This window comes from Chenopodium album, chromosome 13, assembly GCF_948465745.1.
Source record: "Chenopodium album chromosome 13, dcCheAlbu1.1, whole genome shotgun sequence".
Taxonomy (NCBI): domain Eukaryota; kingdom Viridiplantae; phylum Streptophyta; class Magnoliopsida; order Caryophyllales; family Amaranthaceae; genus Chenopodium; species Chenopodium album.
The window spans coordinates 30,161,078-30,233,166 of NC_137846.1; the positions used below are offsets into that span (position 1 = coordinate 30,161,078).

Here is a 72,089-nt window from a genome sequence, read left to right on the forward strand (position 1 = left end):
CACAAACCAGCATACATTCAGGCTATAGAGGATGATGAAACAATCCAAGAAGAAGAAGAAGAATAAGAAGAAGAAGAAGAACCATGGTATACCGACATACTCAATTATGTCACCAAAGGAGAATACCCTCCTCATGCTGACAAAAGAGCAAAACGAGCTTTGAAACTTTTGGCTTCCCAATACGTACTCATAAATGATGAGCTACACAAAAGGGTACCTAAAGGTCGAGCCCTATTATGTGTAGGCAAGACGGACGCTCAGAGAACTATGAGAATAGTCCACGAAGGAGTATGTGGAACACATGTTAATGGCAAAATGCTAGTCCAAAAGATAATGCGAGAAGGATATTATTGGACTACCATGAATAGGGATTGTCATCAATATGTAAAAAGATGCCCTAAGTGCCAAATTTATGCAAATTTGCAACATATTCCTCCATCTCTTCTCTACACCTACACCTCACCATAGCCATTCTCAACATGGGGAATCGATATAATCGGAAAAATCACACCTCCTGGAACAGGAGGTCACGAGTACATCTTGGTAGCAATCGATTACTTCACAAAGTGGATTGAAGCACAATCATATGTTAAACTCACTGCAAAACATGTAGCACTCTTTATCGAAAGAAACATAATTTATCGATACGGAGTCCCACATGAGAGGGTAACTGACAATGGAACTCACTTTCAAGCCGAATGCGAACAATTGTTACAAAAGTATGGTATCCAACATCACCATTCTTCCCCTTACAGACCTTAAGAAAATGGAGCAGTTGAAGCGGCTAATAAAAATTTGAAAACTATCATCGAGAAAATGACAGAAAATTACAAGGATTGGCCTGACAAACTCCATTTTGCACTTTGGGGTTATCGCACGTCAATTCGAACGTCAACAGGAAACACGCCATTTGCCCTAGTCTATGGAATGGATGTCGTACACCCTGTAGAACTAGAAATACCTTCTCTACGCATTGCGTTAGAAAGTAAACTCGATGAAGTTGAATGGACTAGAGCACGGTATGAAGAGTTAATTCTACTTGATGAAAAATGACTAAAAGCTCTACATCATACCCAATGCTACCAAACTCGTATGGCTAAACACTTCAACAAAAAGGTCAAGACAAGAAACATCAAGGTTGGAGACTTGGTACTAAAAGCACTAAAGAAGAATGTGTTGGATCCAAGAGGCAAATTCAGGCCCAATTAGTCCGGACCATACATTGTCAAAACAATCTTGTCAGGAGGTGCAGCTCAGTTAACTGACATGGACGGCAATGAATTCTCAAACATGACCAATCTTGACCAACTTAAGAAGTACTACCCATAATTACTTGAGTAGAACACTCAAGAGAGCTACGTTTGGCCTGATTCCTTAAGAAAGGATACGTAGGCAACCCTTTAAAGGGTGCGGCCACTTTAATTATCAAACATTTCGTGTCTCAGCAAAAAAAAAAAAAAAAAAAAAAAAAAAAAAAAAAAAAAATTGTTGCCAAACGACAAGAGTGTCGCCAGGCGACAAGGCGAAAAGACTGGCGACAGACTCATATGAGCGGCGCCAATTTTCTGCGTATATCTGGACAACTTTGGTGTATTCTGGAATTTTTTCGACTTCCACACTTGAAGAAATTTTTTCGGAAATAAATATTCTAAGTTGTTTTCATTGCTTTAAATGAACAAATGTAAAGTTAATTACAATTGCATTAATAAGTAAAAGAATTACATCATTGATGGAATTTAAATAAAGCTTAAAAAATTAAAATTAACTTAAATTGTCTAATAAATCGGAGGAAAAGCAATACTCTAATCTTTCTTTTCTTTCTTCATTCTTTTCCAATTTTTGTCAGAGGCTTCTTCTTCATCCATCACTTTTGCTAAGAGACATCCGTTAGAGGCTCTACATTCGATTTTACTTTGGATAGTCTCTCCCACAGCTAAAACTCCATGCTTCTTCTCTACCCAAACCTTCTTTTCTGTAGAGTCCACCTTTCTTTTCCCTTTGTCTTTTTTAGCACTCTTCTTCTTAGGTATCACAGGAGTCTTAAACTCAACTCTTTCACCTAGGCGTTCCTTCGCAGGCATTTTCTTGTCACCAAGGCAAGTCTTCACATTGGTCTTCTCTATTTTGATTCGGTCCTTTTGAGATCTACCAGTCAACCATTGCTTCACATCATTGGACAAAGAAGGTGGAGCCTTTTGAAAAATCACTTTCCATAAAGGCCTACACACCAATACCCGTCAAATCCCATATTGCCTCTTTACTCTACAGGGACAATAAAAGGTCAATTTTGACAAACTACGAAGACGGCAAAAGGGTTGGGTATTACAACCAATCATCTTTTCAAGCTTCCACCAGGGAACAACCCATTTAATGGAGAAGTCACAACAGGCAAAAACTTTGCCCCACTCTCGGTGACCCATCTTCAAGGAGAAACGCTTCTTTCGTCGAACAAAGCAATTGGGGGTATATTTGTGAACATTATCAGGAGGACTAATCAATTCTAGTCCCTCCATGAGCCACATCTGTAAAAACCAATGCACATAATCAGTATTGCTATACAAAAATATATTTTTAATTTCTGTAATTAAGAATATTATTTTTCTACCTGTAATAAAATTGGAGAGCCTCGAATAGGTGCTTCTGGATTCTTTTTCAATTCATCAAGACTAAGCATAGTCTCTCCAACAATTAATGGCATTGGATTTCTCCCAGATTTGATTTGTTCTAGCACAGATATTATAATTGCTTGACCATCATTATTTTTACCATTAGTAAGAAAATATTGGCTAAGCACGCAAAAGAGGAAAGCCCTTCTCCTATAGACATGAAAAGATTCAGAGCGAGGTCTATCAAAATAGAAACGTGCAAATTCTTTTAAATCAACATTATTACCATGCACTATGTTTTTTAGATCTTTACCCCTAAGGTCAAGGAAACGCTCATAATCTTTGTAATAATACTCACTCATCGTAGGCATTACCACAAGATTTAATGGAGGAAAGCCTAGAATGGCACCAAATTCTTCTGGTAAAGGGCAAATCTCATCATAGCCTAACCTAAAGCAATGAGTATTAGAATCCCAGTATTCTAAGGCGGTATGAATGAAGTCTATATCAAGATCTACTCCCTTTATGCCATAAATACCCCCCATATGGAAAAGGTCAAGTTCTTTTCTCTTCTTGGCAGTTAAAGAACGACACCACTCACGAGTGAAATCACAAAAACTCTTCTTAATTAAAGCCATGATTAATTTTTGAGTTAATCTGTTCGAATTATACAGAAATCGTCAGATTTGGGGGCTATTTATAAACAATTTTTTAGCAGATTTCGAATTCTGTAAGGATTTGGAAAACCAAGTCTGTCGCCAAACGACAAGTTTGTCGCTTGACGACAACAACTGTCGCTTGGCGACAAAAGGATATGCGTGGCGACAACGCGTCTGAGCAAGCGACAATTACGCGCTATGCAACCCGCGTTTTTCTGACTTCGATTCGACTTTGATTTTGCATATTACACCCTGTTATTCAATACCCTCATACAAATCCATTCCTTACAGATTTCGAATTCTGTAAGGATTTGGAAAAATAAGTCTGTCGCCAAACGACAATCTTGTCGAGCGGCGATAACATGTGTCGCATAGCGACAAAGGTTGTCGCCTGCCGACAAAAGGATATGCTTGGCGACAACACGTCTAAGCCAGCGACAATTACATGTCATGAAAACCGCGTTTTTCTGACTTCGATTCGACTTCGACTTTGCACATTACACCCCGTTACTCAATACCCTCATATACAATTCCAATCCATATTGCTTTTTTCTTTTTGATTAGATTGAGCTTAGGCTTATTTTAGTCAAAATCATTTCATTTTTCATTGTTTTTCTTTTGAGGGAGAAAGTCGGATACCCTCCACTGATAATAAAAATGACGGAAATTTTTGAGCAAAAATTAAGTCACAATTACACACACTCACATGCACATAAAATGAAAAATAAAAGAAAAAGATAAAACAGGCTTAATATAAAAATTTTGTATATACAATATGTCCAATCTACAAAAGACAAATTCCTATGAAGTCAAATGAATAAGCACGGGTACAAACTATGGTGCCGGAGGCCTTAGATGATGGGGTACGCCCATCATATCAAAGAACGTTGTAGTACGGGGAGTATGCCCTTCACCATCCCCTGATCCACCAGTCGGCGGAAACCTCAGCTCAGGGCCATCCCACCCAGGCTCACCAATCGATAACGGCTGAGGCTGCAAGGGCTGCTGCAACGACGAGCCAACCTCGTACGTCCCACCACCCATCGAAGGAGCTGATGTCACGCCTCCTTGGCCCGTCGACCCAGCAAAGACATCCTTAGGTGAAAAAGCCGAGCCTTCGGTCGAAGCAGCCTCAGACCGGCCACCTCGGCCGCTATCAGAAGTGCGGCGACGCCTTGAGCCAGATCTACTCGGCTCTCTTCTAGCCTCGGGTCTCGACCGAGTGCGGGGTGAAGGAATAGGTTGTCCCTGCAAAGGTAAATCAAGTCAGACACCAAGGAATATAATGAAAGGTGATACAAAAGAAAGACAAGAGAGATACCTCCTCAACGTCGTTCCTCCGAAAGGTAGCTCGGTCCCGTAACCTCACGAGCTGGCTGCGAAAGGCGTCTATACACCTCACGATAGCTGTCACCGCCTCGCGAGAAAACTGTCAAAGGAATAAAGTCAGTGATAATACAGAACAAATACAAAAGCGAGAAAATAGATAAGCTCACCCGAGTCTGGTGACGAGGAATGGAGCGCTCCACAAAACGCTGATCCTCAGGGGCTGGAGGAATCATCTCCTCGATCGGTCCGAATGTACCCTGGTAATAGACAGACATCCTCGGAGGGACGAACTCCCTAGGCCCAGCCTGATAAAACAAAATTCAAATGATCAGAATTCGCTTGGGGGCTACCAAAAGAAAAATAAAAAGTAAAGCATACCGCTGCCTCCTCAGACAAAACAAGGGTCGGCGCTAGCAAAGGCAGCAAGTCATCCTCGTAACTCTGCTCCAAATGGACATGAGACCGCCAGGGAATGCTAGGAGACGACCGACTCGCGCAGTCACGCATGAACGCCTCGTGAAACATATGTTGAGGCGGGCAAGCGGGGACGACGAAAACATCCGAGGAGTGCTGAATAGCTACTCTCTCGCCAAGATACACTGTAGCTTCAAACGTCCCTTGAAAATAATGACGCTCGATAGCATACCGCGTGGCCAGCGCAGGTATAACCAAATCAGCCCATGGTCAGTATACCACGTTAGGCTCTTACAAAACAGCTATGTAAGATAAACGCGCTCAGAAGAGAAATATCAAAAAAATAAGTGTTCACGAGAACCTACCTAGAGGATCAGATCTCGAATACGTGCAGTCTCGACCTGGCCCGTACGACCTCCCCAACCAGCGCCAATGGGGAGCTCGTGAGGTGAAAGTCTCACCAGCGCAAGCGAGGGGAAATACTCGTAGAACCAAATCTACATAGATAAGGAAAAGTCAGCAAATGCTTGCACAAGTCTAGAGCAAATTTCAAAAGGAGAGAAATATACCTCTACGACCCTCCAGAAACTGGAAAGTGCGACCTCTCCAAACAAGGCCCTGTGACGGCAGGAACGTAGCAAGCCCAGAAGAAAGTCAGCATAGGCCAAGCTGGCCCAGTCATATGTCCCGACCAAAGGAAGGTCGCGAATAGCTCTTAGGTAGTAGAGGAGCACTCGACTACCCTTGTCAGGAGAAAAGGTCCCTGACAGCAAAATAAGAACAAAGATGCTCACCCGCTGCTCGCGAGTGGTCGCGTCATCCTCGAAAGCCGCCACCAAGGTGGAACGGCGGATGCACCGGGAACTAAGCTATCCCGGTTGAGCCTCGGCACGGACGCGAACAGCAATCGGACCCAATAACTCCGAAACCATCGGTGAGTAGACAGTAATATCACTATCAAAAGGCAGCGGAGAAGAACAAAACTTCAAACCTGTGATGAGACTGAAATCGGCAGGAGTGACTTTCATCTCACCCCAGGGAAAGTGAAAGGTGTTGGTGGTGTCCCAAAAGAACTCCACCAAAGCCCGGACGACGAGGTTACCCCCATCAAAGGAGTACATGGCTTGAGTAGGCCGAAAGAGGGGAGTCACCCCACAGGACTCCCAGAGCTGTCGCAACACCTCGTCTCTGCTGAAATATGCTTTATATAGCATACCGATGACGTTATTTCCATAACCATGACTGCGAGTCCTCCCACTGATAAGCCCGCGACGCACCCGCTCAGAGATATGGTGCTCGGGAGAAAAGAAAATAGTGTGCTCAACCCACTCTGGAAGAGGTCCAAGTCTAGTAGAGGTGTCCTCACCCTCGCCGACGGGCTCGTCCTCCTGGCGTATGTCCCTCGACTAAGAACCAGAGCCGCGTTGCCTAACCATGCTATATTATGCAAATAATAAAGAATAAGGCTCTATGGTATCTAAGGTTCACCTAGCCGCATGATACTATGTTTGCAAAAATGGAGTACGTAGTACAAAAACAGAGCACAATTTCAATATGAGCATAATTGGCATTTTCAAGCAATTTAACAATTTCTTGCAATACTATGATAAATATTGTGAGAAATTGTACAAGAAGAACTAGTAAAAACGCAAAGAACGGATCACATTGTTCTTCACGACCTCAAAAGGTCCAACAATGGTGAATCGCTCATATCTTCACCAAATTGAGTCCAACAAGTCTCAAAACACTCCCAAGGCAATGCATAAACATGATCAAGCAAGTTCAAGGCATAAAATTCAGCAAACGAAGCACATTAAGCAAGAACATGTTCGAATTTCCGGAAAATTCGTGAATAAAGAACGCATAATTCAGCAAAAACCGAGTTGAGTTTGAATGAAACTTACATGGATCGGGAAAATAGATGAAATAAGCTTTGATTTGCAACAAGTTTGAGTGAATTCGGTGGAGAATTGAGCGAGAACGAGAAGATCGGAGTTCTTGAGTGAATGCGAAAAACAGAACAGCAGAAACGGAAAATGAAGAAGGGAGGGTATTTAAAAAACCCGACCCTGTCGCCAAACGACAAGTTTGTCGTCTGGCGACAAAGCCTGTCGCCTGGCGACAAGCAGAAAAATCGGCGACAAGCAGTTCCGGCTAGCGCTGGAGCGGCGCCAGAGTACAAGGCTCCATAATATGGATATGTGAACCTCGTGCAGCGGTTTAGGTTCCTTGTTACGCCAGTTAGCCCCTCTAAGCAACTTGACATGATTTGATGATCGGCTCGATTACGATTAAATCAAGTGATCGACCTGGTAAAAAAATCGTCTCACTTAGCTTAAAGCGCCTAAGCATTGGCTCACTACAAATGCACCGACATAATGGTTCATAAGCAGCAAAGGCACCGACATAATGGTTCACAAGCAGCAAAAGCGCCGACGTACTGGCATAGCGGAAGCAAAGTTCAAGAGAACTTTAAAGGATCAACAGGCATTGGTCTTCGGTGATATTCTTCGGAGTATTGTCACAAACAAATGAGGATAACTACAAGCAGAGTTATCTTCGACAGCGTTCCCTAGCTTGCGGAGGGTTGTCACAAACAACTGAAGATGGCTATAAGCAGAGTTATCTTCGATCGTGTTCCCTAGGATGTGGAAGATGGTAATCAACAACTGAAGATGGCTACAAGCAGAGTTATCTTCAATCGTGTTCCTAGGATGTGGAAGATGGTCACAAAAAAACTGAAAATGGCTACAAGCAGAGTTATCTTCGATCGTGTTCCCTAGGATGTGGAAGAGGGTCACAAGTGGCGGGGAATGACTACAAGCAGATTCATCTTCAACGATAGGAGGCAGCTACAAGCAGAGCGGTCTTCAACAAAATGCAACAAAATCGGTTACTTCAGAGAGACGTGTGCTCGACGGTGTAAGATACGCGTTTCTTAACTCTTTTATCTATTTAACTAATGCTAGTTTGCAGGTATCGGTGTTACAAGAATGATTTAGGATCGCAGAACGTTCTGAATCATTTTCCGTCCCTATCGCTACTTTGACTTTCGTTTTTGAAACTTGCGTTTCTCCAAACTCAGTCAAAGTGGGGGCTTCTGTAGACACCCAAATGTGTCTCCCCAAAACCAAACCCAATGATGCATACCTTTCATGTCGAATGATAAATCGAACGAGGTGAAAGTGTGAAAGGTCAAATGTTGCGGTTAGTTTTTATTAAAAATTCTTTCTTTCTGTTTTCGAAAACAACTCTATTTTATGAAAATAGCCAATCCAGTTTAGTTTGGTCCACGATAAGGGTCCAATAATAGTGTATTTGGATGTGGTTTGTAAAGAGCTTTCCAACGATATATTATAATCCCAATTCCGATGAATAATGAGGAAGTTATGGCCAAAATACTAAACTGGGTCCGGTTTGATCTTTACATGCGGCCCAATGATCTAGGGGAGAGCCCAATATTAATTATTATTCCTAAAGTTATTAGAATTGATTATAGTCTTCTAGAATTCTCTAGAAGGTTCTCTTTAGTCCTAACGGGATTAGAATTAATAATTAGATTTTGATAAGTTTTATTTGGAATAAAATATTATTTCAGTTTTCATACGGACTTTACAAATTGATTTTGATTCATATGTGGAATCCGTGTTTGAAAGCGCGTAGAAATCTAGGCTATCGCCAAACGACAGGCCTGGCGACAAAGTCAGTTTTGCAGCGACAGAGTGGAGTTTTATTCCTTATCAAATTCTACCTATTTCCGGACTGTTTTCTTATAAATAGGGTCCTAAACCTCCGTTTTTATTCATCAACAATCATCAATTCTAAATCATCATCATCAATCATCATCATCAATCATCTCTCTCTAAAGCTAAAAGCTTTCTCTCTCTTTTTCTAAACCTTCCCTCTTACAAAATTCCGCATTCACGAGATCTAGAAACACCTAGCCAAGTTCGAAGTTGCCTTCGCCCTAGACGTGAAAGATTATAATTTCTGAGGGTTTGGTCCCAAATCTCTATTTTCATTATTTGATTTGATTGTTTTGATTTTATATTTTCCTTGAAGTTACTAACGCGTGTATTTTGCTATTAGAAAGAGGTACGAGGCATCAAAGTATGTAATCTTATTGCTCTATTCTTGTAGAAAGCATGTTTAAATTTGTTTAATTCCTACTATCATGTTAGGATGTTATTATTGCTTTCTAATATCATGTTTAGGGTGCTCTTTTCTAATATCATGTTAGTATCATGTTAAGGCTAAAACTTTGATTTTTAATGTTTAGTGACATGCTAGGGTTTGTTATTAATCTTGTTAGTATCATGCCTAGGATCTTGCTATTATAATTATGCTTTAACATGATTATTATGATTATGACTATTATTATTGTGATTATTATGTTGCTTGATATTATTATTGTTATTGCTTGATCACGTCTTTTATGCATGTTTAAAGGTAATTTGTACTTGTAATCACGCTTAATAAGATAATTAATAATCTTGTTTAGGGCTAATATGATTATAATTCAAGTGATCGCCAATAATAGATTTATCTGTGCATTAAGTTCAACTAACATAGATAAACAGGTTAGGGTTAACCTATTGTTTGCATGTTAGTCAGAAAGCGCACATGAATACGAGAAGAATAAGGTAGAGGCCTATTATTAGGGCAGGTTCAATCTCTTTTAGGTTGGATTTGTACCTTTATCCTCGAACCCTATTTGGTTCAAGACCTTTTGGAGTTGATGATCTCCTGGATCGTTAAGGGGTGTAATCTTCACCTTGTGAACGGTTTACAAGTTCCTAAAACTTGTTGGCGACTCTTTTGCTCTAGCTTCCTTCCCTTTGGACGCCACCATGCTTAAGTGTATGATCAAGTTTGGGGTAATGCTTGAAATATTCCCTACAGTGCCGCAGTTAAAAGTGTGTGTCCCCAGAAAGAGATAGGAAGATCACTAAGACCCATGGTTTATCGTACCATGTCTAACAAGGTTCGATTTCTCCGTTCGGATACTCCGTTCCATTGTGGAGTTCCCGGAGGTGTCAGTTCTGAAAGTATGCCATGATCTTTTAGGTGGTCATCGAATTCTTGGCTCAAGTATTCACCACCTCGATCCGATCGAAGGGCTTTGATTTTCTTACCAAGCTGATTTTCAACTTCACTCTGAAATTCTTTGAACTTATCAAACGATTCAGATTTATGCGACATGAGGTAGACATAGCCATATCTACTATAGTCGTCCATGAAGGTGATGAAATATCGATGTCCATTTCTTGTGGCGGAGCTCATTGGTCCACATACATCAGTATGTATTAGACCCAATAAGTCACCGGCCCTTTCTCCCAACTTGGAGAATGGATGCTTTATCATCTTGCCTAATAAACATCCTTTGCAATTCTCAAAAAATTATAAATAGAAAGAGTCAAGAATGCCTTCTTGTAGAAGCTTCTTGATGCGTTTGATGTTAATGTGGCCAAGACGACAATGCCACAAGTAAGTTTTATTTGACTCCATGGTCTTAGCTCTTTTGGTAGTATTATTCACATTATAAACTTGTTTGTCTAAAGAAAGCACATAAAGACCATTTTCAGAATGTGCAATACCATATAAAATATTATCGAGACAAAACGAACATTCATTGTCTTTTACTCGAAATTCAAAACCTTTGGCGTCCAACGCCGAAATTGAAATAATGTTTTTGGTAATGTTAGGAACATAGTAACAACTTTCAAGTTCCAAAACAAGCCCAGAGGGCAAAGACAAACTGAGAGTTCCTACGGATACGGCTGCAATTCTGGCTCCATTGCCGACCCGGAGTTCAACCTCTCCCTTCGCTAGCTTCCTAACGTTCCTTAGTCCCTGAGAATTGGAACAAAGGTGTGAGCCACATCCGATATCTAATACCCATGATGTTGAGCTGGTGAAGTTTAAGTCTATAACGAATATACCTTATTTAGAAGCAACGGTTCCGTTCTTCTTATCTTCCTTGAATTTGAGGCAATCTCTCTTCCAATGTCCCTTCTTCTTACAATAGAAGCATTCGAAATCAGATTTAGAAGATTCTACCTTCTTTTCCTTGTTGTCCTTGGTAACTTTCGGCTTAGGCGGAAATTTCTTCTTACCTTTCCCCTTGAAGCCTTTCTTCTTTTTGCCCCTGCGTTTGAACGGCTTGCCCTTTTTGACCATGAGCATATCATGTTTTCCCTCATTCTTGAGCGTTTTCTCGGCTTGCTTCAACATACCATGAAGCTTAGTGAGGGTTTTCTGTATGTTGTGCATATTATAGTTCATCTTGAACTGATCATAGCCTTTGTGCAGCGAGTGGAGAATGATGTCAATTGCCATCTCGGTTGAATACCCTGCATCAAGCCTTCCCATGTTCTCAAATAATCCTATCATTTTGAGCACATGTGGGCTGACTGACTCTCCTCTCTTGAGCTTACTCTCAAGGATCTGTCTGTGGGTTTCAAACCTCTCTATTCGGGCCTACTCTTGGAACATATTCTGCAGCTCATAAATGATCTCAAAAGCTGTCTCCTTCTCAAAGAAAGTCTTTTGAAGCTCGGGAGACATTGTGGCCAACATGATGCATTTGACATCCCAATTAGAACTTTGCCATCGGTTTAGGGCAGCTTGAGTCACCTCCTCATTAGGAGCGTGACAAGAAGAAAATGTAGGTCGTTCTCTACCCTTTCCTAGAGCCAAAGAAAATTTATAAACACTTGACCAACCTAATACGAGTATATGGTAAGTCAAGGGTCGAACCCAAGGGAATGAGTAGGTGTAAGCTATAGCCTAGGTCAAGCTACTTCAAAAATTGTGGGAAGATGCGGTTGGTAACTAAGGTATCGAGAAAACTAGATAAATCGAGAAATTAAATATACTAAACACTAGGGATATAGGTTCCACATGCAAGCTCAATGATTATGCTAATTGAAGGATCACTCAATTAATTCAAACATTGAAAAGGACAAACAATAGTTGCAATCAAAGGAATTCAAGGGCTATCTCCTATAAGCCAAGCTAGGGTTCACTATGAATGGCTAACTAGGAAAATCACGATCAAATTCAATCAATTAAAGCAATTCTCAAATCAAGGGTTCATGTCATTGAAATTTGCAATGCAATCTAGATTAATCTTATAGGTTGATCACTCCTAGTCTAATTAATCACATGCACAACTATGTCAACCAATTTAATTGCACCATTCAAATCAATTTAGCATCATCAACTAGCAAAAATCATCAATCAAGCATGCTTCCCCTTCTCCCTAGCAACTAATCTACTCACTAAACATGGTGAAATTAAGAAACAAAACAAATTCAATCAAATTCATATTCATTTAAAGCTTAATCAAAAGAAAATCAATCAATCAACAAATTCTAAAACAAGGAATGTAATCTCAATCAAAATCCAAGAAACTAGAAGGAATTGCATTAAAAGTAAATCAAGGGAAAGAAATCTTACAAACATTCATTGAATTGAAGAAGGAATTTCAAGATCAAATTGAAATCTAAGTTCAAATTCAAGTACAAACAAGTAAATCTTAAGCTTCTCTCTCTACTTTCTCTCTCTACTATTTCTGGAAAAATTCTCTCTCTAATACAAAGTTAAGTCGTCCTCAAAAAGAAAGTCAAAAGCTATAAATAAGAAAAATCGAGCAAAGGGGGCCGCACAGGCCGTGCGCACGCACAGACCAGCCGCGCACGCGCACAGCTGGGTCTGCGCGCACACACCCCTGTGCTGCGCGCGCGCACCCCTGTGCGATGCACTAGGCTTTGGCTCCTTCACTTGCTTGATCAAACTCCGCGCTCCCGAGCATCCCTATCATCAGTGCACTTGAGATGATGCCCGCGAACATGGTAGTCCCAAGATGAACAAATTGACTTGATTATTCACCTACAAAACACAAATAAAACAAAGAGATAAAGCGTAGAAAGGTAAAACTAAAACTAAAATTATGAATTATCAACTAAAAATATGAAAAACTCGTAAAAATCAATCGAGAACTAAAGTGAATTATAAAAATGGAAAATCAAATAAAACTAAGAGAATTATATGAAAATGATGAAAGAAAATAAAGAAAATGAACCTAAATCTTATTCTTTTAAGCTTCATAAACGACGCTCATCAGAGCGTCGGGCATTTCCTCATCAAGGACATATTCCTTTTGCTCTTGCATGAGAACAATTCGCAAATTTCTTTGCCAATCAAGAAAATTTGGCCCACTCAACTTCTCCTTGTCGAGAATTGAGCGCAATGAAAACTTGTTGTTTGAGTTACTTGAAGACATGATTCTACAATTGAAAGAATTTTAATGAAAAACCATTCATGATGCTTAAATAAGATTGAATTTAATTCATGCATGTTTCAAACTTATTTAACGTCTTATTTACACATAAAATTGTCCCTATTTTGTGAAAATAAGTCGATTCCAAGATCCAAGGAAACAGAGAGTCACTAAGCATGCTTTGGCTTGTCTTAGCACTCAATCCCCCAAGGTAAGCAACGTTTTGCTAATGGCTCCAAGCCACTCTTGGTTGAATAAATCGTCGCATCTAATGCTCTCTCAACAATTTATTCACTTTCCCACGACATGTTAGGACTCCATCACTCATATCGTTGAGTACAACCAAAACCAACTTGCATACCCGGTATGCCTTATGAGTCTAGGGAGTAGTAGTGATGCATCGCTTTGGCGTAGCCCATCACTACTCTCAATAGGTTGATAAGTGTTGTTTTGGAATGGCAATTTTACTCAATATTTTAGGGACTTAGGGTTTCTATGTTGGTTGATTTAAGTGAACTTAATTAATCATCACAACATTCGAAATCCTAAACATGCATCTAACATATAATGATCATAAATATGTAAAGCATAAGCATTTGATGCATATTTGGCAACTAGCATGACCCCTTGAATTCTTCAAGTCTTCAAAAGGTCTTCTTTTGCAACTTCATGGCTTTGTCTTCCAAGAACCTCTGTCTTCAAGACTTGACCAAAATTATGCAATTACTAGTATCTACGATTAGGACTAATCTAAATATTAAGGTACAAAAATACTCAACGGTACGTAGACCGTATTTAGATTTACAAAAATACATCACGGATCGCAATCCGTATTTTCTATCCTAATCGGGCCCCACTAGTTGCCATTTTATTAAACCTATGAGAGAACATACATTCCATTCATCCATTCACTATTTGTGAATGGCCCATGCATTTTACAATGATAAAACAAGTAACAATGCATAAACACGCGATAACTAGTAACTAATCTAGGTGGTTAATCCGATTAACACGCCTAATTAAAACTAGTCAAAGTTATTTTAACCGATTATGTAAATAAGTGCAAATATTTGAAGCTCCCACTAAATTCCGCATCCAACTTAATTAATCCGATTAATTACGCCGGTAAAACCCAAAATTTGCCAAAATTAAATTTTGCCAACGTCGCTCAAAACCGAGGCCTAGCCTCTAAAATTTTAATTAAAATAAACAAGATTAATTAAAATAAATAAAACAACTAAAATGCAAAATAATATCACCTTAAAACTGGGGTATATGTGCTAATTAAGGGGAGGTGCGCATAGCCGTGACTCATGCTAAGCGTCACACCCATAGCTTAGAATACCGCATACGCGTCGACTCTTCTACGGGACGTGCAAGAACATAAGCGACGAGGCCGCACAAGCTTGCTAGCTATGCGCACCATGCCGCAAGCATCGCAACACATCCCCCGCACACCACTACCGTACCAAGCCACACACGAGCTCCTGCTCGCACTAGCCACGGCTGGCCTAGCATAGCAGCACGCACAGCGGGCACAGCACCATGCTGCTGCTGCTTGTTGCTGGCTGGTGCGCCATTCTGCTGGCAGCGAGTAGCAGCCACTTACCTCCCTCGCACACATGCACGCACAGCCTACTGCCCATGCGCACACCTCGCACGCGCACACCACTCGAGGCGCCCAGCAGCCTCGGCAGCCTCATGTGGGCTGCGTGAGTAGCCCAGCTGGCCGAGATCTTGCTTGGGACTCTTAGGCCTCGATTTGTATGCTCATGCCTCGGGAAAAATTCCCGATTTTGTGTGACATTCTTAATCAATTCTATATTAATTTTAGAATCAATTAATTTTTAGGAAAAATGAAAATATAACAAGTCCAACTTAAATAAATTCATCCCAATGCATATAACCAAAATTATTTCCAAGAACCATTCTTTAATAAAATTGGTTTAACTTGGTGCAAGGAAATAAGGTAATTTCTCACTATTAATTTAATCAATTTAAATTAATATTGAGATTTTGACAAAGTAAAAGGGAGTTTGGAAAAAATGAACATAAGTTCAATAAAAATTTCAACTTTAATATTTGTGAATCCTTGAAAAATTATATCTTCCAATATGAAGATAAACAATTTTCTATCACAAGTTTCAAACTTTATGATTCTAATCAACTTAGAAATGATTAAATCAACAAAGTTCAACAAAAATTCATGGAATTTAGTAACTTTAAAGTTTCAATCACTTAACATAATTAAAGATTAAATCTTTAGTACTTAGAAGCCTCAAAGAACAACAATTTCACACTTAATGCAATTAATTTGCAATTATGTGAAACAATAAAACCAAGCTTTCAAACACAAATTACTACCAAGTAATCGTGCCTAAAGAGGTTTAAAATTTCATATAAAATATGTATTGAACCAATTACATAACCACCATAAATATGCAATTAATTTTTAAGGTTAGAAAGACTTAAAAATTTTCGTTAAAACAAAAAATCCCTCGAAAAGTGCATTTCTGGTCATTTTTTGGCTAAAAACAGAGTCTTAAAAGGGTAAAACCATTTCCAGAACGCCTTTTCCACCCAAAATTCACTATTTTTGGGTTGAAATCTTGGTTCGGGAGCTGAAGTCGGCTCTAATACGGGATTAAAATTAATAAAACGAGCTACTAATCTAATTAGCAACTTAAAACCAGAAAAATTAAGCCATAAAACACCTTGAAAAATAATATGATTTTAAAAATAAACGAGCGAGGCTCCGATACCCCTGTTGGAGTTTGGTGAGTCCGACTCACCGCGGAAACAAATCGAAAACCAAGACCGCACTCGCAATAAATAAAACCATAAACATAATTAACTTAATGACAAGATTAAGATGATAATTATACCTTTGACGCGTGTTTCGCCCGACCTCGAGGGGCTCTTACTTCGAAAGCTACCCTCGAAATTACAACGACCTCCAACGGAAGTCCACCCACAACTCGAACACCGACTAGGTCCAATGCCTTGGAGTTAGCAAGGCCCGACCGAAACCCGAGTAATTGAGTTCAAAGGTTTTCACAATGGTGATGTCTTTTCCAACTCTTGTGTTCAAAGGTTTTCACTACTAGTGATGCCTTTTCCAACTCTTTCTCAAGTGCTTTTCCCAATACCCCAAGTTGGGTATTTATAGGGAAATGCAAGAGTGTGAAAAGCTCTCCCATCAATGTGGGAGAATTTGATTTTCCCATTTTATTTTAAAGCTAAAATAAAATTAATAATCAAACTAGTAATAAATCAACAAGTGGGAAGCTCACAAGGAAGAGTAGGTGAGGACCATTTGGAGGAGGAGGGATCAAACTTGCTCCCCACTGTCACTCCCATAACCGGCCACCTTAACCCCATAGCCCCCAATTAAATTGCACCACGTGGCACCCACACTTGGGCACCAAGGCACCCAAGGTAGGCTGCCATGTGCTACGGCCCAGCAGGCCATGCACCAAGTGCGGGCTGCTTGGCCGAGGCTAGCTGCCAGCACGCCGCGCATAATGTGCGGGCTGCTAGCTGCTGCCTGCTAGCATGCCTCGCACATTGGTGCGGGCTACTAGCTTCCACGGCCTAGCAAGCCACGCACCAATTGTGCAGGCTGCTAGCTGCCACTTCCTAGCAAGCCACGCACCAATTGTGCGGGCTGCTAGCTGCCGTATGCTAGCACAGCCACGCACACTAGTGCTGGCTGCTAGCTGCGGTATGCTAGCCTAGCCCGCACTTGGTGCGTGCTGCTAACATTTTCCGCGCCCCTAGCACTCGTTTTCCGATGCTAGGGATATTTTGGTCATTGTTGATTTATTATTATTATTTTCACGTCTCGTCTTTTTACTATTTTTGACTCGACTTCCGACGCTCGGTTTCGATGCTCCAAGCTTGAATTTCCGACGTCTAAATATTAATTACTCGGTGGACTTATTAATTAATTCCTAATTAATTCGTTGCTTCGGCTCGTTAGTTCTTGGGTGTGACCCGAAGGGTTCAGTCAAGATTAAGCTGTAATATTAATTATGCATTAATATTACTGATCGGAAGCGGCCTCCACCCAGGCATTCTGATCACTTGACCTCACTGAAAAATTAGCTTTCTAATAATTCTGAACCCCCTATCGGAATAATACACTTGTTCAAAGGACACTATTCCTTTCAAAGCTAATAAAGGAGAAGTTAGTTAGACATCCAAAAAGAAACCCAATAGGCGCGCCCTCTCCTCGAAATGTGCGGCTACAATGAAATGGGTACGGAACAGGGGGAGAGGAGTTGAGCGGCCGCACTTTTCTCTTGCGCAGCTGCGCACAGGCCCTGCGCTCCCACGCCTGGGAGTAGGGGAGGATTCCTCGTGCGTCTGTTGATGCTTCCGTGCACTCCACTTGATACATGTTGGGGGATCGGAGGCAGTTTCCAAAGGTCTTCACGGTGGGTTCAACACCGATTTTAATGCCCACGCAGCTTGAGAGCGTGGTCTTGAAGACTTAGTTTTTGCACTCCTTGACATTTGAGCTTCAAAGGGAGGGACCGGCTTGCATCTTGAGCCTTACAAATCCCGAGTTAAAGTCATTGAGCTCCTTAGACATCACAAATCTCCTGAAATCAAAGAAAAGCAAACAAATAAAAGAGAAAAGGCAAAATAAACTAAGAAATGCAAGAAAATGGGAAAACAACTAAGGAAAAAAAAAACTAGAGAAATAACAAGTAAAACTAAAGAAAAAGAGATAAAAGAGCTATAAAAGCGATTAAAACCATCTTAAAAGAGGCTAAATGAGTGCCATAAATAACACTCATCATCCATAGGTGGACCGAAATAAATTGACCCCTTGTACTGTATATGAGAATGAAAAATTCGGGTTGAACAATTTTTTCCCTTTGACTCGACTCTAATAAAGAAAAAAATGATTGAAATATGCACATAAAATCACGTAGTCACGCATGATGCAATGAAGTTCGCAACCAAGAGTCTTGGCTATGTGTTCATCCATATAGCCGGCATATTAGGGTGTCAAGATGTATAATGGGTTAGAGTTTTGGTGCAAAAACAAGCAACCTCTCTTGAGGTGTACGTTTACGGTCCACGAGTTCGTAATAAAAATCAAACTCAACTTCGTAGCTTGGTGGATCTAACATCTAAAATGAACCCTAATTGCCACGAGTGTTTTCAGGTCGGCAAAGAAGTCAAAAGCCAGAATCCAGTCAATTGGGACAAAAATTTTGTGAACAATTCTTGACATTTTTTTTTAAAATAATGGTTTATCGCGAAGGAAAAATACAATTTAAGAATCCCAATTATAGACGATTCACTTCTAATAATCCCAAATAAGGTTTATTTTTTTAATAATCCCAATTATGTTATGTGTTTGCCACCAATGGTTCCAATCGGTCAGCACCAAGTCAACGACCTGTTATAACAGGTTATCATTTTAAAAAAAAATTAAATTAAACATAAAAACCATAAATAATTAAAAATTAATAATTAAAAAAAAAATTGACACATGTCTTGTTCTAATTGGTCTAACATTTTTTAAAAAAATTAAAAAATCAGAAGAAAAAAAATATATTTAAAACTTAATCAAGAAGTATTTGAAAATTATTATTTTTCAAAAAAAAAATTAAGAATTAGTTAATCAAGGTATTAGTTAAGAATTAAACCCAACCACCCCTCACGACCACAACCCAGCCAATTACCCAACTCGTCGGGGTTGGCGACTAGAACCCCACCCTCGGTCGGCGCCCAGACAAATTGTAATACCCCGTATTTTTAATTTAAGTATTTCTTGAAGTATTTAAAGAAGTAGAAATTAATTATTTACAAGGTTTTATTAAAGATCCAATTTATTTATTTAATAATTTTGGAAATACTTTATTTTATAATTTAAAAATATTGGGGCATATGATTTTATAAAAGATAATTTTTAAAGTCAATGGTATTTAAAGGAAAAGTCAAATAGTATTTGAAATAGAAAAGGGGTCACTAAGGGTAAAAAAAGAAATTTAAGTAGGAGGGTTGTTGAGAGAGAGTGTAAATACTCATCACATGAGCAAAATCAAACTTTTCCCAAGGTGGAAAAATACCAAAGGCAATTCTCTCTCTCTCTCCTCTTATTTTCCCTTTCTCTCTCTTATTTTCCCCTTCCCCCTTTTTTTTTGTCTTCACACCATCGCACACCACCACCACAGCAGGCCACCGCTAGCCGCCAGCACAGTGCGGCGGCAGCAGCAACAGCCGCCACGGGGAGGTGGCGCCGATTAGGGGTGAGCAAACCGGGTACCCAGTCAAAATTTTAGGAACCAGACTTGGAATTGGTTGATACCGGGTCTTAAAATCTAGAATTGGAATTGGAACCACTTCAACCGGGTCCTAAAATTCAGGTTTTGGTATTGGAACCACCGGGTACCGATTTCGGTTCCTGGTACCCACTAATGTACACAATTGTTAAATTTTAATACAATATTTTGATCCATTTTCATTTTTAGCGTTTAATAATTATATTTATGTATACATAAAGCTATTTTATTTATGTTTGGTATTAATATAATATTTTTTAATTTTAATAACTAAATACATTCTAACATATATTTGTTTTTTCAAATACATTTAGTTTAATGTTTATTGGGTAACCGGGTACCCAACCGGTTACGGGTCCAAAAAATTGAGAATTGGAATTGGAACCGGTTGTAACTTGTTCCTTAATTTATTATCGAGAATTGGAACCACAGGGTCCAATTCCGATTCCGGACTCATCGATTCCTTAACAGTTCGAATTCCAATGCCGGGTACCCGGAATTTTCACTCACCCCTAGAGCCGACCACTCTCCCCTCTTCTTCTCCCTTTTTCATTCACACATATAAAAATAAAAAGAAAAATTAAAAAAAAAAAAAAAAAAAAACTTCTCTTTTGTTTTTAATCCTAATCTAGCCATTGATTAATTATTGTTTTGGGGTTTTATGCTGATTTTATGATGTTTGATAATAAGTATAAAATATTCAAATTTTCAGATTTGATTTTGAATTAAAAAGCCCCAAATTACAAACCCTAGATCTCTAAGTTTATGCATATTGGTGGAAATTGATTATGGGTGATTTAAATTATTGAAATGGGTTTACAGCAAGTTTTGATGATTTAGTAAAGTTGGAGCTTTTGTATATAATCCATAATTAAGTTTCTTGAAAGGATTTTTCACTACCCATTAATTGGGGATTAAAGTAAGGTTTTAAATTAAATTTCAGCTTATTTTAAATGATTTATGAGTGATTTAAGGAGTGTATATATTGCTGGAAATTTGTATGGAATAGGTATTAATGCCTCTTTGTAATTTTGTATTGTAGGAGATTTCCAAGTGAGTGATTTGTGTAGTCATGGCAATTTTGAGATCGTATTCAAGGTACGTCCTCGTACTTGACAATTATTTGAATATGTAGAAGCGTGCTAGGCTTTGATTTATTAATTCCAAGTCGTATCATGATAGGTATTGATTGGAATTGAGGGTTGATGTAATATTGGTGATTGAATGGTGAAGTATGGATTATTTGTGGTGATTTGATGATTGGAATTAATTTTATTGGCATGTTGAATATGAACCACACTTTTATTATTGACATGATTGAGGGCATGTTTAATTAAAGTAAATGTTTGATTTGGTTTGGAATATTGAACGATAATTTTATTATGGTTCATATAACTTTTATTGATGTTATAAGCATGAGGAATGAGCTATTTAAGTGTCTATGTACACGAGGATTAAATCATTTTGGTGCCTAGTGCACTTAAGGTGTTTCCAACATCGAGGGATGGGATTTGTGGCGCATTATGCGTTTAAGGTGTCTTTGAGACTGAGGTAAATTAAAAAGGATTCAACATTAAATATTATGTGGTCACTAATCATTCAAAAATTAAATTGGTATACTTGGTTGCTTGAACGGTATTGATTATTGTTGTTCCTATGGTTTATGAGTCATCACCAAGTTAAATAATATGTTAATAACGTAAAGTGAAAGAGATTACGCACCAAAACTCTTGGAACGTATATACCTTGAATATGAACATATGGGGGGAGTTATGCAACTTTATATTTGACCATAACTTCTATTGGGAGTACAGGACGCTGTACATTCCTTTTTATTAATGTGCAGGAATTCCGCCACTTACGAGTGATTTTTTTTATTCTGGCACGGTTAGCTCATGTGTTAGTACCCCTTTATTGGGTCAGGTTAGGGGGAAACCCGTTCGATGCGTAATCAAGCTAAATAAATAATTTAGTTACTTATTGAATGTTCATGTTGTATGTTGTATGCTTGTAAACAGGTGCAATAAGGTAAGTTGTGTGATTGATAGGATCAAAGCATGTTAGTGTGTTTCATTACGCTTACGTACTCAGCTTTGTTGATTGTGTGTTTGCATGTTTGTTTGGCCTTGTCTTTACCTTGGCCCTACGACGACCCATTTCTAATGGCGAGTAGTGGGGACAAGTAGAGACAATGTTTTCAGGTCATGAAGCATATTCATGATGGGCATGAGTGAAGAGCGAATCATGCTTAGTTCAATTATTGCTAGGAATATGATGTGTTTTATTGCTTTATTATTATTTATTTATCGTGCTTGCATACTAACGCAAAAGTTCAATTATTTTCACAATTTTAATAAAGGCCTAAAATGGTTCCAAGTTGTAGGTTGATTTTGTTTGATTTCGTTTAACGTTGGTTTTTACTTTACTTTCGTAGGGTCTTGACTTTGAAGTTGACTTGTTTTGAATGGTTTTTAAAAATAGTCTTCCGCTGTGCGTCTTTGATAATTGCCTTAGCCGTTTTCAAGGTGGCAATAATGTCTTAGATTTTCCTAATTCGTATTTTGAAATAGCAAAACAGATATTTTAAAAGAAAAGAATTTTTAGAGTGTTACACAACTCCTCCCGCCGGTGACCCCTTCCCTTTCTCCCTCGCCCTTCTTCCTCCCTTACCCCACAACAAACACAATCCCTCAACCCAGCCCAAAACACCGACCACCTTATTCCTCCCTTAAACCACCACGAAATAGCCACCACTCCCTTTCCCCCACCTCAGAACGACACCCTTCGCTGTTTCAGAGTGTGGGAAGGGAGTTGGGGGTTGTTTTAGGTGGGGTAAGGAAGGAGAAGGGATGTCGGGTGGTTAGGGTTTCGAGAAAGAAGGTGGATGCGGCAGGGTCAAGGGAAAGGGAGAGTTTTTGGTGGTTAAGGTGGGTGGTCGGCCAATGTTCAGCAAGTTTAAGGGATAGGTTAGGGTTTGGCAGTGGAAGAAAGGTGGCTTGGGATTTTGGAAATTTTGGTTTTTATTTTACTTTTTTTTTTTTTTTTTGTTTTTATTTAAATGTTTTCAGTTTTAGTTTTTATTTTAATTTTTTTTTTGTAAAAAAAAAAAGGAAAAAAAAAAGAAAAAAAAATTGGACTAATTACTTTGTGAAACGTGGCTATTAAAACACACAAAAAAAAATAAATAAATAAATAAAACTCATTTTGCATGTTTCCAATCATTAGGACCGTTGGAGGCAAACGCATAGCATAATTGGGAATCCTTGGAATTATGCAAAAATAAAACTTAGTTGAGATTATTAGAAGTAAATCACCCATTGTTGGGATTATTAAAGTATATTTTTCCTATCACAAAAAAACCCACATTTAAAATTAAGTTTACGACAAATTTTCCTTTGCCAAATTAATATATTATATGGTCCAAATTATTTGTATCTCCTAGTTTTAATTTAAATCGATATATAAGAATTGTAACCTTAAAAATGTTTATCAATAGAAATATTTTATATAACAGAATTTTACATATCTTTACAACAACCCTTAAAAATTACCATTAGGGTTGTAGGGTCTATACTATTATAAAGAGAGGAAAATTAGAGGGTTGTCACATAAAATCGAACTGCAGGGTACGCAAGTTGGTGTGGGCTTCATGATGCTTGGTAGGGCATAAGAAATAGGAAGGAAATTAAGCAAAAGTTCAAAGTATACAATTGTTCAAACAAACCTCATCCTTTTGTTTTTTTATACAATATTTATATTAAAATTTAAATCGCAGATTTTCAATTTCGAAGAAAATAGACTTACATTTTACAGAAGTACCATGTTCTACACAATACAAAAAAAATGAACAATGCAACCCTTGGAGCTTGCAACATGCAGCAAATATGGAAGCTATGCATGTCCCGTAGAGAGAGAAGCTGGTTATCAAAATATGTTACCGCCACCAGTTCACCACCATCCCCATCCTCACAAGGAGACAAACTGTGTCATAGGCAAAGCTGATTACATTCCGCCGCCACCATTAACACCATCTACATAAGGAGGCACTTTTGGTAATCAGAGATCAATCTTTTGTCTTTTCAGCTTTCTTGTAAAAATAATCCAATTGCCGCTCCAACTGCAAAAAATAAAGACATCCTATGACAATTGTTTTATGTGAGAATGTCTCCAGTTACACGGGAAACCATTATCCAGCCAATTGACACCACCCTGCGTCCACTTTCCTATTAAACATCTTAGACATTCTTAGTGCATCACATCTTACACATTAATAGCCACAGGAAGTGAGACTACATAAATTAAAAAGTAAAAAAGAAAGAATAAACAAATACTTAAATAAAAATATATAAAACAGAAACAAAGATCAGCATTAGATTCTGCATTCTACCAGTTGAAAGCATCCATAGTAGGTAGGGAAAACAGAAATGAAAGACAATGGCAATCATCCATGCTTTAGTTCAGAAGATTAAAAAGTAGAAGCCTCTGCTTGCTACACTGAAAAATAGCTTTCCCTTTGAATGCTTAACAGTTTGGATAATCACTTGTGGCAACATGAGTCAACAAGAATCATAATTGTGAGTTAAATTATGTGACTCAGCACTCAGCAGGGTGAAATTTTGAATAAGGTGGCATTGAATGTTTGATTATACTACAAGCTAAGTTGGAAAAAAAAAAAAAAAAAAAAAAAAAACCGAACATGTACAAAATTGTTTGACTTTAATCTCTCTATTACCAGCTTCAAAAATGAAACTTAAGAACCCAACTTACCTGAGCATTCTTTAATTTTTGTCTTTGCAGCTCATCTACCAGGCTCCCAATTCTGTCACGTAACCAAAAGAAGTTAGAACAATTACAATTCAGTCACATAACTAAAGTTCGATTACTAGACTCTTATTTCTAAGAAACTTGGAGCACATGTATGGGTGTAAGAAAAAAGGTGGATAAAGTAAAAGAGAGTGAGGGCAAAGGTATTAATATTGTGGGGTAGAGGGTGCACAATGGGTGATAAGAATTTGCCAAAAACAGATTTATAGTAAAAGTGAATCATATAATATATAAACAATGTGTCTAACATTGCTGCCAATAAGGCCTATGCAAACCTCCCTTTACAAAAGCAATGTTAACAAAACTCACAATCTACAATCTTTTCAATTTCTTTCTATCAGGTTTCAATCCAACGATATTTTAGATCTCAACTGTGCCTTCGATGGGGGTACAATTCTTGAAATTGTTTTAACATATTTTGAATAACTTTGAGATTTATTGATTGGTTTTTTTCTATTTGATTTATGGATTGATTTGTAGTTCTGGATTTCGAATTTTATTCAATTTGACTTTGTCACTCTTAGTTAGTGATTTGCATTAAATGTAGGAGTAATATATAAACAAAATTTATCGTTTTGGTGCTTAGAGGGAGCAATTGCATACATTCTAGGAAGGTGAAGTAGGTATTTTAAGACACCTACACGGTGGTCAGAAGTTTTGTTTGTAAGTTTTTTAGCTAGTTTATTCTATAACTAGAAGTTTTGCTTGCAAGTTTTTTACCTTTTATTTGAAATAATTAGTTATGTTTTAATTTCTGTCATTTTAGTTGGTCATGTTTCCTTAATTTATTAGGATTTGTTTTAGGAAATAAAGACCAAGGTCAAACTATGTTTGTAACTAGTTTCCTAATCCAAGTAGAATTAGTTATCCCATTCTATTTAGATTACTTGGACCTAAAGGCTAGAGGCTTGTCCTAGTCCTAATAGGTTTATTATTAGCTATAAATACTCTTGTAACATGGGTTCATACACACAAAATTCAGATTTATTCAATTAATTTGTTTAGCTTTTGCTTAAACTTTCTTAGCTAATAATCAATTCAAGGAGCTGTTGAAGATTAGAAAGATCAAGGAGTTAGTCTACATTATTGCACATCAAATACTTAGTTCTAGGAGGAAGTCAAGTAATTTGATCCTCAACCCTTAAAAGGTTTGAGCTTGCTCCCTTATGAAAAGTACTCAAGCATGAGAATCGCATGTGTGAGAGCAACGCTGACATGGCAAATTACCATTTGTCTCTTTTTTTTTTTTTAATGTTTGATGATATCGAAAATACCACCTGTCTTTTTCTACATTTGCTTTCTCTCTCCTCCTCTCTTTCATGATTCAGGCAAAAATGCTTTTGACCTTCCACTTTTTTTTCCCCCTCTTTTCTGATGTGTTGTATTTTACCCAGAAGATGATTGCAAGAACTAACTGCAACTCCAATTCACCTACAATGCGTTGCCAACAATGGATATACTCATGTACGACAATTTTATTAATTAAAAAAAAAAAGTTTTACATGGCGAGAGGCAGCTTGTGAGCCTTTTCTCTTCCAATGAAGCAGCATATGAGCTATCTGCCTATTGCCTATCTCTCCTCCATTGAAGCAGCGTATGAGGTAAAGATGTTTTTTAATTTTATTCATCAAAATTAATTTCACAACCCAATTTCTGTTTCAGAATATTTTGATTTGAGCTTTAACTTCAGCTCTTTTTTGTTATATGATTGCTAATTTCTCAATGGAAATCTGGTTCAATTCAAGTTTTTCTTGTTAATTTTGTTATTCAATGTTTAAATTGAAAGGTTTGTATATAATTTGCTATTGACATTTTGGGATTAAGTGTGTAAATTGGGGAATTTTTCATAAAATTCTAGGGTTGATGTTAGTATGGGTTCTATTAGCCACTACAATACAATCCAGTGTTTTTTTTTTTTTTTTTATTTATTTTTTATTTTTATTTTTATTTTATTTTATTTTTTTATTTCGAATTCAATTACTAATTTGTGTTGCTCAATTTTGTCGTTCCTCTATTAAAAAATAAAAACCATGTAATTAATGTTCAATATCCTATAAATTTTTGGAAATTTTAGAAGGCTAATTACAGTTGCAATGTTGATGCTTATTTCGCAGTCGACTACTCCATTTGTAGCGAGGAGGCCTTTTGCAGATGTAGATACGATGAAAATTGGTGTGCGGCATCTTTATATCTTATTTATTTATTTTTATTTTAACCTAAATCAGTTTGGTTTTGTAGAATTGTCCAGCCATCTCAAGTCCTTACCCATTTAGTTATTTGGTTTTAAGATGTATAATCAATTTCATTTTTTTTTTTTTTTTGACTCATTTTAAGATTTTTTTGTCTTTTTGTACACTCATCTCTTATTTGCAATCAAAAGGTAACTCGCTTTCGCTGTCCTCTAGAGTCTCACGCATCTTGTGATCCTAGCAAGGCTCTAATTGCCTAATTCCTCGATTTCGTATTAACAATATTGAGGTTCCTCGAAGTGGATTTTCTATCTTAAATGATTTTTGGGATTCATAAATTATGTGTCTGCTAATTATTTCATTCATCTGATAAATTTTTTTAATGATTTTTTGAAATTTTCAGTTCTTCCATAAACGATTGATTTATGTGTTTGTTGATCTTAATGTTTCTTAGTTTAATTTTGTGGGAGAAAGAAGATCGGTGGAGACAGTGAGAGATTGAAACCTTGAAATTTAATATATACACAATATGGGTTTTACTATGAAATTTAGCATGTTAGATTACTTCCTGTTTTTGTTTATTATGATTTTTTTTTTTTTTTTTTGAATAGCAGTTTATTATGATTATAATTTTAACTATATGTTTTCAATTTTTGTTGGAAATCTGGTTTAATTAAATTGTTTCTTGCTGATTTTATGATTCACTATTAGAATTAAAGGCTTATCTAATTTTCTATTAACGTCTTGGGATTTATAGATAGGGATTTTTCTTGAAATACAAGGGTTAGAATGATAGACTATACTTGCTTGTGCAATTTGGTGTTGAAGGAGACGTTGTCATGGGTCAATCCCATTGGTTGTTTGGGCATTCAGGGTCTAGGACTTGTAAAATCCAAAGCTCATTAATGCTACTTGACTTGGCCCTATGGTCACATTAGAGTAATTTGGTGATGGAGAAGCTGGGACAGGCGAGTAGGGATATCACCACACATTGAAGACCTCAGCATACAAGAGCAGATTAAAAGAGAAGGAGATATAAGAGGAGATTAAAAAAATTAAAATCGAAATGTTGGCCTTTAATAATCAGGTGATTTGGGGTTCATATTCTTAGGGATTTAAGATTTTCATTTTGAAATGATTGAGTTAAGAAGGAATCTGAATTGTCACTTTGCACACTACTTATTTGGATAATTTATACTTAGGGTTCAAAATGATAGATAATTGAATTAACAAGAAAGACTATCTACTTCTTTTTCAATGGTATGCAACAAAAGTACTTACTATGCCAAGTAGGTCACTGTTATGTTTTTCTGAAGCTTTGGTGGTTTTACAGGTAATTGAATATTACTTCAGTGATAAAAAATTTCCCAATGACAATCTATTGTTGAAACAAATGAAGAAAGACAAAGACGGGTTTGGTAAGTGTTGATAATTATTGCTCTCGACCATTTTTCTGTAGTCTGATAATGAAGAAAGACAAATTCTGATGCTGCTACATGATGATGCCCTCTTTTTGCTTAAAGTTATATTCCTCATTCTGATTTGTGAATCTGCAAGGGACTATAATACATTTATACTTCTATTAAAAAAATTCGTTTGATTAAGCTGTCTCAGCTATAAATTTGCAAGGATTGAGATGTTAAATGATGAAAGTATACAGGTACTTGTGATGGACCACCTTTCCTGGATGTTTCTCCTGGCGCACCCAAATCATTTGTGGTTGCGCCGAGCTTCTTGGGTGGGTGTCCAGTTTGAATGAACTGTAATTATTTGTTATCTGGTTTCATCTCTGCTCTTGTATGCTGAGGTCCATTAAGTAATAACAAATTTATTTAGTCGAGTATGGGATTTGTGCTTTTGTATAAGAGGAAACTGTGAGATCTTCAAAGAGGAGATAAAAGAGGAGGAGATATCAGAGGTACCATCTGAAGTAGTTGTCTCTGAGGGAACAGTGAAAATAGGACAACAAGCAAAAACAAAAATAACTCAATCGGAGGCGTTTGGTTCTGGAGAAGCTAGGAATAAAAGAAAAAATGTGGAAGGTGCTCGCCCAAGACTCAGAAAAGGGACCAAGGAGCTTTGTGAAACCAACTTATACTGTATGTAATTGTGCCTCATCAATAATTATTTGTTGCTTTTGAATTTGTTGAATTGCCATCCACCTTGGCTTTTTTGTGCTCATTTGTGTTTATTCACTTTACAGATGCGGGAGGCTGGAGTTAGGCGTAGTACAAGGATAAGAATGAGACGATTAGAGTACTAGAGAGGTGAACGGTTTTTTATGGACGTGTTCATCAAAGTAAGTTTCCATTTTCACCAAACAATGAATCAAGTTCATCAAAATGGCATACGAGTATTTACTTGCTTTGCAAATAATACTGGCGCTGTAAGTTGGGTTGATACTTGTCAACATAGAAGTTTTAAAATGATCTTTTAACAATTTAGAATTTTATTTCCTCTTACTAAGTGAAGATCCAAAATTCTATGCTGAGCTTTGTATTCATTAATGATTTCAACTTTTAAGTATTGTTATAAAGCCTGATTGTTCACTTTTGATTAGAGTTTCTGTCTGGTCCCTATTACCCCTATTTTTTCACATACATTCTAAATATATCTGCACGTTATAGACATTCTTCTATAAAAACTCTTGTCTAATTCCTGAACTGGTTTTGCAGGTCTAGTGACTATGATCAGAGTGAAGTACCTCTCCATCAAAGAATACAGAAGAACCAGGAGTCAAGGTGAAGTCTTTCGTTTCCGATGAATACAAAGATCTACTTGACTTGGCCTCATTACACTAAAGTAGCCAGAAAATGCTAGAGTTGTATTATTTGTAATGTAATTTACGAACTTCCGTCTATTTGATCTCCAATGCAGATGATACAGTTAGCTTCCATTTGACTCTCACTACACTTTGCAACTCTTAATTAGCTATTGTGTATAGTGCTATGAACTTGTGTTATTGTGTATATAAATATTGACAAATGAACTAATATGGGATATCAATAATATAGCACCCATAACATAGTCATAATAAAGCCGTAAACCCAATCTTTGAAATAGTTACACATTTCTGTTACCATACGCATTTATGAAGGTAGTTGGAGAATGTTTGATGTTTTGATTGGTAAATTATATACTCCCTCCGTCCTTTTATTATTAGACCTATTTCTAACATTTATTACTCACATAATAAAGAGAAATTGGTCTCTAATAAAAGGGCGGAGGGAGTAATACGTATATGTGTTTGATTATGTGGAACTTTGCTTATGTGGAACTTTGCTGAAGTTTATGCATCTAAAAGCTGAATCATATTATGTAATTTTGTAGTGTAGTAGCAGTTTGAATGTGTAGATGGTATTCGGGTTAGATTATGCCCATTATGGAATGTAATGGATAACTTGGATATTACTCTGTATCGCCTTATTAAATTGCCTTATTTTTATTTTATTTTACAATCTTGTCTAAATATTTGAAATTTAGATAAATGTTCTTTATCAAGTAACTTTTATGTTTTCATAATACGTGTGATATTGACTAGGAACATTATTTTGAGCTTTATTTTTTTTTTTTTTTTTTTTTGGTTAATCACTTGTAATACTATGAGCTTGTGTTATTGTGTATGAAAAATCTTTACAAACGAACTAATATGAGATATCAACAATATAAGTATATAACACCCCATAACATAATCATAATAAAGCCGTAAACCCAATCTCTAGAATAGCTACACATTTATGTTTCACATAAACATTTATGCAAACCGATCCGCGCGCGAAAACCCTAGTAGGATTAAAGTTTGTTCTAGGAGATACATCAAATACTTAGTTCTAGGAGGTAGTATAAGTAATTTTCATTTGATTTTTAGGGTTTGTAATAAGATTTTTATTGGAGTTTCGCAGTTGATTAAAAGATCGTTTTTGCTTCGTCCTACTTTTAGATTATACATTTCACAAAGTATTGCAACCAATTAATCATTCTACTTTGGGTTAATCCATAAAAAAAATAAAAATGCTTTTTATGTAATCTTTTTTTTTTAATTGGTACTTAATTTAAGTTTATCAAAATTACGAAATTTGTGTAAGTGATCTATTAATTACTTTAGCAATTCTTCTTTGTGTTAATCTAAATCTTACGTTCTTTACAATTTTGTTGCTGATTAATTGATTGTTTAAGTTTATGTTTATAGGAAATTATAAGTTCTTTAGAGTTTTACAATTGATTAGTTGATTGATTATTAATTAAGTTGGTCTAAATGAATAGATGTCACTACACACTAAAATTCTAATTTTGAATGCATGACACTTGTCTTTGATTTTTATTTTAGTTAAAGACTTTTGTTTGTTACATATCACATATTTTTGAGTAAAATTTAGCTTTAATTACTATAATACAGCTTCGATAAGTAAAAACAAGTGTAATTTAGTAATTGCATTGGATACAAACATCAGTAAATTAGCTAAAAAAATATGACAAGTGAAAACAAGTTTTTAAAAACAAAAAGTTTTGATTGGTAAAACCAATCTATACTTAGTATTTAAAAACTCTAACCATGATACACACATGTCTTCATCCTATGTTCACTTCTCCAATCCAATGTGCCAAGTGTTCACTATTCTAATTCAATGTGCCACATGTTCACTATTCCAATCAAATGTGCCACATGTTCAATATTCTCTTTTCAATTCATATATTCATTTATTTATATATATTCATATTAGTATTAAAAGGGTTAAGAATTAAAAGTTAAAAATAAATAATATTAATACTACATTTTTTAAAAAACCAATAATAATAACAATACATAATAATATTAATATTATTATTTTTTGATACTACATTTTTTTAAAAACCAATAATAATAATAATAACAATACATAAAAATATTAATCTTGTCACACTAAAGCACCTTCCATATTCCATATTACAAGCAATAATAATATGACCTTCCAGGCTTCCACCTGTTGAAGTTAGAATCATTTCCCTTTTTTATTTTTAAAATTTTTTATTTTGGTTTGAGACACATAATCAATTAATCATCTTCTACCTTTATTACCTTTTTATTACACATTAATGATTTCTAATATGGAGTATTTGCAAACCCACAACTCTTCCTCTTCATAATCCCCTAGCTGCTGATCAATGTTCATCGGCAAATTGTACCCATAACTCTTCCTCTTCATCTCCCCTCTTCAATTCCCACAAATTAAATTTCTTAAATCATGTTTTCGGTTACAAATTTTGCCCACAATTATAATAATGGTAATGATGATTTTTGGGTATTTATTCACTCATCTCTCAATGCAATATTAACTCTCTACAACATAGTACCTCCATCATCAAATCTATATGCAGAAATACCTTCACATTTGGTGAATTTCTATCATCTTGTGGTTTTTTTTTAAACATAATTATTCTTATTCTTCTGATTTTGTTGATTTGTTGAATTTATATATGACAACCCGCAATTAACAAGATTTATAAATTGTTGTTTGATTTTGTAGAGAGCTAGATGCAAATTGAAGGTTGTTGCAAGAGGTAAATCTCTTCGGCTACTTTAATCTACTATTTGGTATAAGCTTCAACATTTTTAGGGAATCAACATTGTGTTGTTGCATTAGCTTATCTGAATTTGGTTTGTTTTTCCTTCTCTGTATGTTACTTTCATAATCTATATTCCCAATAGATGTCGGTTTCGGCATAATTTGATTGATAGTGAGTCATAATTAATACGATTCAGGTTATAGTTTATCATGAGTTGTCCAACAATGACCAACCAAAGTATCCTTTCAGTCTAAGTGTATAGCTGCAAAATTACAGCTTAACACCCACAAATTAGTTGATGTAATATAAGATTGAAAAAAGAAAAACCTCACAAATTAAAGGAAAGGGACTAATTATTGAATTGAAAACATATGAAAAAATTATTAGACGAAAGTCAAGAACTTTAAAAGGAGTACCTTGATGAAAGAGGGAGATTAGATTAAGGAATTGAAAAGGTTAGTCCATGATACTATGAATTCTCTTTTCTGAATCATTATATTATTGAACTTTTGAGATTTTATTGCTTTTGCTATTTTTTTTTTCACTTTCTCCTCTGTGAAATAAGTATGTGATACTCTTATTAAGACATCTTCAATTTAGCAATATTGTACCATACTCAATAATTGTTGGTGTGATGCATAATCATGGAAATGATATTTTTGAATTATTAAAGTTTCTTGGTTAAAAAAAGCCCCTTACTCATATCAATATTACTAATTCACGGGAAAGACGACAGCAGCCCAGAAATAGAAGAGAGTCAATAGCAAAAAGAAAACAGAAATACTGATGCTACACGACAAAGAATGACATCTCATTCTCATCTATCCCATGTAACCATAGTCACTTCAGACATATATTAAATAATAATTTGATCTACAATTTAATGTAATATAGAGTGTTAATTTTATTTTCCAATTTCAGTTAGATTATTAACTTACACTAGAATTAATTTAAATCTAATTAGATTACCTACAAATGTGTTTTCATATGTAATCATGGACAAATTTTCCCTAAATTAGATGATGCACTCATCTTTTCTTCCCTAATAAACCAAGGGGTTTGTTAAAAATAGTTTGACATGTTCATGCTCAAGAGTGGATTACTTTCATAATAATTATTAAATCCATACCCCCAAAAAAACCAACTAATAACAAGCCCGTACATTGTACGGGCCTAAAGACTAGTTAATAACAAATAAAAAAAACCAATTAATAACAAATAAAAAAAATTTAAAAAAAAATCAATTTTCATTGAAAAAAATTGTACCATTGTTCTCTATTTATTTACTTAATTTATGAGATATAAATTTGTGTTTGCCGTGTTGCAAGCCTATTAGCTCAATTTGTCGAGCATAGTATAGTCACGGATTGTAAGTTAGAATATTACATAGGCTTACATTACATATAGTAATAATTTTTAACATGTAGTGATCTATTTAAATTGATATAGTTACCTTTTTCTTAAAAAAAAAAGACCTCTATTGTATATAGTCATCAATGATATATGCAACCTTTACGTAAATGTTGTAAAAATTGATAGTCGCCTTATTTTTGTATATAGTGAATTTTATGTATAAGTTGTAAAAATTGATAAAGTATTATAGTTACATTAGTTTTGTATTTAGTGACCTCTAAGTAAATGTTGTCAAATTTCATAAAGTTACCTATTTTGTACTCCTTCCATTTTTAAATACTTGCACCACTTTCCATTTCCGGCCGTTTTTAAATACTTGCTCTATTTCCTTATTTGGAAAACTTTTACAATATTTAATTCATTTATCTCAAATAGTGGACCCAACATAATCATATTCTATTAATTTCATATTCTCTCTCCTTCAATTCTCTCTACTACTTTTGCTTTTTATAATTTTCTATTCTTCCAAATACCTCACTACCTCCATATTTTATCTCCTAAAACTCCGCGCATGGAGAAATAGAGCAAGTATTTAAAAACGGAGGGAGTATATACTGACCTTTTAAACAATTGAATAGATATAATGGAAAGTTGGAAAGATCTTTCGGTTTTTAAACTATTAGATCTTTTGTATTAATAATGAACGCTTGAGATTAGTTGTTTTTAGTTTTCAACATAAGTCTAGTTAACACTTTTTTTTAACCATTACAAATTTAATTACTGATATTAGAAATTTATAAAAAGTTGGAAAATTTGTCAGAAAAAACCTTTTAATATCTCATTTTGCAAGAAAAAACCCATAAAATGGATCTTTGTTAAAAAAAAAAAAAACCACCACAATCACTTTTTTTTGTTAGATGAAACCTCCCCTCCCTTTTTCGACATTGATTTAGCTTTTCTGGCGTTGACCCCTTATTTTCTTTATTAACACCCAAATAAATTTATATTTGAACTCCATTTTATTTTCCTTTCTCTTTCTCCACTTCTTCCATGAATGCTCTACACTTCTTCAATCACATTATTTTGGCTCTCTCTCTCTCTCTCTCTCCCCTCTACTGCACAACATTAATTGAGCAACAATTATGTGAGGTAAGTGTAAATTCGTGAAATTATTGCTGTAAATAGTATCAAAATAGGGGTTTTTTTTAAACACATCCACAACTCACCATTATATTGATTCTACAAAATTGGACAAAAATAAGGAATTGCTAGAGAGATGAAGAAAGATAATTGACCACTAAAATGGTAAAAGAAAGAGAATTGAAACCCTAATAATTTACCTTCCAATTGAAAGAGTTGGGTGGTTTTGACTTAATCAACCTTTCAATGTATATACCCTAAAAAAAATAGAGGGAAAATTGGGAGCCAAAAAAAAAAGGGAAAATTACCTTAGACTTGGCTGTAAGTAGAGAAAATAAAGGGGTCAACACCAAAAAAGCTAAGTCAATGCTGGAAATGGGAGGGGAAGTTTCATCAAACAAAAAAAATGATCGTGGTGGTTTGTTTTAACAAAGATCCTTTTAAAACGTTTTTTCTTGCAAAATGAGTCATTTAAAAGGTTTTTTCTGATAAATTTTCCTAAAAAGTTAGGTATTTTAAGCATATACTCCCTCCGTTTTTAAATAATTGCTCGGATTTCCTTTTTCAGCCGCTTTTAAATACTTGCTCCATTTCCTTATTTGGAAAGCTTTTACAATATTAAATTAATTTCTCTCACCTAGTGGAACCACCATTATCATATTTTATTATTTTCATATTTTCTCTCCTCCAATTCTCTCTACTATCTTTGCTTTTTTACAATTTTTTATTCTTCCACCCACCTACTACCTCCATATTTTATTATTTTCTTCAATTTCTCCTAAAACTCCGTGCAAGGAGAAATGGAGCAAGTATTTAAAAACGGAGGGAGTATATCATGGCGAATCTAACAAGATCTAACCTGACCATATTTTTCATGACGTATAAATCACAAAATACGGTCAAAGGGAAATGTGTGAATAGTGCTAAAGTTAAAACGTCAACTAAAAAAACGGAAGTAATAGAACATACCTTTGTTGTAATTGCATAACTTGAGACAAAAGTTCACTCTCTGTAGTAAAGACTGGCAATGTCTGACAAGAACAACATAAAGTATCTTAGTGTTAGATAATAACTGAATAATTATGTTTAAAAATTATGTTCTCAAGTGCCACATAAAGTCACTTTAGAACCCTATTTTTCCAACAAAAGAACAGCCATAAGACACTCCTTATTGGAAATGTAAGAAAATTTTCCACATTCTTGATTCATCTTACAACTATTGTTACATAAATGTCATAACCAACCCCCCCCCCCCTCCTATTCCTTAATCAGTAAGAAAAGATGAAACATATTAATTTAAAACTGAAACAAGAACATCATATGTCCATACTGTTGTAAATTATGATTATATTATACAAACAGTATTTGAATTATTTTTTGTTACAAAAAGTTTTGTAATAAAAATTGATTAAATTCTATATCTTGTACTTGCTTTGTCCTACAAACAATCCCTAAACACAATGCTTTGCGAATTTCTTTATTGAAAAAACCCTAAAACTTCATGATAATGGCTAAATGTTGTGAGGAAAAAAAAAGGTTTTAAAAAAAATAAACCTTGGAGTAGATGAAGGAAGATTGCATAGGTAAGGTCTACTTCAAATGAGAGGTGTGCTTAGACCTCACAGTTTGTGATCTTTTTTTTATCTTGAGATTTTTGTCGAATTATTGAACATCTAAAATTTGTCCCCCCCTCCCCCCCATCCGCCACTGGGTGGAGAATGCTTTGGAAGTGGTCATAGTGATATGCACTAAAGGTTATAATGGTGGGGACAAAGGATGGAGCATTGGAGAAGCCTCCCTAATTCTTACGTGGCCTTGTGGAAAATCCTAGATTTTACTAAGGGAAATTGGTAAAAGGGATGCATGTGGGTCTATCCTTAATGAGACAACCTATGTCTAACTAACCTACTTCTCAAGATTCAAACACCCATCCCTTGTTCAGTCTACCCAGCCAATGCAACATAACCTTTCTATACCTTCATCCAATGTTACTCGGGACTCGTCTTTAAGTGTCGTGTCCGACTAAATTTTGGTCGACACTTCGATACGGTCAAGGGAGTGTCTTGACTAATATTTAGGATACAGCTACTGTATAAAGTGTCCAAAAAATTTAATCCGACACTTAAAAATAAAAAATAGATAAAAATCATAAAACTAATAGGAAAAATTGACAAGAATGTTATGACCTTTGCTCGGTCTGCCATAAATAAAACCACCTTTTGATAATCTCCCAATAAAACGACCTTTATACATGATCTCCATAAATGGGGGGAAACCGGTTGATAATCGATTTAATGGGTTAGTATGACACTTGTTCCTTTGTAGTTGGTTAGTTGTTTTTTTTTTCCTATTTAAAAAACGATTTTAATTAATAAATTCATTTTAATATTAAAAAAAATAAATAAATAAAAAAAAATAAAAACCCAACCCCCATCTCGTGAACCCCCACATATCCCCACGAATCACCCGCACTAACAATCGCCGATGACGAAATCCTCCACCACCATTAACTACCGCCGCCGCCACATTCTCTCTCCTCCTTGAACCACACTCTCCACTCACCACCTTATGCCGCAAACTCCACCTTTTTCTCCCAAACTCTGACCTCTCTTTCTCTCTCCTCACCAACACACTTATCACCGACAACGACGACCCACCATACATCCACCGTCGAAGCCCCATCAAAACCACCGTAATCACCACCAATAACAATCACACACCGACTCATTCACCATATTCAACCTTAAAAGAAATTTGTTGCTCCTGTGTTCACCATTCACCATATTCAACCCCAAAAGAAATGTGTTGTTGCTTTGAATCTCTGAATTTTTGCTCTTTTTCAGTCTTCTTTTTTCCATTAAGAATTGTGGGTGTGTGGGATTTTGTTGTCGTTGGTGGTGGCGCATTTGTTAGACAAAGGAAGGGGAAAAGAAAGGGGGAGGGGTGCGGTGGTTAGAATTTAGAGGAGAAGGTTTTTTTTTTTAATTAATTTTTTTATAAATTAATTAATTTTTTTATAAATTAATTAATTTTTTAAAAAAAAAATATGTTAAAATTGAAATAAAAAAGCTAACCAATCAAAATATAACAAGTGTCCTTCCTTAACCTATTAAATAGGTTACCGGTTTTTTATCCTTTTTATGGAAGATCATGTGCAAAGGCCGTTCTATTGGGGGATTATCAAAAGGTGGTTTTATTTATGGCAGACCGAGCAAAGTTCATAATATTCCTGTCAATTTTTCCAAACTAATAAAAGTAGTACATAGTGTCATACAAGTACTATAGTACATAAGCTGTATAAAAATATAATAATCACATGGTACCAAGTAAAAGTATAAAAGTAAAGGTGGGTCCAAAAGTCAAAAGAATTTGTGAGGACATGGGTAAAGTATAATATTAAAGAACAACCATATGACCACACAGCTGTCCCACACTCACACCTCATCAACCTTTCACCTTCTCCCACTTTCCCTTTCTAATTCTTTATCATGTAGTCTTCTCTTTCTATCTTCTCTCTCCTCCATTAATTTAGATGCATGCAAACTTCAAACTTAATCCCCTCTTTCTGAAATCGACACCCATTTCAGACACTTTTCTGATCCCCGAGTCGACACTTTCCCGGAGCCGTGTCATGGGTCGTGTCGCGCGACGTGTTGTGTCGACACGCGACACCCATGGGCAAGGAAGGTGTCAGAGTAACAGTCTTCATCTACCAACAGACTTACCACTCCAATGCCAAGCAACTCCGGGCTATTTAACTAATGGAATGATGAACAATATTATCAACACTTCGATGAAGGTGGTTACAAACCAACTTAAGGATAAGGTGGAAGTTTAGGAGGATGGTAATGTAATAATAGCCATGCTTATTGGAGGGCAATTGTAAGCAATGCATACAGTTTTACTAATTAGAATTAGTTTGAAGAGGAAAAAAGCAAGTACGTTAGACAGAATAGTGCTAGATAAAGAGATCAGCGAGAAGAAAAATGGGAGGATGAATATATAGTGCATTTTCATTAGTGATTATAAGAGAATCAAGACTCTCAAAAGCTTGAGTATCTAATATTTATATTTTTATAGTTTGTAATATCAAATTATAAATCCTCACAACTTTCCCTATAACTTTAAGTCTAGTTATGCTAGTTCTTAACAAGTTGCCAAATTTCAACATGCTCAGGTGGATTAGATACTTCATAGGACTTCTTAACATGATTATTATCTAAATTCCAACTAAGTCCTAGAAGCTAATTAAGTGAAAGTGAGCCTACAACAAAGTGAAAATAAAGAAAAATTTAGAGAAATAAAATCACAAAAATTGCATTTTATTTGTTACTAGTTCTTCCCCCTTCTTTAGACAATCAAGTGGAATAATTATAAGAATAGTAGACACTATACACAGATAATTTTACAGTTAGTACTTTGTACAATGGTACCTGTGAAATGCCATTACTCGTTGCATCAGCAGACTCACAGATGTTGCCTGCATAACAAGAGAAAATTGTGAGGTCCACTACAAAACAATGGAAACAAAAAAGGAGTTCACATTAAACAGAAAAGAACAGTATTACCTAGCTCCACATGCTTAATTAATTTGATTAACTCATCCTGTAAAGAAAAAATACATATTATAACCATAACAAATACCTCCTACCTAAATGCTACCTTTTCAAAATTAATATATACGAACCCTTTGCAAATTGTTCTGCTGCAAAACATACTGCAAGGTTGGAAGAATTGTACTAGCAGAAAGGTATGGAAGCATGAGCCCAGCTGTGCTCCCAGAGCTTAGGCAAATCTGGCCCTGAAGAGATTTAAAAGGCAATGTTATAAACTCATGCCTACAAGATAACTTACTAAGCTCAACTCTTTAGAATAATGATGATACACAAACAAAGGAGCAACTTTAAACAATAAGTGTTAGCAACTCAATGAAAAATCACTCCCTCTATTCTTCTATATTCTACTCAATTGCTATACATACAACATTTAAGATAATATTGAAAAAGGTGAGTACAGACTAGGTAGGATAAAACAAGAGATAAAATCTTAGAAGTTGGGTGGGTATAAGGATAAGAAGAATAAAGTAAGAGGCAGTGAGTTGAAAGGTGAATTTACTGAGGTAAAAAGGGTATGATGGTAAAAGGAACAAGCCTAAAATAGAATAAAGCAGAGTAGAACAAATAAGAACGCATTAAAATGGAAAGTGAGTTGAACAAGTACGAATGGAGCATTATCAACTAAAGATTTCATACAGTGATGACCCAAAGTTCTCGCTCTGATAATGTGCATGTTATATTGACACAAAGACATTATATTCAAATGCTTGCTTGACAATGTTGCAAATTAATCCTTACCCGACACTTCAATCCTTACTTAGACACTATTTGAACCACATAACCATAGAAGAAAAGGTAGAATTAAAATGACGATGACCCTATTTTTGAAATTTCTGACCTTGACGAGTCACGTACGTGGATATGTACCTGATCTCGCACTTGTGGACTTGTGTCTGAGTAACATAGCTATCTAGTATATCTACGTGAACTCCAAATGTGTTTGCATAATAAGAAAAGGAATACATAAAAATTCCAATCCAACTTCAGTCCTGACCTTGGGTGCTTTAACATAAGTTCATACAAAGGATAAAAAAATTTACTAGAAAAAACATAAAAATATAAAAAAGAAGGTACACCTTCTGGCTGACATCAGCTGATGTAACTTGAAAACGACCTTTGCGCTTAACAACAGCCCCTTCTGAAGAATCCTCCACTGCAATAACAAGGAAGAAAAAAGAGAAGAGACACTTGTTTCACAAAGAAAAGAAAGATTAAAAAAAATAAAATTAAAAATTCTGATGCATCAGATTTGGCAAATAAGAAACCTAAGGTATTGTTATTTGTATCTCTCCTTAGACGATATGAGATTGGGCCGCTGTAATTTCTATCAGCGGGATGCCTTGGTTGCATGTTGTCCCTGTAATAGAAATTCAAATGGATCATAATAACAATTGAGAATTCTTATTATACCACAACTTTTGAAAAAACCCATTTTACCAATTGCATTCCTTCCAAAAACTCCTTATGTACCCTGACATATCAAATTCTGGATACTACCGAAATACAATTTTAATTATTCTTAACACTATGTTTGGATAGAGAGAAATGGAGGGAAAGGAAGAGAAGAGAAAAGGAGGGATGCATTATCCTTTGTTCGGATACCTAAAGGAGGGAATTGAAAGGATCCATTTTCCTTCCCCTTTTAATAAATCAAATCACTCCATTGTTGGAGAGATTTGGAAGGAAAATGGAAGTTCACCTTCTCCCTCCCTTTCTTTCCCTCTTTTTCCTTCCCCTCCCTTAACTATTGTTATTTAAACATGGTGTAAATGTTCCTTTATTTTACTACATGCCACAATCTACTTCCTCACCACAAAAAAAAAATGAAAAAAGTTAATTCTATCATTCACACACACGAACAAAAGAAGATATTACAAAACAAAAATAAAAAAACACCATTTCTTTCTCTCTCAACTTACAGTCTGTTTTGATAGAGAACTTTTCTTATGGTATCAAATATCCCGTGCATTAATGCACAGGTATACTATAGTATAATAAATAAAGAATTTGGCAATGCAAAGCCAGAAAAAAAAAGTTCAAGAATAAATAAATAAAATTTTAAAAAAAAAATAAAGAGAGAGAGATAGAGAAGGGCAAGATAGAATTACCTATCCCCATCAGTGATCATCTTCCTAGATGAGCTCACATTTTCATAGAGGAGAGGACCACTAAGAACCTTTTTCTGTCCAGCATTAACAAATTGCGGTAGGGAGCTGCTCCGAACCAAATTGTCACCATTAGTTCTTCCTACTTGCTCATTTTCAGTTTTGGAAAAATTTATTTCAGCATCTGTCAGAGATGCATTTTTGTATCTAATACTCTTCATGTCATCTTCACCAATATCAAAATACCCTCTGCAGAAATAATAAGTAGTGCTGGTAAGCAACTATGTAGCATAGAACTGGAATCAAAGTCAGTAACAAGTGGTAAGAATTTATTCTTAAACATATACACACACAAGGATACACAAGCAAAAAAAGACACCTTAGTTAAACTGAGGAAGGCTGCCTGAGGACCTAGAGAAGCTAGTGAATGAGGCAAAAAGAATGACAGAGTAAGAGCTTAACGACGGAGTAATAGAACAGACAGAAAGAAATGAGTCTGATGTATTGACTTCTGCAAGTAGCTCTTACAATTCACGATTCATTTCTTCTTTATTACTTTTTTACTTTACAGATGAAAAATTAGAACATGTATATCAAGAATATTTAGAAACATTATATCAGCAAGTGATTCTGGCATTATTAAAGCTAGAAAAGTCCCATCTGTCAAGTTGATGTTTGTTTTAAAATCCTTACCAGTTTCTGGGCCTCTACAAAAAATTTGCAGCACTGAAATTTAGGATGCAGAACGCTCCCACACATAATTAGAAGCAAAGAAGCATAGGCTATTGGTAGTTAGAAGTTAGCTTATGGAAGTGGTTCTTAATGAAGTTCATGAAAAATACAAAATATTATTAGTCAGAAAATTTAAAGACCGGCCCATTATGTCCCCATTGCAAAAAAAAAAAAAAAAAAGCAGTATATCACATGAAAGGTTCATTGAATTATTTAAAATGCACCATCAGTTCTAAATGGAATGAAGGTGGTCAGGAAGCTCTTACCCTACGTCTCCATTAGAGCAAACAATAGAAATCAAACTTACTTAAGTGCCTGCAGGGGTTGAATAGGAAATGAAGCCAGTGAACCTTCCAAGCTATCAAGATCATCAAACCCATCCTGAGATAGGAAGTGTTCGCAATCACCAAGGATACATCAAATAAAAATGCCAACCACTTAGTGTGAATGAAATAGCTACATTACCTCATGACTATCTGAAGTATTTGAATGAATCGTCCCCTCGGAAGATGGTTTATCTGTATGAAAAGATTGTTCATCGAGCCTGTCTTTCAACCCTAAATTAGGGTTTTCTTCAATTAAACTATTGTCGTCATCTTGAATCTGCGGCAACACTTTAGTATTCAAAACAGAATTCACAAGATAGCAATTCACTAAAATATATGGTAATTGCATAAAAATTAAATAAATAAATATAAATAAAAATAAAAATAAAAAACAAAACAAAACAAAACAGGTTCCTGTTTCACACCTACACTTGCATCTACACATAGATGCATAGCAAGGAGATTGGAGTAAATTCAGTGAGCATAAGAAGCTTACAAGGGCTGCTTGATTCTTCAAATCCTCCAAGTTGAAATTCCAGGCACTTATGCCTCGAATGTACTCTTGCTGCATAAATCACCAAAAGTAAGAATGTGGCAACTATATTTTAAAACCCTAAAATATGCGAGTAAAACACTACAAAGGCTTGAGAAACCTTAACAAAGGAAATAAGTAGGGTTTGCAAAACATGAGTTGAGTAAATAATTAAAACTAAACACGAAAAACAAATAAACCAAAAAGTAATTTTAAATCATAACACGCCTTAACGTGAATATTTTTCTTCCACTCTGACCTATCAAACACCTTAATTTCCTCAATCCTCAAAGTACTCATATCACTCTCAATCACACAATTCCAACTTTTTGGTAGGTCTTCCCCTAACCCTTGCAATCCCATCATACTTGGCCTCCATATTACATGGTCAAACCACCTTAGGCGATTCTCCCTCATTTTGTATTCAACGAGCGTAACCCCTACTTTCTTCCTAATTATCTCATTCTTCAACCGATCCTTTCTTGTATGGGTATACATCCATCGCAACGTATGCATCTCCGCCACATTCATCTTATGAACGTGACAATGCTTCACCGGGCCTAATTGGGCCTACTAGTCATTCAGTTGAATTTACCATTCAATCTATGAGGCATGCCAGGATCACATAAAAACCCTATAGCACCTTCCATTTGAACCAAACTGCTTTGAACCCATGAGCAACATCTCCATCCAATTCCCCCATCCTTTTGAATAAAGGATTGAGGAAGACCTCTTGAACAATTTTTCGATCCAAGGTGATCGCCTCCCCGTTTCCAACGCCACTAAACTTACATTCCAAATACTTTGACTTACTTCTACTCCCCTTAGAGCCTTCCAATTTAAGATTCCAAAAATTGTCTCCACAATTCCAATTTAATTTCCACGCATTCCTTCGTCTCATCAATCAACACAATATTATCGGCAAAAATCATGCACCCCTGCATATCAACTTGAATTGAACTCGTAAATTAATACATGACTATGACAAAATGAAAAAGGGTAGGTGTAGAACCTTAATAAACTCAAATTAATTTTAAGAGTCTTCCCAATAGTGGTCTACAATCTCGAGCTAACTCTCGCATATATGTCCTTAATGATGAAAATATAAAATATATTTCTGCAAAATGTCTTTCCTTGTTAAAGCCCACCAAAGTATCTTCTTTGGTACTTTATTACATGCCTTCTCCAAATTAATGAAAACCTTATATAAATCCTTCGTATCCTGTTAAATCCTTCTTCTTAATTAAAAAATAAAATAAAATAAAATAAAAAACTTTACTCGAAAAAAAACATTAAATGGACAAAAAATAATAAAGCAAAAACCTACCTTAAATTTGACTTATACATGTACCCATCCTTTTTCCCAAAGACATATTGAGATTAACCAAAAGCCCAAGCCACTTATATAAAATTAACTTCTAACCGACACTTCACCTTGACCTCCTTACTACAGCCCTTTGCTCCTTCCTTCACCTTCCACTGCTCACTAGGCATGAACAAATACAGCTATACAAGTGCCTATACCATAACAGCATATCACTATTCAAGGCCAAGCTGACCACTATTTTTTTTAGTTCCTATTTTTGCAATCCTATATGTTTCCTTTCTTCAATAGTCAATACATTCAAATAAATCCCCTCACACAAACACATAAACAAACAGAGTGCAATGGGTAACAGGATCCCCTCGAATTTACTTTATCTACTTTCATGCTATAATGTTTTTTACTTGAACTGTATCACACTTCTTCCTGGGATAGTGGTGTCCATACAAGACTTGAACTCTTAGGCAATAACATTTAAAGAAGAATAAGAATCTTATTGTGGATTTAAAGCACGTGACAAGATCTAATGAAGAAGATAATTGTTTGGGAAATTCATTGATCTAAGTGCATTATCTCTACAAGGAAAGATAAGTTGTTACCTGAGACAACTGATCCTTGTCCCCATACAAATCTTTGTTCTGAACAAGAAGATCTGCTTCTTTTGCCTACAACGGATAACAAAGAAGAAGGAGAAAAAAAAAATTATAAAATAAAAACATTTAATAAATATAGAAAATTAGTAGATTGGCAATTTGAAGCTGCCAGCAGAGGCAACAGAAAAGCAGCAAACCTTAAGCATTTGAAAACGTTCACCAAGTGGAGGCAGGCCATCAAGTATTGAACGAGCCACAAAATCAGATGATTTTGCATGTTTGAAAAAGGGATGCTTAAATAATTTCTCAGAAGTGGGTCGTTTCTTTGGATCCTTCACCAAGCATGCAGCCACCAATTCTTTAAAAGACTGTAAAATTGAGGGAAAATGGTGAAAACAATTGCAATTTGTGCAAAGTTTATCTCTAAACTGCACCCCCCCCCCCCCCCCCTCCCCACAAAATAAAAGAAACAAAGAAAAGGAATAAAACCACCACCTTTGAGAAACGCTTATCCCTCTCATAATCAAGACCTGGTGGTGCATTTTGCAAAGTCATCAAAAGAACCTATAAAATTCCATAAAAAAAGAATAAAATGATGATCTAGACAAACGCATTGGTCTCTGATATTAGTAGGTAAACATTAATACACCTTCATTGGAGGGTACTTGGAGAATGGGGCATGACCATGAGCAAGCTCAAGAGCTGTTATCCCAAAAGACCATATATCTGCTCTGTTTACACATAAAAATAAACTTTAAAAAATTGCCAAAACCTACAGGTCTTAAGTAGTAAAATTCTTGTTAGGACTTCAGCAGGAAAAAGTAATAAAACAAAATTTAAAAAAATGCAGAACAAACAGACTCAAAATCAATATCAAAACTACGAATCCCTGAAGACAAAAACAATGATAGTCTCTAAATCAAACTCGGGTTCTGGTATCAAACACTGATGCATTTTTTGGTGTTAGAGTCAACACTTTTTATGAATATTTTGCAGACTTTGGTCCGAAAGAAAGCGTCCAACCCCATGTCCGAGAATCCATTTGATATAGATACATGAATGAAAAAGGTTAAAGACAGGTTATGACCAAGTTTCAAATTAATTTAAGTTAAGATTAAAAGGTAACAAAATTTTCTACTAAAGGGAATGACATTGTTGAGATTGCCATGCACATACTTAAAATCATATCCATGCAGTTGTTGCATAACTTCAGGGGCCATCCTGCAAAAAATCAGAGTAATCCTTAAGAGGAATGGATACATAAAAACTTGCAGATAATAAATAAATGAAATAATTGACAAGTACCAGCACGGAGTACCAACGAAGGTATTTCTAGTCCGCTGTCTATCACCAGTATCAAACATACAAGCTGAGACACCAAAATCTGCCACCTTCACTGTGCCATTGGAGTCAAGTAATATATTTCCAGCCTACAATGCGAAATTCAAAAACACATCATGAGTCAGACATCACGAGCAAATCCAATGTAAAGTTTATACCGAAACATCACATTAGAGCAATAAAAATAATTTATTCAACAAATCAACTAGTTATTTGGTGTCTTTTCTGTAACAAACTTAGAGCTTTATCCTTCTCACACTTTGTTTTGATTCATAATTCCATAAGAAGGCAATCAAGGAGAATTTAGAATATGAATGATAACAACATTCATTATTTTGAACAACCTTACAAGCCATAAAATTCAGCTAATATTATAATATGTTAGGTAGGCGGTGATGGAAATGGTGATGAAATTATATGTAATTATATAAAATAAGATATGTCAATGTCCCGTCCCAAATCTTTCATTTCACCATGAATTTAATTACCTAGATCGCTTTTTTCTCCATGATTGGCCAGCCCTAAATCTCTCCTTTTCTTCATGAATTTGCATTACCATTTCTCATTGTTTTAAAAGTTTTTTGAGTGGTGATAGAAATTTCTGAAGATAAAACGAGTCGACGATGGATTTCCATTAACATGCCATTGTCATGAGAAAATTGCTAAGAGAATAACTACCATTTCCAACATTTGTTATTGCCAACCCACGGGCCAAGGAAGACAAAGGACAAACGATTACCAATACTATTGCAAACAATTACATGAGTTCGAAAAGGACAATCTAACGAATCCCAACCAAAGTAAATCAAAAATATGTCCTCACTAGCAAAATACAAGGCAAAAGTAAGGACTTAATTTCTTCTGGGGTCTACCCTAAGCATAAATTTCACCTTAATTAGCAACTGAAACAAAAGCTTTTACCCACTGGAAAACCATACTCTAAGTAAAGAATCTTAAAATTATCATTCTCTAAAAATGCTAATAAAACAAAGACTCTAAGATTCTATCATCGGTGTGACAAGAAAAAAAATAAGGAGATCTCATCAAATAGCTAGCTCCTTCAACTCATGAGGGTTCCTTCGGAAATGAAACACCAAGAAAAGTAATACCATCCCTCGAAGAGAGATGAGGAATTAATGAGTAGTAAACAGTTATTTAAAATAAAAAAAAAAGTTAAGGTTGTACTCTATTGAAATATCTAGCTATAAAGATAGTACACTCTCCACTACCTTCCTTTAGTTTCCTTACTTAACACCAAGGGAATATAAAAATTTGTGAGCCTAACATCCAAAAACAACCTAAGACCTTATTAATGCATCTATATCGTTGAAGACCATCCTGCCAGGTTTCAAAAATGCAGCCGCACCATCAAGTATCGGGCGAGTTGTAGCGGTTTTCAATTTTACCGAACCGAGATTTAGCGGTTAGATGTGGGTTTTTAAAATACACCGCATTTTTGGACCGAGTAGGCCAGTAGACCGATTTCATTATGAATCGCCAGAAAAATCGCTTTGAATTCGCGAAATTTTCTTCGACTCCATTGAAAACCAGAGAGTGAAAAGGAAATAGGGGGAGGAGAGAGAGAGGGACAGGAAGAGGAGATGGGTGCTATTTGAGTGGGGCTGTCAGAAAGGTGGGGGGTAGGGAAATGGGTATAGGAGAGGTGTCATTTTCAATACCACTTGTTTTGCTTTTGACCTTTTGACTACTAACTTTAACAAAAATTGTCTTTACTCTTTATGTGTTACGGTTGTTACCCAATATTTATATTAGTAAACAATTTATTTTAGAGGAATTGTACCAATAATTAATAATAATTAAAATAATACTAGAATAATTATAATAAAAAATATAATTTTTATTAGAAGAAAATGAAATAAAAATTTAATTTTAAAATTTATGAGTAATTTATTAATAAACATATAAAATTATATAACTAAAATTTAGTTACCACATCCGCGATAACAGCATCAATTCTTTGTTAAATAAGTAAAATCACTAACCGCATCGATTGGGAAGAAAGAATGGTGATTAAATTTGAAATCATGCATAGGGAATGCATGGGAAAATAAAAACAGTGGAATTTTGTTTTACAAAATTGTCTGAAAAAGAGAAAAAAGTAAGTTGGCACATTCACCAAATATATAAAGGAAGATTGAAGGAAATATTTTAACCATATATGAAAAATTCCAAATAAAAAAAAATTTAAACCCTCCTAATTGGAAACTAAGAACAAAGGGAGTACAGAATTAGATCTTTAGCATTATGAGTCATCAATAACTGTTGGCAAGAAGGCGGTCAAATTCAAGGAATGAACCATTGGCGATAAATTTTTTTGCATTATTTCAGGAACTAGCACATAAGCATACAAAGAACTTAACTATTATTTCTTCATCCTTCAATAACTCACAATGCCGACACAAACTAAAAACTAGAGATAATTGATATTATAATTTCAAGCTTGCTTAAGAAGAGGCAGGACACCAACAAATCTCCAATGCAAAAAGGCATCAAAATATGTTGAACGAAGATTTTAAATAATTAAAAGAAATAAATAAATCAATAAAAAAAAATTAAATAAAACAGAAGATACTACCTTCACATCTCTGTGTATATGACCATGAGCATGAAGATAAACAAGTGCTTTAAGAGTTTCACGAAGTAGTGTAGCAATAATAGGTTCCTCAAAGCCTTCTGGATATGTAGACTTCATTATGTGAAGGCAAGATCCTCCCGCCATATATGGCATCACAACCCAGAGGCTGTGGCCTGCTGTAAATGAGCAATGAGCACGTAACACATTTGGATGATCAATCAAACTCATTGTATGGACCTCACGACGAATTCCATCCTGCATAAGATGAAGCACATGCACTCAGTAGTAAAATTAAAATTATGCCAGAATACCAGATTATATCAAGCAAAAAACAAAATCTTCATCCTATATATTTGGGCCTGGATAAGACATAACAAATAAACATATTATAATATTTTCCACTAAGAAAAATACAGATATTATTTCTGTTGCATCACATAACATCAGATGAGGTCAAAGCAGAATCAAAAACATCACATACCTAAATGCCTACAGAGTTCAAGATGACAGAACTCTGTTGACTCAAGTACATCATACGGTCAAAATATGCCAATACATGGAAGGACAAAGAATATCTTTTATTTATTGAGTGACACTTAACATGAAAGGCAATAATATAGGCCCACAATATTTCTCCATTCACCTAGTTGAGTAAATGGTTCATTCTCGGAGACCACTGCCATCAAGGTATTATATATTTCTGAGTTGTAAGGGGTTATCAAGTATTAGTAGATGGCCAACACAAATTACAAGGCTAATGCTTCCCAAATACTGAAACTAACCAATATATGACCAATTGAAACAATTATGTCAAGTATCATACACCGCCATCTTTCATACAGTAATGAAATACAGTGGATTTTCACAATACTCAACCATTACTAAGACCACATCTGCAGCAGTCATTCAATTCTATTGCAATATGGACCTCTTTCTACCTCCATAAAACGTGTGGTTCTCTGATAATTAGGAAGGTTTGTTAGTGATTTTACTTATTTAACCAAAAGAAAACCATAAAAACCAAAAGTTAGCCATTAACAAGTACAAGGGCACATTGGAGATATGTAAAAAAAGTAGAGGGTCAATTTAGAATATGCCAAGGAAAAAAAAAAATTACATATATATATATATATATAGAAAGGCAATAATGAAAGGCCTTACATAGAATTTTTGATAAGATGGCCATTACTTGAATCAATTTTTACTTCATTCATTTTGTCCTCCACTCAATGACATACAAGACTGCCATGACGGGTACACTCCAGAACTTGAAGAAGTCTTTAATGTTTAGAATCCAATGTACATGGTATAAGCCTACTAATCAGGTCATCTCCCATATAGGCCACCATTGTAAATTTGTAACTCTATCGCCCTACTCATAATTATAGGGACTCCAAAATATTTACAACTTTAAATAATGAAATAGAAAACACATACAATAGTAATCACATGCTCTAGAGAGAATACTTCCAATAAGCAATAAGTAAAAGGAATGGTAGCAACCAATGTTACACGGAACGTGGTACGGGATCGGGAACGCGGTACGTAGGGTCTAAAGTTCCCGGAACGTTAGTTTATTTTTTGGGTTGACTTTTAATATTATAAATTAGTAAATTTTATAAGAGTAACGTTTACTAGAACCAGTATTAATTTGTAATTTCCTAAAAAAAAAAGTATTAATATGTATTATGACTACACAATTATCCATGTCATCCTTCCAATGACTCAATGAGACAGCCAAATTTTAAAAAAGTAACATTACAGCTGTACACACTAATAAATGCCTACTACTGTACACTGTACAGTATTATACTCCGTACTAAACATTATAAAAAAAAATTTAAATAAAAAGAAAAGATAAAAAGGAAGGGTCCACAACTTCTTTCTTTCATTAGGTTAGGTTTGCATGTGACTTGTCAACCGTCATCTTCTTCCCTTTATCAATTCTTCATCTCCCTCCATTAATGTAACTATTAAAAACTTCTAATAAACTTGAAATTTCAAACAAAATACAGTTGCTACTCAAGAAAATAGAAGGTTGTTACACCCATAAATGGGTACTCCATCAATGACGTTCCAGATCGCGAACCACCACGAACCGGAACGAGTCCGTTCCGCGTTTCGGGACACACGACCCGGTGCGCGGAACGCGCTGCCGTCCCGCGTTCCGTGTATCGTTGGTAGCAACTACATTCAAATAATAGTAATCACGTGCTCTAGAGAGAATACTTCCAAAAGAAGTATTTTACAATTATGAAAAAGTAGGCAATAAGTAAATGGAATGATTGCAACAACTAGATTCAAATAATATTTCGAAGTCATACAATAAGTGCAGAAATAATAAGGTAAGCACATACCAGGTCATTATTGCATCTCTCTAGATCAAGAACCTTAATAGCAACTACCTCATTGAACGGAATACAAAGAGCCCTGTACACGGTAGCACTCACACCTTCCCCAACTTCCTCATACAACTTGTATTCCTTTGCATCAACGGGATATTTTTTCTCTAGGACCTCCATTGTCCTTATAGTGCCATTCTATTATCCTCTTCACTCTCAGATGCTGCAGGTAGCATAGGAAAAAAAAATGAACGCAAGAACCAAAGCAAATATAGACATCCTCCAGATCGACAGCATATTCCCACAACTCAGCAGCTTGTGGAAGGCATTGCTCACAAAATAATAGCCTAGTAGAGACAAGTATTTTACCTATGAAGGAGCACCCACTAATAGAACACAAGTCCCAATTGCTGTAAGCTAAAATAGCTAGGCTTTTACAGAATCCACTACCTCTGGCAATACACAACAGAATCTGGATTCTCTTTGTTGATACCTAATATCAGATACGGTGCTAAACTCCACTAAATCACGTCTGAAAAGAATCTCTAGAAGCATTAGTTGGGGATATATATCACATTTTTGGATCCAAGTCCATTTTATTTCCAAAAATTGGCAACAAATAGATCTAAAGATACCAAATAGGGACACATGCCAATAGTAAGCCAGCAGGAAAAACACCAACAGGAATATTTCTGCACATAGATACAGCAGTTTTATTAAACAATTATGTTCAAAGGTGTCTAATGATAGAACATAAGATATACCAGAAAACCACTATAAAACACCATCAGTTCACACTACAATTTTAGAGCATATACACCCTCCGTTCCTTGCATTTTGTTTAACAAAGAAGGAAGGAAAGGAAGGGGAGGGAAAGAGGAGGAAGGGGAGAGAAAGTGGAGGAAGGGAAGGGAAGGGAAGAGAAAAGGAGGGGAAAAGGTGAGCTCCATTTTCTCTCCAAATCTTTCCAACCTTGGGGGATTATGCTTATTAAAGAGGGAAGAAAAATTAATCCCTTCCTTCCCCCAAAACTTTACCCAAACAAGAAAAAGTTTCCTCCTCCCATTCTCTTCTCTTCTTTTCCCTTCATTTCCTTTTGTCCAAACAAAGTGTAAATATTAACTCCATATGCTAATTGAGAGTCAAAGTTTAAGTCTGACTTTGACAACATATTCACATTAACCTATAAGAAGAAAATTAATTCGTCGTAGCATATAGTTTCATGATATCTATTATTTTTTAGAAAAAATTGCCCAAAATAATACTACATTTTTCTAGTTCTCCCACAATAATATTATCCTTTGATTTTTTTTAAAAAAATCCAAGCTATGATACCCATGTACTCGTAGCAACCCATCAGGTCACCAAACCTTAGTTTCCGGTTGCCAATCTATGTGTCATGTTCTAATTGACTTAAACTTTTAATTTAAATATGAAAATAATTTTATTTTTATTTTTATAATTCTAATAATTACAATAACATAATAACCCTCCCCCTTCTTTCTCTCTCTTCCTCTCCCTAGTTCTTTCTGTCTCTTCCTCTCCCTAGTTCTTTCTCTCTCTTCCCCTCCCATGGCACCCCACCACCGTAGCTTCCTTTCTTCCCCTTCTTCTTCCTCTCATGCTAGATGCCCCTTTGCTCCTTTCTCTCTCCTCCCCATCAATCCACCATGCCACTTCTTCTTTACCTAACCTGCCTTCTCATTTTCTCTCTCCTCTTCTTCTCTCTTTCTATTTTTGGGTTGGGTGGTTTCCAAGGGGCATTGATATGGTCTTTGGGGTGGTTAGGGTGGATTCCATGGGGTGATGGCAATGTCGGTGTTTGGATTTTTTTGGGGAAAGGTGGTTGTCTCCTTGGATTTGAGGGCAGAGGGGTAGGTGCACATATGGTGTGATGCAGAGGCATTTGGAGGTGATTTCCATGTTGGGTTGTGAGGTCGGGGCGGGGGGCGGTTGGCGTAGAGGGGAGTGAAAGTGGTGATATGTGTTTTTGTATTTTTCAAGAACGGAGAGTGGTGGTGGGGGAGTGTTGGATATGGTGGCTGAGTTGGCTTCAGTGAAGGCGCGTGGATGGTGGGTTGGTGATTTTGGTAGTGGTGGAGGGAGAGCAATTTTTTTTTTAATTTCATTTTAGGGATGAAAAATAAGTTAATTATATTAATAATGTAATTAAAAAGGAAAAGGGAAAAAAATAACGTGTTGTTTATGTAATCGGTCATTTAAATTTGTAAGAGTATAATACCCCTAAAGGTTGGATTATTCTAGAATAATTAAAGGGTGGGATTATTTTGGAAGAATCGGACAAAGGTTGGATTATTCTTCCTTATTATATTTAAGTAAACTATAGTTTTAGGTATTGTGAAAATGTAGGAATACTAGTATATTATTTACATACAGTCATACATGAATAATAGAAGAACCCTATTCTGATTCCCAAATCGGGCATAGACTAGTTGCAAAATTTATAATGTGCCTTGACTTATGCAACACGTGTTAGCTCATAAATTCATTGTGCACAACAATTAGATTCATTTTCGGAAACAAGTAAGCTCAGTAATTTATTTTATGACCCATATCAATGTATCATGTTTGTCACATAAGATTTTACAAATCATTTATCTGTAACATACAAGTGTCTTCTCACATGCCTAATGATTTTGCACCTTATATGAGCAGGCCCATCCCTGAGCAAGGGCAGGTGGGGCAGCTGCCCTGCCCAGGGAAAAAAGGTCCAATTTCATGGTTTCGTCCTGACATTAAAGAGTATAAACCAAAGCCTGCAACACATTAGCAACCAAAGTTGACTTAATTATCAAAGTAAGCTCGAAAAACTACGTTTAATTCTTATTTCATAGTTCGATCTTAACATTAAAGGGTTCTGCAATACATTAGCAACCACATTTGATTCAATTATCACATAAGTTAGGAAGAAAAGGCATATTTGATTCAATCATCAATTAGGCTCATAATTTTATTTATTAACGACATAATCGCTGGTTATGATCTTTCATGATCTTAGTAATTAGAACCAATAGTTCAGATTTCCAAACCCTAAACTAACTACACTGACAATTAAATTAAATTAAAATAAACCCTAGATTGTGATATTGATACGATGATTACAAAAGGAAACACCAACCTACCTCAGAAGCTGCTTCAAAGGGGGATACAGGTATTAGAAGGCGCTTCAATGGAGAACATCATAGGCGCTTCAATGGAGAACTGAGAAAGAGAAGAAGAGGTATAGCTACGTTCATTCGGGTCTTTTTTTCCTTTTTGAGTTGTTGACATTTGAGAATTATAGGCAGAGGCGCAGAGCAATTCCATGGGTTGGACCGTTGAAGCCTTGAAGGTACGGATGTCAATTCGGTTAACTGGTCGGTTTCGGGTTGGATTTATCAGTTTTGTAAAATAAAAGATTGGTTTACAACGAGTTGAATGATTAGCAGGCCGATTCAATTTAATTTTGAAAATTATTCAATCGGCTTGGTTTGGTTTTTTATTGCATTTTTATTTAAGTTGGGTTATAATCAGGTCGGGTTGTAATCGATTCGAATTATAATCAGCTCGAGTTTAACAGGGTCGATTTGAAAATGGATTTTTCCTATTTAAAGAGGATTTTTATTCAAAACAGAACGGGCCATTATCGCTCCAAGTTGTAATTGTTCAAGTCATTATCAGTCTAGTTTAAACTAGGTCGGTTTGAAAACGGGTTTCGATTCAAAACAGATCGGGTGATATCGGATCGGGTCATCGTCGATACAGGTCATAATTGAAATGGGTCGGTTTGAAAACAGATATTGGTTCAAAACATATCAGATAAAATCTGGTCTGATCATTATCGGTTTAAGTCATAATCGATTTAGATTGGTCGGTTTGAAAATGGGCCTATTTCGCTGTCTTATTGTGCCTTCGGGACGCAGGCTTCTCAAAGGAGGGGAGAATGTGCCTATGGCTCTCCGACATCGGAAATTGAGGAGGACGAAACCTTCCATATATGAGGGTTGATACCTCAACCAAATAGAGGCCTTTTGTGTAGGACTTTTTGTCTTGCACCAAAGCATATTCTTGTGGCCCAGAGAGGATTATATCTTGTAGCGGTGTCATGTTGACTTGGGGTGTTACATTATATGTTGGTGCATGAGTGATTTGGTTATTGGCTCTAATTGATTTGTCCTATGTCTTTAATTGAGGCATGAACACAATCACTCTGTAATTAAAAATAAAAATTAAGTTACTTTAATGACTTATGTCATTATCAAAATGTTTGATAGTAAAATAGGGTACATGTCTTTGATGAAAAGATTGAAGAAAAAATGGGAACTAAAAGGGGGACTAGTGTTGACTGACATAGGACATGATTATTTCATTGTCAGGTTCTCTAATCTTGGAGACTATAATCATGTTCTAACTTTGGATGCTTGATGACAATTATCTAACTATTCTCAAATGGGTGCCCAATTTCATCCCAGACAATGCTCCTTTGCGTTTTCTTACAGCTTGGGTTAGAATACCTCATCTTTCAGTAGAGTATTTTGACAATGAATTCTTGAAGAAGGTGGGGGGAGGGGGGAAATTGGAAAAGTTATTAGGATTGATAATAACACCGCTTCTGCTCAACATAGTCAAGTTACTCATTTGAGTGTGGAATTGGACTTGTCAAAACCTCTTTTGTTTAAATTTTGGCTCAAGGGTTGTGTTTGGCATATTCAATATGAAGGCCTTAGCATGATATGTTTTAAATGTGGAAAAATTGGGCACCAAGGAGATAGTTGTCCTCTGAATAATGCTACACATATGGAAGAAGAGGTGGAGTTAGAGGTAAACATGCAGCAACATGTTGAGACTAAGTCCACTCAAGTCATTGAGAAGCAGGACTATGGTTCTTGGATGATGGTGAAGAAACCCCCGCCACGTAGACGGCCCTCCAGGCCAGAGAAACAGCCGATGACAACTGGGCATGAGGGTGTCGCTAAAGATCCTAATAAAAGTCCACCACCATGTTGACTGTTGATTGTTGGTGGTGGACTTTTATTAGTTAATTAATAGTTATTTTGGGAAAATCATCCCAAAAAGATGGTGGTATGGCAGAGAATAATTCCTTTAATTTAGGAATATCAAATCAAAATCCCATAATAAGTGGCCAATTCTTAGGAGGCTCAAAGAAGTGGCAGGAGATTATTAGGAAACAAAATATTAGCAAATCAAATTATATCCTAAGAGATAGAACCAATTTGTCAACTAATGATGTGATAGTTAAATCAACTCCAAATTTCACAGCTGGTAAAGAAAATTCACCAATTATTTTCTAAGCCAACAACGAAGCAACACAGAAGCCATCTCCTCCGAACCGAACACTGCCTCCCCTACGCTCCCTCTAGTGTCCCAAAATTCTGCCTCTCTTACCCATGTCTCACCTACTCCCGACTCTAATTCAACTACAGATTCCCCCGGAGAAAATAGTGTGTGCAAGAAGTCCAATGGAGGAACCATATTTATACATCACCTACCCCCTGATTCATGATGAGTGTCATTTATGGCACTCATTCAGCTTCTTTTAGGATGATTTTTCATTACTTTTATATCTCTTTTATCTCCTTTTCTCTAGTTTTACTTGTAATTTCTCTATTTTGCATGTTCTTTATATGTTTCCTTATTTTCTAGCTTTTCTTAGTGATGAGTGACATTTATGTCACTCCTAGGATAGTGTTTATGCCTTGTTTTAGCTTGTCTTAGGGTGTTTTGTAGTTGTGTTGTTCAAATAATGCGTACATACATGTCTCGATGTGATTTTAATGAAATCGCGTATATTGTTGTATGCTTGCCTTCATTGCGTGTTTGCACCGTTCCCTATACCTTATTGCTTCCCTTGGTGTTTGTGCTTAGGTATTTGAAGTCTTGGATTGCAAAGAAGAAGCCAAGGAATCATGAGAGAAGAATCGAAGAAAGCAAGGTGCAAGGGCGCAAATAATGTGCGGGCGCGCAGCCCTGTGAGAACCCGCGCAAAATTGGCGAAATTGCAAAATCGAGGCAGAAAGTTTTGCGCGGCCTGTGCGCGACATGTGCGCGGGCGCACACCCACACCGCGCGGGCGCGCACACCCAAGCACAAGCCGCGCAACCCACAAATGCGCGGGCGCGCAGGCTGCTGCGAGGGAGCGCAGGCCGCTGCGAGGGCGCACGCGCGAGCGCACAGCTACCATGCGCGGGCGCACATCGGGTCCTGTTCAGCGTTTTTGCGCGATTCTTTATATATTGCGGGGCTTGTTTTGTAAAAAGGAGAACTTGATTCCTTTAGATCTTTTTCCTAGTTTTAGGAGAGCTTCTCTCTCTAGGTTTAGCTTAGGGTTAGGGTAGTTTAGAGAGAGAAAGTGAGGGTTTCACCATTGTTGAGCTTGGATTTTGAAGAAGAAATTGATCATCTTTTCTATTGATTTACATCTTCAATCAATGAGAATCTCTAACTCTCTCTCCTCTATTTTTATTGCTTTGATTTTTATTATTGTTTTAGTTGTTGGTATTACTTGTTAATCATGTTGATTCTTGGTTATTTGTTGATTAATCTTGTTATTATCGTGATTAGTGAGTAATTTCCCCATTAAGGGGATGGTTGTGGTGTAGTTGGATCTTGAGAATGTTCAAGGGTTTGGAATTGATTTATTGTGATTAAAGTCTTTATATGCTTGATGTTCTTCAATCTACTTGCAAAATGCATGTTGTTAGTTGATTGGGAGTGAATATTTGCTAACATGAAACGGAAGTTGACTTAGCTAAGTTCATTTATATCGATTGTTATTTGATAGTACCTCCTAGTATATGGTTCTAATGTGGAAACATAGAGGCTATGTTAGGAGAAGCCGATTAGCCCCGGAAGGCGGTTAGATTGGACCTTACTTCGATATTCGAGCATGTTTAGTTCATAATTAATTCAACTCCTATGCCTTTGTTTATGTTCAAGTGAATGCTACTCCTAGACCATTTCCCTTAATGTTTTATTTCTTGTTTTAGCATATTTAGACTTTAGTTTATTTATCTCCTATTCCGGACTAGCTTAATTGTCGATAACATTTGGTGGTGTTTATCCGTTCTCTGTGGTTCGACCCCTATGCTTGCCTTATACTCGTATTAGGTTTGTTTAGGTTGTATAAATTGTATTTGATCTAGGGATAGACAATTGACGACGCGTTTATTCCCTTGTCACTTAGTTTATTTTTCCTTTTCTCCTTTACTCGTTTGCTTTTCTTTGATTTTAGGAGAATGGTGATGTTCGAGAAGCTCATTGGCGTTCTCTTAGGGCAAACAATGCCAAGGTTGCAACTCGGTTCTTCCACTTGAAGCTCAAAGGTGTTGGAGTGCAAGAGTTAAGTCTTCAAGGCCGCGCTCTCATGCCGCATGGACATTAAAGACGGAGTTGAACCCACCGTAAAGGCCTTAAGTGACTGCCTCCCCAACATGCATCATCCGGAACGCACGGGAGAATCATTGAGCGCATGAAGCAAATTTCCCCTGCTCCCAGGCGCGGCCGCGTGCGAGGGAGGAGCAGCCGCGCAGCTCTCTCCCCCCTGTTTTGTACCCATTTTGATGCGGCCGCGCTTAGGGATGAGAGGCCGCGCCAATTGTGGTTTCTTTTGGACGTCTAACTAACTTCTCCTTAGTTAGTTTTACTATATATAGAATTCCTTCATTTCTAGAGAGAGAATTAGCTTTTAGATTTAGTTTTTGATGAAATTTTGATTAGAATTTAAGAGAGAGAAACTCTTGATTTTGAAGATTTTGTTCTTATATTTTAGAGAGAGAAATTTGGTATTTGATGATTGTTACATTGTGATCTTCATTCCTCTTTGATATTGATCAAAGTTTTGTAAGAATTCTTTCCTTTTCAATGCAATTTTATGTTTGATTTTTGATATATTGTTGAATTTCTATTGTTTGTTTGGTTTTGATTGTTGATATTTGGATTACAATGTTGATGATGAAATTGATGATTACTTTTGTTATGCTTTTCAATTTTACCATGAGTAGTGAGTAGTTCCTTTTCTAGGGAAGTGGTGAAGCATGTATTAGTGATAATCTATAGCTAGTTTGTGGTTTTTGATTGATTTGTTGATGTGATTAAATTGGTTGATGAAATTTGTGCATATGTTTGATTTGAAGAGGAGTAGCTAACCTTGATAAGGATTGCATAATAGTTTTCAATGACACGAACAATTGATTTGGAAGCTATTATTATGGATTGATATTGATTTGCGATTTTCCTTTGAAGTCATTTGTAGAGACATCTAGCTTGACCCTAGGAAATAGCTCTTTGAATGATTTTGATTGCAAATATCATTTTCCCTCGCATTGCTTGATTGATCAAATTCCTGTCAAATTAGCAAGTTTATCATTAGTGCATGTGGATCCTAAATTCCCTAATGTTTTGATGATTGATTTCCATTTGTTAGCTTTGAATTGATTCGACAGAATAGACCAACCCATCGTTTTAAGATTTCGAAATAGCTTAGCTTAAGACCTTAGCAAATACCGCTTTCCCTTGGGTTCGACCCGGACTTACCCCTATACCTAGGGTTGGGCTTGGTTTTACAAATTTTGTTTTGATCGGGGAATCTAGAACTCAACGACCTAGGTTTATCCCGCGTAAAAAATGGCGCCGTTCTCGGGGAAGGCATGGTGATTTGCTATTGTTGATTGATTCTATTCCATTTGTAGCCGTGCTATTGATATTTTGCTTTCTTTTAGGCTACATTTGTAGCCGTGCTATTGATATTTTGCTTTGAGTTTTGTATGCGTAGGGCACGAGATCGAAATTTAGTGTCATTTGATCCGGAAATTGAGAGGACAATAACAAGGATAAGGGTTGCCAATCGTTCCTCAAGTTCAAGTCCCCCAAGAGAGGAAATCCATCAAGAAGAAGAAGAAGAACGAGAAAGCATGGGTGCTAGTCCGAGAGTAGCATTGAAGTAGTTGGGAACTCCGGGAGCTTATAGGTTTGAAAGCGGAATTGCTCCTCCTACGACACCGGCAAATGACTTTGAGATAAGACCGGCGATGATCACTTTGATAGAGAGGCGTCAATATAATGGTGCGAAGCATGAGAGTCCCCTCAACCATCTTAAAGAATTTGAGAAGTATTATAACACCATCAAGGTGAATGGGGTTTCTCAAGAGTTCATTCGACTTAAACTTTTCCCTTTCTCTCTTATTGGACGTGCTTTGGAGTGGTTAGACAAGGAGGTGAAGCCAAACTCTTTGAGAACATGGGATGAAGTGACTAAAGAGTTTCTATCTTAGTTCTATCCACAAAAGAAGACGACCGAAGCAAGAGCTCTCACTCAAAGCTTCAAGCAAAAGCCGAATGAAAGTCTTTATAAGGCATGGGAAAGGTATAAGGAGTACCAAAGAGAATGTCCACACCATGGGATTCCTACCTATCAAATCATCCAAATCTTCTATGGAGGTTTAAGCCCCCAAGGCAAGTCTTGCTTGGATGCTGGTGCCGGAGGCCCTATCATGAACAAAATGGAGGATGAAGTTGTCGACTTAATTGAACATGTGATAAGGTATCACATGGATTGGCAAGAAGGTGAGAGAGAGTCGACAAGCAAAAGCGGTTCAACGGTTTATTCAATCGACCATCTCAGTGCCATCAACAATTTGTCCTCACAAATTTCAAACTTGGGAAAGGAGATGACCTCGATTAAGGCAAAGCTTGAGAGTGCTTATTCACAAGCACCTATTCTTCCCTCCCACAATAAGGGGAGAGGTACATCTTCTAACTCTACTCCTCCTTCAACTTCGAATAATATGCCAAATGGATGTGTGTTTTGTGATGTATGTGGGTCATATGACCATGATTCTTCTAATTGTCCACATGCATTTGAAAATTGTGATGATGTTGATAATAATGATTGTGAGCAAGTGAATTTTGTTTCAAATAACAACAATGGACAAAAGTTCGATGGACCAAGGAACTTTGGGAATAGAAATGCTCACCAATAAGAGAATTTTGATAATTATAACAATGGTGGTTATAGAAACCAAGGAAATCAAAATTTCCGAGGGAATTTTGATAATTATAACAATGGTGGTTATAAAAAGTTTGTTTCCTCTACCACTTTGAACAAGGTGATTTTATTTGACCCTCCATGATTTGGAGGAAGGGTCGAGCTAAGGACCTTAAGCAAGAGCTTTCCGGAAGGCAACCCGGTTTTCTAACTTTTTCTTTTGATTCTATCTTTCTTAGTTTTCTTTCAATTATTTTTCTTTCTTTCACTTGTTTTGTATTTGGATTAATGGGTTGAATTCATGGAAATTAGACCCCCTCGAATGAGCATGAGCACAATGGAAAGGTGTTTCGTGGTAATTGGTGAGAGTATGCTTGCTATTATTGAATTTCGAGTTGAATGGGTAAGGTAATTTAGGAGGTAAGTTAGGAAAAGTTGTGCTAAAATGTGAAGCAAATTTGTGCTTAGTGGGTTCATTATGGTGCTCTCATTAATTTGGGATGTTGAACCCACTGTAAAGGGGTTTAGAAACTGATGTGTTTAGTGGGTTCGATAATTCCAGGATGATAAAGATCATTAATCCCGTATATGAACACACTAAGAACAAGAAGCAAGCAAGAAGAGGAGCAGTAGGGGCGCGGGCGCGCGGGCCTCGTGCGCGGGCGCGCACCCCTGCGGTGCGGCCGCGCAAGAGCCCAGGCCGCACTACTTCTTCTTCTTTCTCCTTTCTTTTCCTCATTTCATTTCTCACACCCACACTCGTCCGCACCTCTCTCTCTCCCAAGAACGAAACCCTAACCCTCATTCTAAAATAATCATCCCTCAAATCATCAAAACAAATCACAAAATCAACAATTTCCTGCTCAAATTTCATCATTTTCATCAAAAATCATACTAGTTTCCTCCATTTCTTCTTCTCCAATTTCTTTCCTCCATTGAAGAGAAAATTGGGGATTTTCAGTGTGGTGGATTTTGGTGCTCAAAACTTGATCATTCTTGCTTCTTGTATAGCATAATCATCTTCTTTACCTCTATTTTACATTATTATATCAATTTGTAGCAAGAATTTGAATAATTTGGTGATTGTGAATATTAGTAGTATCATTTTGGTTGAATATGTTGATTGATTAAGTAATTTGGTTGATTATATGTGTTGTTGTTGATTAATTGTGCCTTACATTGTGTTGTTGTTGATTATGTAGCTTATTTGTGAAATTTGGTTACAATTTGTGGAAGGTTGATTTTGGTAATGTTGGTAGTAAGTGGTGATTGGAGTATTGGTTGGTTGAACCAAATATTGTGGTCGTGTTGTGATTGTGGTGATTTGTGGATTTGTGATTGTGTTTTGGTTGTGAATTTGGTGAAGCAAAAATGTCTAAGATCATGAAAGCCCTCACTTCCAAAAAGAGAAAGACAAACATAACCATTGAAGAACCTTCTCCATCAAACATACCTTTTTCCCAAACACAAAATGAAGACCCTCTTCCTCTACCCAGAACAAGATTTGCCAATCCAAACCATAATCCACTTTGGAATGAATTCAAGAAAAGAACCATAAAGCCCTCACGACATTATCATCAACCGAGTATGATCAAATTGGGAAGTGATGAGGACTTATGGGTCTTATTCGACAACCTTAGGTTAGGTAGCTTCGTCAACAAGTGTTACCGAACCTACCTTGAGCCAACTAGGGAGTTTTTGGCCTCTTTGACTACTACTCCGGTTGGTACCAAGGACTTCCAAATCACCTTCCAGCTTTTCAATGTTGAGCATGTCATGTCTTTGGCCGAATTTAATGCAGCCCTTGACTTCAATCTGGGGCGGATATTCTCTTCTCTGAGCGTGATTATTTGGATGGGTATTCCTAAAATGCTTGGTGGCATGATATCTCGGGGAAGAATGAGTTCTCCGCCCGCTATTCTCTTGCAAGCGACATTTTCCAACCATGTCTCCGAGTGCTTCATCGGTTGTTGGGGTACTCGGTGTTCCCTAAGCAAGATTTAGGTAAGATGTCACAAGCCGAGTTGCGAGTTCTATGGATGGCAACAAGGGAAGAGTTGCGTGGGAGGTTGAACTTTGGGAACATATTCTTGAGGAATTGTATGGACATGAGGGGCAATAGGTCGGGAGACATCCCTTGTGGTAGCATGGTAACTAGGTTGGCTACCAACCTTGGATATGGGAGATATCTCCTTTCTTGCACTCTGGTGGGGGATGTCAACACCCTTTACCTCGACACCGCTCAACTCAAGCAAGTTCAATTCATAGCAAAGAGCGATGATGACGAGGTGTTTGATTGGCTAGTGAAGAATGCTCATCGGTGTTATCTTCCGAAACCCTCCTTGACCTCCCTCCACCAGCATGCCCCGAATGTATGGTTTGTTCCCATTAGTAACCGCATCCCCGGGGAGGATGAAGACATGGAAGATGTGCTCAATGAAGAGCAACAAATTCAAAGAAATCAAAATCAACGTCAACAACAACAACAACAAGACCAAGAAGTGCCTCAACCTCAACATCGACAACATCGATTCGCCAACCCTGACATGGAGGCTTTGAGTGCCTAAATGGCGGACATGCAAGTTCGACTGGAGGGGATGTATGATTAAGATTTTGAGGCCATCTACAACCAAATAAGAGGCATCTCCGAAATGCAACAAGGTATGTTTCTCTAACAGCAACAACTATATGATGCGAGTGTTAACCGTGGGGAGATCACTCCCCCGATTAACTACCCGTACTTCCCTCCTCAACTCGGTCCCGTACCTTCTTGGGGAGATGATGGGAGGGCTACCTACCCATATTGGCAAGGACCTCAACGGTCCAACATCGAGACTCGGTCATTTCCGGATGAGCACGGTAACTATGATTACCGTGTGCTCGGTGGGAGCGACTATAGGGGTGATCCTAACTACTCCTATGTCGATCCCACCCATCCGTTGCCTCTTGTGTTGCCCGATCAGTTTACTCCCTTGGCCCCTTAGCACCAAGATAACTTTAGGAGCCATTATGGTTGGTCACCCAGCTACACTGAGGGATGGGATCCTTATGGTCCCCCATCCGGCTACTCATATGATAGGGATGATACATGATAATGATAATGTCAAGCCTAGTGGTAACTAGTTCCCCCTCTTTGTGCTTTTACCTCCATCCCTTTTATTATGTGATCTTTGTTTTGTATTGATGGATGTTGAGATATATTTTGTTTAGCTTGGGGGGACACTAGTCTTATGAAGAGTCTTGGTGGCCAATTTTGTTGTTGTTGGATATCCTTAATTTTTCATGCCTTGATGGTGTATGATTGCTTACCTTGATCTATACTTGATGTTGTTGGGTGTTGTTGTTTTCCATGATCATATCATGTTATTCTTGTTGAAAATCTTTTGATGATTGATTTTGTTGATGATTGCTTTCCATGATGAATTGGTGATTTTTGCTCCTTTGAATCCAAATCCCTAAATCCAAAACCCTTGAATCCAAATCCTTTTGATCCAAAAGATTGTAGTTAGGTGTATAATTGATTTTGCTATTTTTAGTGTACAGTTGATTTTAATATTTTGATTGGTTAATTTTGATTTGATTTTGTAGATTAGTTTTATTTTGTTTCTTTGTCTTTTCATTTTTGATTTTGTTTTCTTATTATTTTATTTTGAAGTTACTAACCGTTTTATTTGTACATAGTTCTATTTTCTCCTTTTCATTCTCACTCGGATTTAACTATTCTTGCTATGCTTGATTGGAGCTTCATGGAGGTGGTATTTTCTTTACCCCGCTTTTCTTAACTTAGCTTAGATTCCCGGTGAGATCTTTCCTTTACCCTATTTTCTTTATTTTCTTTCATTGTTTGCATAGAATAGGATTAGTTTAGGAAGAGTTGAACGGTTCAAGGATGTTTGCTTTGTAATAGCAAGAGTGTTTGGGGTCATTGGCGATGTTTTCGAATGACCACTTGTTTGTCGATTAGGATTTATATGACATGCATACATCTTTGCACTTTTCTTTATCTTTTCCTTTCTTTTCCTTTTCTTCTCTTTTCTACTTTTCTTTTTCATTTCATTCTTTTCAAAAAATGCATAAAACCAAAAATATGATTTTTAGGCTTTCTTTTCATGTTATGCTTTTGTTATGGACATAATATCATCCGAACTTTTGCTTTTGAATGAATGGTTTCCTATGTGGTATCGGTATGCATGGTTTAAGAGTATCTTTGGTTGATTCTAGGATAGAGTATGCTAAGGTAGTATCTTTAGAACTTTTGAGACCTTGAAGCCGGATTCTAATTGTTTTTTAAAAGTTGAAATTGCTCCCTTTTAGTGAATTTGAAACTAATAGTGAGTTTTTGCTACAACCATGTGAGGTTTAATTCTTTTCAAGACTTCTACATATTTTGCATGAGCGACACATGGATCCTTGACTATTGTATGCTTTATCTAGAACTTGACTCTTGTCTCCCAAGATCGCGACCGAGCCATTTAGGAAGGATAAAGGCGTCTTTTTGGGGTAGTGATTTTCTTTTTCTAGGATAGTTTTCTATTTCTTTATTTTGGGTTTTCATTTGCCTACTTGCTAACCAGTTGAGCCATAAACCTTCATTTCAAGTCATATCTTGATATTTTGAGCCTTTTGTTTCATTCTTGTTTCCATTATTGGTTTTTTGTGAAGCAATTGATCATTTTGTTGGAGAATATGGTGGATGGGTTGTATATTGATTCTTATAATGAATGCAAGTTTGTATTGTAAATATCTTGTGAATAAAAGGCAAATGCCAAGTTGAAAAAGTTGTCCATAGTTAAAAGAGGCGAAGACAATGGAATAATGTGAAATATGAAAAATTGAAAAAAAATGAGAAAAAGCAAAGCAAATTCAAAAAGCTTTGGCAAAAGTGATAAAAAGTGAAAATGGAAAAGTTCAAAAATATTTTGAGGTAAAAGTTTCTCCCTATTTTAAGCATTGAGGACAATGCTTCATTTTAGCTTGGGGAAAAGCGTTCTTACACTTTTTCTATATATGTTTGTGATTTTGGCTTTGAATAAGATTGGGGGTGTTGGTGTTTTTGTTTGGTGATTGCTTGATTTTGGTGTTGAGGATTGATCACCCTTTGCTTCACAATTTAGGTATACCACCAAATTTCAAATTTTAGCCTACCCTTCACCCTTTTTGCCCTTACATTATAACCCTTCTCAAGACCTTTTGACCTTTGTGGTCGAGTCACAAGTCGGTGGAGGGAGATGTGGGTCAAGCCTATAGAGTAGTGTGCATTATTCAAGATGTCGAGTAGCCTTGAATCTCTTTCTTTTTTTGGTTCCTTGAGGAATCATTGAGATGCTCGCTTAAGGTGGATTTGAAGCCAATTGGGAGATTGTATTAAAAATGTTTTGAGATGAAGGTGAATTGTGTTTCATTAGTTCTTTATGCTTAGCATATCCTATGTTTCAATCAACCTTAGATATCTTGGAACGTGCATACCCTTATTGTATAGAAAGTTGTTTATTCACTTGCATTTGGTCATTTGTAAAAGTCTATTTCATTAGCTACTTGTTTGAATTTTTTATTTTACTTTATTTTATTGATTTGCCTCATTTTACCTTCAAGAGTTACGGGTCAAACTCTTTGGATACCCTTACGAGACCTCACTCGTCCTCATTGGCGACTTTGGGGTTTAAAGGGCTTGTTGTAGCTAAAAACAACCGTGATTCCTACGAAAGTGAGTCTTAGTGTATACTCTTATCTCTTTCTTTCCTTTTTCTTGTTTGAATAAGTCTTTCATCCTCTTTCTTCTTGCTTTGTTTTGCTCGAGGACGAGCAAAAGTCTAGCTTGGGAGAGTTTGATGAGTGTCAATTATGGCACTCATTTAGCTTCTTTTAGGATGATTTTTCATTGCTTTTACATCTCTTTTATCTTCTTTTCTCTAGTTTTATTTGTAATTTCTCTATTTTGCATTTTCTTTAGTTGTTTTCCTTATTTTCTTGCTTTTCTTAGTTTATTTTGCCTTTTCTCCTTCACTTGTTTGCTTTTCTTTGATTTTAGGAGAATGGTGATATTCGAGAATCTCATTGGAGTTCTCTCGGGACAAACAATGCTAAGGCTGCAACCCGGTTCTTCCTCTTGAAGCTCAAAGGTGTTGGAGTGCAAGAGTCAAGTCTTCAAGGCCGGGCTCTCATGCTGCGTGGACATTAAAGATGGTGTTGAACCCACCGTAAAGGCGTCAAGTGACTGTCTCCCCAACATGCATCACGTGGAATGCGCGGGAGCATCATTGAGCGCACGAAGCAAATTTCCCCTGCTCTCAGGTGCGGCCGCGCGCAAGTGGCTGGCGCGGTCGCGCAACTCTCTCCCCCCTATTCCGTACCCATTTTGTTGCGGCCGCGCTTAGGGATGAGAGGCCACGCCAATTGAGGTTTCTTTTGGACGTCTAACTAACTTCTCCTTTGTTAGTTTTACTATATATAAAATTCCTTCATTTCTAGAGAGAGAATTAGCTTTTAGATTTAGTTTTTGATGAAATTTTAATTAGAATTTTAGAGAGAGAAACTCTTGATTTTGAAGATTTTGTTCTTAAATTCTAGAGAGAGAAACTTGGTATTTGATGATTGTTACATTGTGATCTTCATCCTCTTTGATATTGATCAAAGTTTTTGTTAGAATTCTTTTCTTTTCAATGCAATTTTATGTTTAATTTTTGATATATTGTTGAATTTATATTGTTTTTATGATTTTAATTGTTGATATTTGGATTACAATGTTGATGATGAAATTGATGATTACTTTTGTTATGCTTTTCAATTTTGCCATGAGTAGTGAGTAGTTCATTTGCTAGGGAAGTGGTGAAGTATGTATTAGTGATAATCTATAGCTAATTTGGGGTTTTTGATTGATTTGTTGATGTGATTAAATTGGTTGATGAAATTTGTGCATGTGTTTGATTTGAAGAGGAGTAGCTTACCTTGATGATCATGCTAGATTGCATAATAGTTTTCAATGACACGAACAATTGATTTGGAAGCTATTATTATCGATTGATATTGATTTGCGTTTTTCTTTTGAAGTCATTTCTAGAGACATCTAGCTTGACCCTAGGAAATAGCTCTTTGAGTGATTTTGATTGCAAATATCGTTTTCCCTCGCATTGCTTGATTGATCAAATTCCCGTCAAATTAGCAAGTTTATCATTAGTGCATCTGGATCCTAAATTCCCTAGTGTTTTGATAATTGATTTCCATTTGTTAGCTTTGAATTGATTCTATAGAATAGACCAACCCATCGTTTTAAGATTTTGGAATAGCTTAGCTTAAGACCTTAGGAAATACCGCTTTCCCTTGGGTTCGACCCGGACTTACCCCTATACCTAGCTTAGGGTTGGGTTTGTTTTACAAATTTTGTTTTGATCAGGGAATCTAGAGCTCAAGGACCTAGGTTTATCCCGCGTTAATTCACAAATTGGAGGTGGAGATACATTCATGGTCTGCAACGATGCTGATGACACCGGAGCTAATGGTGACATTTGTTTTGGTAAAATTATCCCGCCACGTGGCCTAATGAAAGTAGGACACGTGTCCACCCAGTATTGGTCCAAATTGGGCCACTAACAAGATGACACGTGGAATCCACAGTCAGGAAAAGGAATGGCGGCCTTTAAAGGCCCAATTCCAAACGACCCTATAAATAGGGAGATATTCCCCCATTTTGGGGACATGTTCAATCATTTATTACACCTACCCTACATTCTCTCACATCAGAGAAATCTCCTGATCTTGGAATTTGAGAAGATCTCACTTTTACCTTTTCTGCACTTTTTACTTTCTCTAGCACGTTCTAACTTGATCGTCGGAGGCAGAGCTCCAAATCCCCGGAGTCTCCGTTGTTTTGCAAGTACAGGTGCAGTCGGATCAGTTCTTGAGTTGTAACTCTCCCGAGGGATAAAACACCCAAAACATTTGGCGCCGTCTGTGGGGAGAGTACCTCAAAGATGGTTCAAGAATATGTACCACCTCCTAACCCTAAGGCTAATCAACCGGAGGTCTTTACAGACCATGAGGATGATGATCCTCAGGTCGAAATATACATAGCCAAAGATTGCTCTCTCATCACAAAGCGCATCCGTCCCAGAGACACTCTGGAACGAAGTGAAAGCCAGGCGGGTACAAGTAGGCCTCCTGGTTAGCCGGAAGGGGAAACCCAGTCGGCAAGAGGTCAGGCTCCAGTCACCAGGGACGAGCTTATGAAATTCATGACGAGTTTCAAGGGTGAAATTAAGGACCTGATCGAAAAGAAAACGGCTGGCTCTAGCAAGAGTCAGCCGGCCAAGAAGTCTCCTCGAGCCGCAAGGAAGAAACCAGTCAGGGACAGGCAGCCAACTCTGCATCCAAAGGACAAGGCAACCGCAACCCTTGACTGGTCCAAGATCCTTCTGCCCCAGAAGGGTCTAAGAAAGCCCAGCCGGGAGCAACAACCGGTGGGTAACAAACATTTTACCCCTAACGCTCGACAAATCATCGAGCGCAGGAGAAGTTAGCAGCTGTCTAAGTCAGCCTCTACTTCGAGCTTTCCAGACAACTTCAAAAACACATCTACAGGGAATATTCAATCCTTGCATGAGAGCCATACAGGCGGTAATACCGTCCACTCTGACCCTCAGATGATTGGGAATGCACCGTACATACCCCCTATGGTCTACGACCCGTATTCTCCTCATTTCATGCAGCCGGCCCTCTTTGGGGGTCAGGCGGCATTTAACGTCCAACCTTTGGATTGGCAGCTCCGACTGCTTAAACTTGGTGAACAAACTTCTGCGTTCACCAAGGACATAACCGAGGCCGCACAACCGGCCAAGGTTAAGAATGTGTTGGTGGGTGCTTATGATGGTACCGCCAACCCAGAGGACCACCTCATAGCCTATTCTAACCTCATGCACATGCAGGGGTTGGAGGATGCTATGTAGTGCCGGTGTTTCCCGGCTACATTAAAGGGCATTGCGCAACAATGGTTTGACAACTTGCCAGCCGGGTGCATTGATAGCTTTAGGAAGCTTGCCTTCTTGTTTGCCTCCAACTTCTCTATGAACATCCCTGCCAAGAAAACCAGTCTCGATCCGAGCACCATTCGGCAGGGAGACAAAGAGGGGCTTCGCTCCTATGTCAGGCGGTTCAACCCGGTGAGAATCCAAATCCAGGGGCTGTCTGACGAGGTAGCCTATACAGTCTTCTTCAAGGGTCTGAAGGACGGGTCGACCTTTAAGTTCGACATTGTCCAGAAGAGGGTTTTCACCCTTCAAGAGGCGTTGATAGAGGCGGAGAACTTTATTCAAGCCATTGACCTCTGCTCGTCCAGCCATCAATCGGACTATAAGAAGTCCGACAAGCAAAAAGAGAGTCGGTCTGCCCAGCCGGCTTAGAAAGCTAAAGTGAGTAAAAAGAGAAAGAAGTTTGGGCGGTTGAGGAACCTGATCAGCCGTCCAAGAAGAAAAAAAAGAATTCAAGCCGCATGTCTTACGGTATGAATTCAATAAAGATTGTTACACCATCTTTACAGAGGTGAAGGATCGACTGACCATTGAGAAGCCGAATCCTATGAAGAGTTCCGTTCAGTCACGGAAAAAGAATAAATTCTGCCACTTCCACCAGGAAGTAGGCCATGACACCAACGACTGCTATAGTCTCAAGCGGACGTTGGACTGTCTGGCTGACAAGGGCTTGCTGAAGTCCTATGTCTTGAAGTCCAAAGCGAATTCTAAGACGAATCCGGGGTAGTTGTCAAAAACTGTCCAGCCTACTAGTAGCTCGGATACTGACAAGGATCCGGTCTACACTATAGCAAGCGGATGAGCAAGCGGTGGCCCCACCATTCGGGGCACCAAGGATCATCTGAAGAGGATGATCCATTCAGTTGATGATGGACAGACGTCCTCTAGTGGAATATTCCCAGACGTCCTCATCATTGAAAAGGATCGGGGCAAAGTTTTGACCGCATGACGACCCAGTCGTCATTGAATGCAAGGTCGCCAACCAGCTGGTTGGCCGGATCCTAATAGACACGGGTAGCTCCTCTGATCTCATCAGCTACAAGTGTCTGTCCAGGCTTAATTACAAGCTGGATAATCTGTGCGATGTCTCCCATCCATTAGTAGGCTTTTGTAGAGGGGTCGTGCACCCAGTCGGACAAATTGATATACCCATCCGGTTGGGGGAGAAAGGGAAAGGGCGACACATGGTCGTCCGGTTCCTGGTGGTTAAAGAGCTGACCGCCTACAACATTATTCTTGGCTGACCCACTCTGAACGAGTGCAAGGCCGTCATCATCCCAGCTTTCATGCTTCTCAAGTATGAAAAGGATGATGGCTCTGTTGGCTCCCTCAACGGGGATCAGAAGATGGCAAGGGAGTGCTATCTCTCAGACGTCAAGCCGACTGCTGCAGCAGCTGGACAGCTGAAGGAGCCAATAGACCTTGTCGAAGTCAAGGACCTTGATTCACCCCCTCCAGCCACAAAGAAAAGAAAAACTGAACAACTGGTGAAGGTGAAGAAGGAGAAGAAATAGCAATCAGTGACCAGGGAATGGTCAGATGATCTCCGTCCCCAGCCGGCTGGAGAGCATGTTGATATTCCTCTAGACGACAGCCGTCCAGAGCGAACTGTTAAGGTGGGGACGACTGCTTTTGAAACGTTGGGTGCAGACTTGCACTTTCTGCTGAAAGAATTCAAAGACATCTTTGCCTTTGAAGTGGAAGAGATGCCAGGCATCAGCCTTGATCTTGCTGTCCAAAAACTCGCCGTGGATCCAAAAAGAATCCCATTAGGCAAAAGAAAAGAAATCACGGTGAGGAAAGAAGTCAGGCGGCAGCTGCGACGAAGTTAAAAAGCTGCTGGACGCTGGGTTCATTCGGCCATGTAACTTCCTGATTGGGTGGTGAATGTCGTGCTTGTAAAGAAGCCGAATGG

General features: G+C 37.0%; 1 protein-coding gene and 1 pseudogene across 5 annotated transcripts; both read right to left on the reverse strand.

The window, feature by feature from the left end:
- Positions 1-23,297: 23,297 nt before the first annotated feature.
- Positions 23,298-54,472, reverse strand: LOC145574722 (uncharacterized). Of its 5 annotated transcripts, none has more exons than XR_014098155.1 (23): positions 54,295-54,472; positions 51,521-51,843; positions 51,167-51,374; positions 48,810-49,064; positions 46,178-46,302; positions 46,049-46,093; positions 45,522-45,603; positions 45,368-45,436; positions 45,070-45,240; positions 44,879-44,944; positions 42,920-42,988; positions 42,563-42,700; positions 42,405-42,478; positions 41,369-41,614; positions 40,526-40,617; positions 40,337-40,413; positions 39,332-39,445; positions 39,213-39,249; positions 39,078-39,124; positions 35,614-35,675; positions 34,845-34,901; positions 24,362-24,413; positions 23,298-23,711 (listed from the first exon to the last, which is right to left on the reverse strand). XR_014098155.1 is itself a non-coding variant. In XM_081632572.1 (23 exons), exons 4-23 carry the CDS (start codon positions 51,329-51,331, stop codon positions 23,658-23,660), a joined length of 2,040 nt encoding a protein of 679 aa, XP_081488698.1. In that variant the 5' UTR covers positions 51,332-51,374; positions 51,521-51,683; positions 51,804-51,843; positions 54,295-54,470; the 3' UTR covers positions 23,298-23,657. The 5 variants fall into 5 exon arrangements, 4 of the variants coding, with proteins under 4 accessions (XP_081488698.1, XP_081488696.1, XP_081488697.1 ...); XM_081632572.1 differs by lacking the exon at positions 34,845-34,901 and having other exon boundaries at positions 51,521-51,683; positions 51,804-51,843; positions 54,295-54,470; XM_081632570.1 differs by lacking the exon at positions 34,845-34,901 and having other exon boundaries at positions 51,521-51,683; positions 51,787-51,843; positions 54,295-54,470.
- A 6,002-nt stretch (positions 54,473-60,474) lies between these two features.
- Positions 60,475-60,572, reverse strand: LOC145577279 (small nucleolar RNA R71; annotated as a pseudogene).
- Between the last annotated feature and the right edge of the window lie 11,517 nt (positions 60,573-72,089).

What these genes read in the sequence shown, in the direction of transcription:
- LOC145574722 (XM_081632573.1), bottom strand. Translation starts at nt 51,331, where the DNA reads ATGGAGGTCCTAGAGAAAAAATATCCCGTTGATGCAAAGGAATACAAG. An exon ending in CTGCATGGATATGATTTTAA is followed by an intron (nt 45,604 to 46,048) that starts GTATGTGCATGG and finishes ATGTGTAAACAG; the next exon opens with AGCAGATATATGGTCTTTTG. An exon ending in TGAAGAATCAAGCAGCCCTT is followed by an intron (nt 42,701 to 42,919) that starts GTAAGCTTCTTA and finishes GTGTTGCCGCAG; the next exon opens with ATTCAAGATGACGACAATAG.